General features: G+C 38.2%; 1 long non-coding RNA gene across 1 annotated transcript; it reads right to left on the bottom strand.

Annotated features, from left to right (window-relative positions):
* Positions 1 to 16,281: 16,281 nt before the first annotated feature.
* LOC114649659 (uncharacterized) lies at positions 16,282 to 46,923 on the bottom strand. The gene is made up of 3 exons (XR_007934602.1): positions 46,744 to 46,923; positions 18,229 to 18,391; positions 16,282 to 17,442 (listed from the first exon to the last, which is right to left on the bottom strand). It is a non-coding gene; the product is annotated as an uncharacterized LOC114649659 (long non-coding RNA).
* Between the last annotated feature and the right edge of the window lie 25,166 nt (positions 46,924 to 72,089).

Raw genomic sequence — 72,089 nt, 5'->3', positions numbered from 1 at the left:
AAAAGCAAGTAACATTCCATATAAGCAAGTCAAACTTGACAAAACTAAGATCAAATCTGCCCCCACCCATGAGAAAGAGTGCAAGGCCAACAGCCAGAGTAAAACTTTAAGAATAGAAAAATAGAGGGAGAAAATCTTTTTCCCCAATTTAAATGCTCATTCTAAACTGTTATTGATTAGATCCTGCCCGGTTTTAAAATTTTTTGCACAGATCATCTAAGTGAGAATTTAGATTTTTTCCAATTTCAAATAATAACATCTGTTGCCCACAAATTTAAAAGAGGTGGATTAGGATTCTTCGAGTTGAGCAAGATAAGTCAATGTGCCAATAGTGAAGTAAAAGCAATTACAGTTTGTTTGTCCTTCTGCACTTTAAGCCCATCTGGGAGTCCACCAAACACAGCTGTTAATGGATTAAGAGGGAATGTCACATCAAGGCTGTCTGAAAGACATTTAAATAAATCCTTTAATAAGTCCAGTTTGGTCTTGTGATATTACAGAAGAAAGCACTTTCTCAATCCTTCTAGCTTGAAATTTGGAGAGTATCTTAACATCATTATTCAGAAGTGAGATTGGTCTGTTTGATGCAGATTGTCCTTATTTTTCTTAGGAAAGACGGTAATTAATGCTTGGCAAAATGTTTGAGGCAGAATTTTACTGTCTCTGGCTTCTGTAAATGTCGCTAATGAATGGGGAGCTAATTTAATTAAAAATGTTTTATAAAATGCGGCAGGGTGGCAATCAGGACTTGCTGCTTTCCCACTCTGAAGTGAGTTTATAGCATGAAGTGAGTTTATAGCATCTAGTAATTCTGAGAGTGCCAGAAACTTATCCAATTCCTTTTCACTGAGAGTATCTATTTGTGGTATATGTAATGCACCCCAAAAGGCATTAGGTTGTGTCTTGTCTTCTTTAAATGAAGTAGAATATAAGGACTTAAGGACTATAGAGGTCTCTAAATGTGTGCATTATATTTTTATGGTCAATAATTTTGTCTCCGTCTGTGTTGGTAATTACTGGTATTGCATTGCGAACTTCCTGCTTGTGGATTTGTTGAGCTAAGATCTTATTCGCCTTCTCTTCATGTACATAGTAATGATGTTGTGATTTAAAAATGAGTTGTTCTGTTTCTTTTGTTGTCAAAAGTTTGAGTTCTGAATGCAAATCCTGTCTTTTCCTATGAAGTGCCTCATTTGGAAACCTGCCGTGTTCTTGATCTATTCTGGTAATTTCACTGATTAAATCTGATGACTTCTTGATTTCTGATTTATTTTTGTGGGAGAGATATGGAATAAATTGTCCTATTAAAAAGCCTTCAGTTTCCCAGAGTATTCCTGCAGAGACCTCTGTGGATGTATTTGTCTCTAAAAAAATTGATTTGCTTGGGTATAAACTCTGTACAGTTCTTGTTTGCTAATTATAGTGGGTTAAGACGCCAGCTGAGAGATGAGTATGAGGGGCATAATGATTTGAGCTCTGTGATGAAAGGGGCATGGTTGGAAATAACAATAGCTTCATACTTGCAAGATTTAATCGTGGGCAAGAAATTATTATCTATAAAGAAATAATCAATTATTGAGTAACAGTGGTGAGAAGAAGGAATATGCTCTTGAGTTTGGGTTTAGAAATCTCCAGGGGTCTGATAAATTGTGATCAATTGCAAACTGTGTAATTGTTTTTGCAGTGTTAGATGTCATCGCCCCTGTGGCAGAGACCTATCCAGGTCTGGATTTAAAACAGAATTAAAGTCCCCAGCCATTGTGGTTTTATGAGTATTCACATTAGGAATGGATAATATGTTTTGGATGAAGTCCCTGTCTTTTACATTGGGTGCATAGATATTTATTAAAACTCTTTACACTTAAATAAATTACCCATGACAATCACATATTACCTTTCTGAAACAGATACTACATCTGATACTACAAATTACATTGTTTTATGTATAAAAATTCCCACACCTCTAGTTTTATTTGTATAGCTGGAGTGGAATATTTGGCCAGTCCAGTCTCTGTGCAACCGAAACTGATCCTTGCTTAATTAGTGGGTTTCCTGTAAAAGTAGTATTTTAGCGTTTAGACCTGTTAGGTGAGAAAATACTTTTTTTCTCTTTAATTCTTTTTTTTTTTTTTTTGTTAATTTTATTGTAATCATTCCGTACATATAGATCAATTTTTACAAAAAATAGGATTGAAAGCAAATCAAACCCCACCCCTGAGAAGGAGAGCATGGCCAAAGAAGTAATACTTAAGGCTTGTATAAGATAATTTTTACCTTAATTTCAAATTTTTTCAGGAGGTATTGCCATGAAACATATTGTTATGTAGGCACTTACAATTGTAAGGATTAAAAAGATAGAATAGAAATAGCTTGTTTTCTTTCTCACTACCCCCATCACCATCGCTGACCCATTTTGCTTCCTAGTCCTCTGAAAAAACGTAGACACAGAGCACATCCAAAACAAAACAAGCCATCCAGCAGCGGTGTTTAAGGATTAAAACAGAGATATCTATTGATAGTACAGTTCAAATACTATAAATGCTGCAACGTCATGTCCCGGGAGATCTGTGGTTTCGCCTATCTGTTCCCAGTCAGTCTCTGGCAGGCCGTGCCTTGAGCTTGAACCTGATGCCTGGTTAGGCTTGGATGAAGCTTTAGCAGTCTTTTCCATTTCTTTCTGAGTCTTGTTTCTTCCACTTATGCTTATATATACTTGCATATACTGTAATTAAAGCCCCTCAGGTTGAGTAAATACAGGACCTCAGGGTGACTAAAAAAAAAAAGAAAAACAACACCATTGCTAACGGAGTTCCATCTCAGACGTCCATCTCCCGAAACAGACGAGATCAAAATTCTGAGAAATTTTATAGCTGAGAAAATAAGGAATAAGTTCACTAATATCGGTACTAAAAGATATATCAGTGTCAAATGAGACGTAATTTCCTAGGCATTCTTTCAATAATACTTTGTTAATGTTTGCAGAGTTTTTATTTGTTCACAGTTAAAAGACAAGCTATCACTCCTCCGGAAAAAGTGAATTAATGACTCGGCATGAGAAACAGCATTGTGTTTGACTGATAGATGCATATGAGTCAAAGAGAAAATAAAAATTGTTTTCATATATCTGCTAATGGAAGCATATTATGAAAGTACTACACTGGTTCCAGTAATGAGCCCTGAGGAACATGTCCGAGAATGTACTGACTTTAGATTTATATGCAAATTGAAAATCTATACTAATAAAAGGCAAAGCCCTCACTCACTCACTCACTCACTCACTCACTCACTCACTCACTCATCACTAATTCTCCAACTTCCCGTGTAGGTGGAAGGCTGAAATTTGGCAGGCTCATTCCTTACAGCTTACTTACAAAAGTTAGGCAGGTTTCATTTCAAAATTCAAAGCGTAATGGTCATAACTGGAACCTCTTTTTTGTCCATATACAGTAAAGGACGGCAGCTCGCTGGCCATGGGAGGCGGGGTTGCGTATCGTGTCATCACGCCTCACACGTAATCACGTGAACTGACTGTGAAGGAGAAAGAACGGCCTTATATGGCGTTCGTTTATAAAACAGCGGACAGGCTGTGTAAAGGCAGCTTCACAAAAAAACAGATCCTTAACAAATTGTTATTGGTATATTTTCCCTCAGTTTAAAAAGGTTTTCTTTTCTTCTTAATAAAAATTTAAAAGCAGAATTTCGCCGCTGCAAAGCGTGCCTGACTTTATTGAAAAGAAACTAAACTTGCAGCGCCGCCGCTATTCATTGACACTTGCCTAACGCCTGACTTTATTGAAAAGAAACTAAACTTGCAGCGCCGCTCTTCAATGACGCGCCGCTATTCAATGACACTTGCCTATCACCTGACTTTATTGATAAGAAACTAAACTTGCAGTGCCGCTATTCAATGACACTTGCCTAACGCCTGACTTTATTGAAAAGAAACTAAACTTGCAGTGCCGCTATTCAATGACGCACCGCTATTCAATTACACTTGCCTTACGCCTGATGAGCCAAGAATTAGGGCGAAACACGTGTCGCGTACTCTTTGCATTATTTGACAGTAAACTATTTTCAACCATTCTATGATCTGCTTCTCACAACTGAAGGCACCGTGGCTGATGTTAACTGACTTGCTGGCCAACCATAAGCGTTACCTGGTAGGTAACCACCCATACAATCAGATTGTGATTCAGACTACGAATGCCGTGAATGTAATTACCCCGATCTACATACTAGAGAAAACCTCAATGAAGAAGAAACAGTGTGTAAGCATACATATTAACACATGTGCAATTAAACGTGTGCATTTACGGGGTGATTTCTCAGGCTTAAAAGCTCACCTTTTATTAAAAAGGTAAATGCAAACTGTTTTCATTCTGAAGGGCACAAACCACGTTGGATTTCAGCCGTTAAACGTGCAAAAATGTCGGTACACCAGATAAATAAGCGCAACATATTATCACTTGTATTGTATGCTTACAATACATATAGAAATGTGTTAATCATTAACTAATAGTATGGGATGGTGTTTTTCGACTCGCGCCTTGATTTAAACGATTCCATTTCTTGGTGGGTTTGCGTAGCTTATTGTCAATATCTTTACACCTGTTTTTAAGACTTATTGACTGAAACGGGCTTTCACGAAAAAAGTTAGGGCTTTGCTACAGCATACACCCTCCACAAGTTAAGGAAGTAAAAATAAAGGTATATATTTCTGTTTTATTTAAACCTTTTAAGTTTGTATGCATAGCCCCATTTGGCTGTTTTAGTTTTTTTTTTTCTTTCTTCAGTAATATTTTCCTTAAAGAAAAACAACATATGCTTTTTTACTTTTTTTGTATCTCTTTAGTAATATTTTAGTGTAAAAGGATAACCAGTATTTAAACCTTTTATGTTACTTTATAAAGTTATTTTACACAATGTTGAAAAATTAATAAGAAAGCTACATATTTTGGCAGCTGCTGCTTTAATTTTCAATGAAATGAAAAAAGCTCTCCAAGAGAAAACGTCAATGAAGAAGAAACAGTTTGCACTATCTAAAAAGGAGAAACCCTCATTTATAAAGGTTTGCTGCAGATGACTTAACTGAAAATAAATTAATTGTTCTTATGTGTATAATATATATTTATCTATTTGACTTATGCCTTTATTCCAGCAACTTGTAACATCTGAGGTACAATTTGTTACATTACTTTTGTTTTTTGCAGCACAGGCAGGTGAAGTGACTTCCTCAGGGTCACAGAGTGATGTCAGTACCAGGATTTGAACTGACAAGCTCCGGGTTTACTGAAATATTACTGAAGAAAGAAAAAAAACGAAAACGGGCAAATGGGGCTATGCATACAAATGTCCATCCATCCATTATCCAACCCGCTATATCCTAAATACAGGAGCCAATCCCTGCCAACACAGGGCACAAGGCAGGAAACAAACCCCGGGCAAGGTGCCAGCCCACCGCAGGGCGCACACACCCACACACACCCACACACCAGGGACAATTTAGAATCGCCAATGCACCTAACCTGCATGTCTTTGGAGGAGGAAACCGGAGAACCCGGAGAAAACCCAGACAGACACGGGGAGAACATTCAAACTCCACGCAGAGAAGCGAACCCGGGTCTCCTAACTGGCACCTTTCACTGCACCACCATACTGCCCGCATACAAACTTAAAAGGTTTAAGTAAAACAGAAATATATACCTTTATTTTTACTTCCTTAACTTGTGGAGGGTATATCCTGTAGCAAAGCCCTAACTTTTTTCATGAAAGCCCCTTTCAGTCAATAAGCCTTAAAAACAGGTGTAAAGCTAAACTTGCAGCACCTCTATTCAATTACACTCGCCTAACACCTCTCCTAAGGGGAGATACTGTGGGATCTGGGCATCAGTCAAAGCACCAATCACAGGCCCGATTAAAAAGCGGGAAGCTGTGATTTGTCGTCTCCCTCCCATGTAACAATCACAGCCCGTGTTACAACGCACTATGTATAGATGTATATATGTATATGTAGATATGTGTATATGTAGATATGTATATATATGTATATATGTATATGTATATATATGTTTACATAACCTCTTTAACACACTACTTCTCCGCTGCGAAGCGCAAGTATTTTGATAGTGATTCAATAAACAACAACAAAAGACTTAGGAACAACACCTTATAGCTTGATATTATTCTGAAATCTTTTTATAAGTGGAATGCTGTAGTTAACAGCATCAAAATCTATATCTAAATCTTAAAAGTATTGTGATTTTATTATATATTGTATTAGAAAATACTATTTATGTATCAGATCATAAATGTATTCAGTTTAAAAATAAAATATGAATCGAGTTTATCATAAAGGACATGGTGTAGATAAAATAGTGCCCAGTCTGGGACTTTGTTGAAGATCTGTTCACCTTATCTTTAATAAAGCTTCTCGTTGTTTTTAATTCATGGACAACTTTCTTATAGAACCACTGACATAATACTGTATATTTTACTTTCCTATAAATCATTCATCTTTTTTTGGTATATATTTTCAAAATGCTACTGGATAAGAGAGGTCAGAAGCTAGATGGAATTATGGACTCTTTCAAAATGCAATGGCAGAGACAAAACTGAAATGTCCAAATATAGGTCTGCAATACTTTCCATAATCCTTTCCATCACAACTGCTTAGTAATTGGAGATTATTCTCAGAGACTACAGTAATGGGAACCAGACAACAGCTCTGACATATTAGTCCATCAGGGTATGTCTCTCATGAACAGTAGCTCATATACTTCTATATTACTTACTGTTGGTTGGACATGTGTGATAATTTCACTATATTCTATACAAATGTTAATACCACTAATATTATTTTGGACACTTCATACCAAATACTTGGAAAAGCAAATCACACATTTATGCTTCTGCATGCCCTAACAATACTGCAGTGAAGAATTGAATATAATTGTAAATGGATGCCACTGCAATAAAACAGAAAATAATCCAAATATTTGGCAGTGCTATGTATTAAAGATACCTAAACAGACAGGTGTTTCTTCTGTGCTCCTGTGTTCCATTATTTAAAGGGATTCTTAGTAACCTTTTTGTCACTGTCAGGAATTAGATACACTTGAGACTGTTTTGTGTTTGATTTATTTATTTATTTTTATGCCTTTTAATTGTTTTAACCTTTGTTTCTTTACAGTGAGCCATTTCTGTATTAAAGGTGTGTTTCCAATGTAAGTATTGTACAAATCTGCTTCTTTAGCAGATTTTTGGACAGTAACACCAAGGCATACTTTTACCCATCAGTGGCAAATTTTGGGTTTAGGAGGGAAAATATAAAAGTAAAACCTAGACCTTATGGGACATAAGCACAGATTTAAATGGGGTGCTTGTCTGAAAAAAGAAGACAAATTTAGTGCTCAGGGAAAACAAGTAATGCTTAGCAATTAATTAGAATAATCAAGAGCACTTTAGTTACCACATTTGTCCTGGAAAAAGAGAAGGGAATTTAGGAAAACTGTTTACTAAAATAAAATAAATGTGGTATTTATAATTACATATTGTTCAATTTAGTTATTGTATTCAGCTTTTTTCCGAAGCTGATTGGATTGATTCCATCAAAGATTTTGGCTAGGTTTTACAGCCGGCAGCCCTTCCTGACACTAACACTCTCTATTTATCCGGGCTTGGGACTGGCACCAAGTTGGACTGGTTTGCCCCCTGTTGGCCGGATTTGTGTTGGGGAGAAGAGAGGAAGTTGGAAGAATGGAGAAGTGCTTCGGAAGATAGAGGGTTGAAGATATATAGGAAGAAGACGGAATATATGAGGTTTAATGATGATCACCATTCAGAAATTTAAATTTAAATATCTAGGATCAGTGGTAGCCTGAGATGAAACATTATATGCAGAGATAACCCATAGAGTGGAATGTGGGTGGAACAATCAGAAGAAGGTATCAATAGTATTGTGTGATGTAAAAATTAAGGCAAAGGTTAAAGGTAAGTTCTTTAAGACAGTGAGAATAACAATGATGTATTAAGCTGAGACATGGACAGTAAAGGGAGCACAGGAGTAATAGTTATATTTGGCAGAAATGTCAATGTTGAGATGGATGTGTGGAGTTACAAAAAAGGGCAGAATAAGAAATGAGAGGTACAACAAAAGTTGGAGAGATATAATAAAAGTGGACTGAAGTGGCATGGAGAGGTGATGAGGAGAGACAATGAATTTTTGTGTGAAAGAGTGATGAGAATAGAGGCCAAAGTGGAGGAGGATAGTTAAAGTAAAAGACGATTTAAAAGAAAAGGGTTAGACTGGGGAGGAGGGACCTGACTGAGCTGTTTGGAGAAGGTTGATCATTTACATTGACCCCACATAGAAGTGGAAAAAGAAGAAGAATATTCAGTTTTTTCTCTTGCTATTCATTAGTTCACAAGTTTTGGTTTTCCTTTGATTTAGATGGTTTTGTTTGAAAACATCTATTTGCTTTGAAGAAATAAAGGAAACATACAATAAAAACAAAAATCTAGCTACCATGGAGTAACTTTTTTCCCCATCTTCTAGATTGTTATAGTGAATTTTATGTTTCTTATGTTTTAAGTAACACAATAACTTTACAGTCTAAGAATAAAACCCAGCTGTAACATGGAGCTGGATAACCTCGTGCCATTACAACATCATGTACCCCTGAAACCTTTAGCCAGAATAAAGGGCTCAAACTTTAATATGTATATTATTGTATGCCCAGTACTAAACATTGCTTACTGAATCAACCTAACAACATTTTATTTTGGTATATGATTGAAGAAAATTAAATACAGCAGTGACAATGAAATTATCAATGTGGAAACCCTGACAGCAACTGGGCTAGAATTCAAACTCCGATTGCTGGAGTAGTAAAGCGGGGTGCTACACTTTGCTCTTTTAGTTCTCAGTACTAGTCAGTGAAAGTTTGGTTTAAGGTTTGCTTTTTTACTTTTATAATATACCATTGCATTTTGCTATATCGGTGGTTGCATTTTTTATTGTTGAATGACATTCAGTATTTTGGTTTATTCATAGTCCGTCATAGCTACTATGAGTGTTTCATAAAGTACTTTGTGATCATTTTCACTTTGGAAGGAATTATGTAACAAATATTTTTTTGTTCTTTTTTGCTATTGTTTACATTCCTACTACTGTAGCTTAAGAATGTTTTCTATAATATAAAATGTTAAGTACATCCTAGGGCCAATATAGCAATGCCAGTTCACCTGACCAGCGTGTCATTGGACTGTGAGAGGAAACTGGGGCACCTGGAGGAAAACTACATGGACGTGAACACTCCACATGTGGAACACATGTTAATTTCCAAATGTCTGTTCATTTATCAGTTGAATGGGAAAAAAAACAAGATGGCTATCATATGCCATTGAACAACCAACCATTTCTCATGCTTTTGCTCAGATCTCTGCATATTTCTCACCTTAACCAAAGTTATCTTATGTTTGTTTTTTCTCCTTTTTAGAATATATTTGCAGAAAAATTCAAAACACTTAACATTGCTGCCAAAATCTCCTACAAGTTGTGGTTATTTTTATTTTTAATATGGTTCGGTTCAATTGAATGATACTGCTCAAACAAAGAACATACCCATTCAGCAACTGAATCAATAGTGAAGAAGTATCCCAAAGTAGCAAAAGAAGATATACTGATCATTCATCTACATATATTCAGGATGGCATTATACTAAAACAGCATCCTATAATATAACACATCCTGTATCACATAGTCTTTCTAGGATGTTTCAAAATGGGTTCATCATAGTTCTGTAGGAACATGTCTTCAAACAAATAGAGAAATATTTACAATTGTAAATAAAATAAGAGAGCTGCTGCTCATATAAAAGATATTACATACAGAGATAACCCATAGAGTGGAATGTGGGTGGAACAATCAGAAGAAGGTATCAATAGTATTGTGTGATGTAAGAATTAAGGCAAAACTTAAGCTCTTCTTTTAAGACACATCTACTTCTTTGATTACTGCAGTCATTGGTGAAAACTGCAATTACTATATAATTTTCTTAGCAGACCCAAGTATTACACCATCTATTAAATGGCTTAAGAAATTTGGCTTCTAAAATATAAAGCTAAATGAATGTTTGTGCTGTATGACAAACCATTGAATACCGTTGAACCTAACTCTACCATATTCTCCATTTTTACATGGAAGGACTATAGGCTATGTTCTGCTCCATAGTTTTTCATCTTAAAAAATATGATGAAATGTTTAGGGGTGTTCACATAATGTGAAAAACACTGACTGCGTGTGTCGTGTCTATCCGTCATTCTGACTAACTGCATGAAAGGACTTGGCTATCGGAGGACCAGTTTTGTTCAAGGAAACTAGTCAAGAAAGTTCAGTTTTCATTGATATACAAGGTTTTAAAAATAAATAAAGAAACAATCTGTGCAACTTCAATTAAGGAATAATTTACTGTTTGGTGGTAACCCAGCCACAGGGGATGCACAAACCAGTGTGTTTCTTCGTGCCGGTTCCAAGCCTGGATGAATTGGGAGGGTTACATCAGGAAGGGCATTCGGTGTAAAATTTTGCCAAATCCATATATGGACAAAATTTTTCCGGATGATCTGCTTTGGCACACCCTAACGGGAGTAGCCAAAAGAAGAAGACTTACTGTTTGGAGGTAACTTGAACTTATATATTTTGTATGTCTTCATCTTTACTCATTCAACAGCACTCCATATTTTGAATACAAATTAATTGAATGGTAGGAAAACCATGCATGCTTGCCGCTCATACACCAGCTACATTATTCCTGAATATTGTCATGATTCAGTGTTTCTCTAACACTGCAATTTCTCACCTCCCCTCCATCGTGGTCTGAAGCAGCTAACAATTTTACTTAAAACTTTGAAAGAGGTTTTAAATTTCCATCAGGTAATTCTTTTAAACAGTTTATGTTTAAGGAATTTGAACTACAAATAGCATAGACCCTCCAACCCAACTAACAACAGGACACCAGTCAATGCCATTTTACATCATTTGAAATTTAATGTGCTGTCTATGAAATCCTTTAAGTCACCACATGCCTATTTTGGCAATCTTTCTTAATTATGTGACTTTATGAAATACGGTTACAAAGTATATAATTAATGTTGTCTACAAACACATTCAATTGCAATCTATTATCACTGTTATTTTTGATTATGACTCATTGTTGCAAAAATAATTAACAAAAATGTGATAACTGACTCTTTGATAAAATAACAAAAAAAAAATGCTCCCACCTTCAAATCAGATAACAAAGTCCCTGAATCCACCTCAGCGTTATAAAGAAAATGTACAGTATAGGTCTTAGCACATTTATGCAAAATTGCTCCCCATGGTGGGTTTAGTCAGTGAAATTTTGGTTTGGGGCCAAAAATGTTCCCCCTGGAAATGAATATTTAATGACTAAATCTGCACTTTATTTCACCCTGATCTGTACATTGTACCCCTGCTAGTAATTTAAACAAACAGTTAAGCTATTGAACGCTTCTAAACTAACTTGTAGTCCTCAGCTTCTTTTTCTTCTGCTTTACTGAATTAATCTCAGGCTTGGCTAGCTGAAAAATAAAGGGTGCACTTTACTATATCTAAAGAGGACCATTCTTAATTTCATACTGATTTATTCGGTTAAATATTTCTTAGCCTATTGCATTCAGGGCCATTCAGTTTAATTATTAACAATCACTGTTTTGTTTAACATTTCAGAATTATGGTGTATTCTGATGGTGTAACAAAGCACATCTAGATGATTATAGCAACAATTTGTGTGTGACTCTAAAATACGGGTTAGCATGGTGGTCACTGTGGCTAGTGATAGTACCCGTCAGCTCCTCATTACCATTACCCATGTAATGCTATTCATATTGCTTTGACTCACAGCCTGGGTTTTAAAAGACTTGTTTTTCCCTGTCCTTCTTCTCTTCATAAACATACTGTTACTTTTAATGACTGCTTCTATAGACTCAACAGTTGAGGACCATGATGGAAGTAAACAGGGATTTCTCAGTAATACTTACCATGGCTATTTTATGCCACAATACCTGAACCTGTGTTTTAAATGTAAAAAAACAAATTAGACTTATTTACAGTGTTTTATAGATAGGTAGAACTTTATTTGTCCCCAGGGGTAAATCTGGCTTTTTATAGAAGCTCTTTAAATAAATAAATATCAGCCAAAGGTGTATATTATAGTTGACACTAAATTGGGTCCATAAGAGTGAAAGTGCGTGTAGACAAGTGATGGACTGGCACCTGATTTAGTGTTGAGTCCTGCGTTTCTCCTCACACTGGAGTAACTTGGCCTCCCAAAAGTATTACAATGGAATCATGGGTTTGGTGATGGATGAATAGATGGACATAAGTGACCTTTAATTGTAATAAAAGTTATATGTAGACAAAGATTTGTCTATATAAAAAAATCCTGGGATGAGACCATTTATCCTGGGACGAGACGTGCGTTTTTCAGAGAGATAGTTTCATGTCCCATGACACGAGACTTTGTGCCAAGAGATTTAACCACACCCGGGGCCAAAAATAAAGGACAAAGAGTAGATGACAAAGTAGAACATCGTTGGTGCGTAACATGTACAGAGCAGGTTCGAGATAATGAAAGTACTAAAATTCAAAAGTCTCAAAAAAATGATAGTAAAGATCACATTAGCACAAGCAAATGGAAATTATTACTCGGTGAGATAACAGAACAGTGAAAAGAGATTGAGTACATTGTCTAGATTTAAACTTTAAGTTGGAGACTTGTAACTCGCCTAATCCGTGTTGCCATCAGGGAAAAGTAATGTTTCTTCCCAATGAAGAGGCGTATCCGCGCAAATTCAAAGATTTGTTGTTTGGTGAAAGTGAAATCCACATACGTGAGCGGCAGAGACGCGAAGTGGCTGGCGCGTAGCTCAGGCTGGGGGGTTGGCAAGCAAAGTGGGCAGGGGGCAAAGCCCCCTAGTTTATCTTAAAATTGACAGCTTTTAAATAAAACCTGAACACCTGAAACACTGAAATGGCTGTGTGGGCGAGGAAGAAAGTAAATTCAATAACAGTACCATTTGCTACACAAGGACTTGTCCATTCTAACCAGACATTTTTGAGAGGGGACTTCCTCAACCTATAGCAAGACTACACCACCTTTGACCATATTATTGGCAATGCAGCTTGGAAGCAATTGTGTACTAAACTATAATAGTGGGTTATACACTGTATTGAACTATGTCCTTATTATACCATTTTGGGCCACAAAATAATATTTTTTAAAGCAAATATCTACATTAAATTTTTCCAAATAAAAGTGAACTACACATAAATCTTCAATATGTATTGAATAATGACTTTTGATATTGCCTCCCATCCAGGTTTAATTCATATCTTGTATTCAGTATTATTGCTCTAGGCTCCAGTTACTATTGACATAGTAACTTAATTTCTAGCCTTACAAAATGTATGGAGGAAAATTGACTCTGTCTGTTTCCATACATTTTAACAATCATTCATATTTGAGCCATAGGTTACCAAGGGTATTTGGTATAGGTTTCTTCATTATGTGGCTAATGAAGTTTGGAGAAATGATCTTTTTCAGCAATAGCCATGGTGGATGCGGGAATAAACTTGTCTTGAAGAATCTTTTGCTGTCTGGTGGAATTTAATGATCCCAGTCATTGTCACTGAAGCAAACAGGATTCAGTATTATGAACAATCCCCTTTGCTCTTCCAGCTTCTGGCTAATCAGAGACTCTTTTCTTTCCCATTCTTTCCTGTGGTGCTTATTTGCTTTGGACTGCAATGGCATATTCCTAGCTTCTGTTCTTTTGAAAGAATTCCCTCAAAACACACATTACTATGATTTTTCCTCATTTCAGTATTATCTTCTGTAGTTATCTTGGACAGATCTTACCAGAACCCTTCCTGCAAGTGTAGTTACTGACAGAGGCTTTCCTGGTCAATGATGTGCAGCTGTTGCTTTTTCCTGGTAGTATTTCTCAATAATTTTATACCCGAGACCAAAGGAAATGGTTAAATCTTTGCATATGACCTCTAAAATTGTTCAGAGTGTCCATTGCTATATATCACATATGCTCATCAGTTATGAAATATTTGTATTTGAAACTGAACAAAAGGTCATGCCTGTTTAGTCATATGCCAAGAATCCAGTACTAGAATGCTAATTGTAAAATAGTGCTATAGTGTGCTGGAGATGATTAAAAGAACTCGCAGCAAGTTTCAGCCTAACAGTGGGAAAACCATGAGACTATGAAGGGAGATCCCCTACATTTGTTTTTCTGGACAGGAATTACCGAATTATGTATAGACCAAGCTCCAGAACAGTAAGAGAAAGGGGGTACTAGCATAACAAAATTAGGCATTATTTTTAAAGTCACATGGGACCATAAGAGTCGTCTCTTAAAAGGTGACAGATTACAGCCTTTCCCAGGAAGTTTCTAAGATTGCATAGTTTATTGTAACCTCAGTAATTCATCTTCCTAGCCTCCACACGTCAAAGAGTACTTGGGGGCAGAATACAGAGGTTTTTGGGTACTGTTGGGTTTGTTGTTTATTGACATGGTTAGGATAGCAATTTCTTATTGTTTGGGAGGAGAGAGAATTGGATATTTTGAGGAGAAAGGAGTCCAACTACCTGTCATGTTTGTGGGACCTGTATTAGTCTGATTGATGTTACTGTGTTTTTTGAATCTTTTTGTTTTACCTTCATATTAACCCTGTATGTCATATGCTATTATAAATAATATGTTTCAACTTGAAGAAAGTTAGTTGATTGTCTTTTTAATTCAGTGCAAAGTTTAGATCATCTTGAGAGTTCTCACTAACAATTTAAAATACATTTTTATTGTTTCTGTTTTAGGAGTTCTTTACAAAACAAAGCAAAAAACAAGTAGCAAAGGAACTAACTAAAATATTCACTAAATTGCACTAGAAAGTGTAATCTGGAATAGCTTGCCAATAGGAATTCGCCAGGCTAATACAGTGGAGCACACTGCTGAAAACACATTATTTTAACATGGCTTTTTCATAGCTTCATTTTAGTTTAATCCTGATGCTCTTTATATTGCAATTATTTATCATTATTATTCATGGCGGCTCCAAAATCCGTACTAACCCCTCCTTTCTCTTCTGTTCTTTTTGTGGTTTTCTGTGGTGGCGATCTGTGCCACCACCACCTAATCAAAGCACTGTGATGTCCCTACATTGGATTAAAGGCCAGAAGTCCACAAGACCCTCATCATCAAATTCGACCATGAGAACCCTGAATACAATGAGGACTGATTGAGTGTCATTTATGTTAGGTAGAGTGCCTAGAGGGGGCTGGGCGGTCTCACGGCCTGGAACTCATGCAGATTTTATTTTTTTCTCCAGCCTTCTGGAGTTTTTTTTTTTGTTTTTTCTGTCCTCTCTGGCCATCGGACCTTACTTTTATTCTATGTTAATTAGTGTTCCCCTATTTTAATTGTTATTTATTTTGTCTTTTTTTCTCTTTCTTCATCATGTAAAGCACTTTGAGCTACATCATTTGTATGAAAATGTTCTGTATAAATAAATGTTGTTGTTGTTGTTGTAATGATCTTTGTAGATTTGACAGTACTTGACTACAGGCCTCTTTTGGACCGAAAATGTCTTTTCTTTCAAATTTTGAGAAATAACCTCTAAAACTAAAATACAGACTGGTATCAATACATACCAGTTCATTTATTAATTTTATGAAATGCCCTTTACTTTTCACAATAATACATATACCTTTAAAAGACACTGACAGTTTTATTCCATTAGATTGTAAGAACAATTCTGATGAGAACAGGCCATCAAGCCCAACAAAGCTCATCAATCCTGCTCACTTCATTTCCCCATTAAATATTTGAACCAATTTCCAGGTTTTGTGTTTGAGTGGCCTTTGTAAACAGCAGCACCATCAAAGTTCCATTGACGGAAGACTGAAACCAGTTTGAAGATCTATGCCCCTGCCCTGTAGATGGATGGATAGTACTTTGTTTGTCACAGTTCTTCACCATTATCCCCTTAATTCCCACGGGTGGAACCCTGTGCCCTTGAACCTGTAGCACGAACTTAACAATAGGGCTCCTAGTTGTTCCTAGAGGTGCCTAAAAAAAGCGCATAGAAACTTGAAAATACAACAGTTAATGTATTTTATTACCAAAAATTATTGTTCAAGTGCAAAACAATGTACACAATAAACGTTGACTGTTATGCAAAAAAAAAAAAATTTGTGTCCACACTAACTCTGTTGAAAAATCAAAAATCCGATAAACACTTGAGGCGGAAAGCCAAGGTAATATTCACAATATATACAAGTTCTGCACATTGAATTTTGCAGGAGAAAGGAAAATAATAAAAGGTTTCTTCCTTAACCCAATGCAAGAAAACCTTTTTCCACAGCACCTCATTCTTTACTCACAGACAACATCCACTCTGCATCAATTTGGAGAGTTGTCTCCGTGCACCTTCACGCTATCCATGTTGCCGCCTACTGACTCTAAAAAGTCAGATTTGGCCCAAAGACAGCCGACCTCTAACATCCACTCCACCCTTTTTATATGGCCATATATTTCTTAGCTGTCAAAAGTGGGTGATGTTCCAGGGTGTCACGTAGCACTGGTAACCATGTCTATGTGTCGTTTTCCTCCCAAAAACTCCTATATAACTTAGTATTACTTTTGCACACGATACCTGCAGCACTGTCCCTGCACTTGTTGTACAGCACCTTATTCATCCGGTGGGCCCTGCTCTTTCCTGTGCGTAAGCCATTCTTTTTATGTGCATCTTGGCTTCATTGTGGCTACTGGACCGTACCTGCCATCTTGCGTTATGGTTGGCCACCCTGAAACTCTTTCTTCCAGGACTGTCGATTGGCATCACTTTTACCCATCACCCTCATGCTGCAACCAAACAAAGAAAAAATGATAAGTGCACAGTTGTAACTATTTACATGGGAAAATGCTGGCTATAAACTGTTATGCTCTTGCCAGCTGCTTTTACTTTGGTGAGGTGCTAAGGCACTACACCACATACTGATACATAAGTCAACACTGGCGGGATAAATAATTGCCCAAACACTTCTCTTTTCTCAACATATGTCTCACCTTGAACCTATACGGCTGAAGCACAAGGTGACATTGAGCAATGCGAATATTTATAAATATCATCCTCCATATCTGCTGCAGCGCTCTGTGGTCACTCTCTACCAGAAAGTCATTCCTTACAATTTGAAATTATCTATAGCCCATTTCATTACCAGTGCCTCCTTCTCCACCACCACATAATTTTTTCCCTCGTAAAAAATTTCCAGCTGATAAACAGCACCAGCCTCTTTTTTGCCCTTCTCCTTGCAGAAGTATTGCCCCTAAACCTTCACCCGATGCATCTATCTGCAAAATAAATGGATATTCAAAGTCTGGACAATGCAACATTACATTTTTAAAAAATGCATTTTTCAGCTGTTGGAATATTTTCTCACAGAATGTTGTCTGTTTTACTCCTGTTGGTGCTGCTTTTATTAACGGGTCAGTCAGGGGAGCTGCCAATGTAGAAAAGTCTGGGACGAACCTGCGCTACCATCCTACTAATCCTAGAAAGGTTTCTTTGTTGTGGGATGAGGATGACTGGTGATAGCTTCCACCTTGTCGACCTGGGGCTTGATTACACCACCCATAATGATGAACCCCGTGTATTGCATTTCTTTCTTAGCTATCACAGTCTTATCTGGGGTTTGCAACTAATCCGGCTGCTTTCAGACAATTAAAAATGCCTTTAAAGTGTTCCAAATGCTCCTCCCACATCTTACTATAAATGACATCTATGTACGCACTAGTATACTGTTTAGCACCTTTTAGCACTTTCTCCATAAAGCACTGAAAGCTTGCTGCCGCTCCATGTAGTAGAAAGGGTAGCATTATGAATCAATATATTCCTATTTCTTCAATTATAGTATTATACAGCCAAAAAGTAAGTCATCATCAGCCCAGCTTTTCAATAGGACCAAACTCATGCATCCCGTGATTAGCAATTATTCAGACTACATTAATCTGTTTAGTTCTGAAGACCCCTTAAGAGAAAAGATTACTTATAACAGTTTAAACACAGATGTTTGGAAAATGGCAAAGTAGAGTACTTATAAACTTGGCAACTTCTTGTTACCCTTGGTATCAAATTACCAGAAAGCCGTAATCCAAAACATATGCCAGTGGATCATCCTAAAATCAACTGGGACTGGATGAACCTTCTGGGATGACTTATCATTCTTCAGCGCTGGAATAGAGCCTTTCTTGTATGATTGGTTCAATAATGCACATATTTTCTGCAAGAATCCAATAAAGGCTGTAAGGAAACAACAATAATACACTGCAGTTCAATAATATCAACCCTAAAAAATCAGAATGTACAAAGTAGTGTTGTGTGGTATACAGGCGCTGAAAAAGTACCAAAGTATCACATTTTTAAATGGTACTATCACGATGCAATTGGAATAATTGGATGTAATAGACAATTGGAAGTAAATGGTTGTGTAATGGCAACTCATACTCTGCTATCACCCTCATAAACCCCCACCTTCCCCTTCAACCTTTAAAGCAATATTTGTATATTAACAACCCTTGCTCCACGTTAGACTATGTGTATATGAGCGCTAGCGCAACTCCTGCTGGAAATCGTACTCTGCTTTATATTATGTGTTCCCCAGCATGCTCCTACTCTGGAGGGGATTAGCTCCTTGTTATGATCTGCATATACCAGTGCGCTCAATAGTGGGGATAGTATGGCAGTTGAGTTGCCTTTGACCACAGATAAGCAGAGTGCAAAAGAGCAGTAAGATGCATGTGTATGTGGGAAGGGAAGGGAGACAAAGCAGCTCAGAGCCAGGTTTGAGGGAGATGGGTAAGAGGTATCCATTATTTGCTTTGGTATCATTTTGATATTGGTACTGATATATGAAAACTGATATTGGTACTGAAGTCAAAATGTTAGTATTGATCCAAGACTAGTACACATATACCTGTGTGTGTCCTAGAAAGGAAGAAGAACTTGATTTTGTCTAGATGTTGAAACATCTTTGGTAAAGCTCACAGGATCACAAAAATTACAATGAAGTGATTTATCGATAGAGAAAGGGTGAAAGACAACTTTGCATCGAGACGTCTGCTTGTTCTGTGCTGAAATGGATTGCCCATTTCTTTCACTTATGGTGTCCAAATCACTGTCATCAGGTTGCCTGTTTTTATAGGATAGTTAGATTCCAGCCATGACTGATAAGAGAATGTTGTCTTTCAAATACCTGTGAATGCAACCAAAACAAGGAGTAGTATGTTTTTTACCTACTAAAAATTCCAAAGAGGATGTGGTGCTGACATTGGTTATGATAGTTACAGGCTGCTGCTGTTTGGATAGTGTACTGCTTAGGGAATTGGTGGAAAGGGTGGCATTAGCTTTTTTAAAAAAATTGAAAGGATATGCACCCTTTGCATTAAGCTTGAGAAATGACACTAAAAGTAGGGTTACCAGATATCTGCGAACCCAAAGGAGGACACTGAAGGTCATAAAGTAGCACAAAGCCATGATAAAGGAGGACAACGGAGAACGTGTCTATTCACAAAACACAGTGTGAACTGTGTGTTACAATGAAAACTTTAAAAACAACTAATTTGACAGGTCACAAAATGAGTCATCAAAATGAAAAGTTATAGCATAACTATGCAGTTTCATATTTTTCAGATGAAGCGACTTTTTGCAGCAGTTCATTGTTCCTGGGAACATAGGTGTGGAACTCCAGACAAGAAACGTTCTTAAAATTGTACTGTATAAGAAGAATTCCTCTGAAAGAGTCAACAGACATTCTTATTTCTTTCTTTTATGTACTGTGCGTTGATCAAGGAAAATGCTCTTTCAATGTTGGCATTATGCCCAGGAATACAAAAGAAAAACTTGCAGATTGTAAGCAGCTCTGAGTAACTGGCTTCATTTGCACAACTTTGAATGTATGCCATGTTTCTGTATTTTTCGCTGGTAACATGTTCTAACTCAGTGGTTCCCTTGTTTGCAACGGACACGTAAGAATCACAAACCAAACACTTTCTTCGTTTTCGGTGTGTCCTTCACCAATCATGGATACTTTGTTTTCATGTGGTCAGAGAATTTGAATTTCCACTTGTTAGTGTTACTGCTTTATGACATTTCTAGATAAAAGATTTCTGCATATTCGTATAACAAGTACGACAACACAAAATGGCGAAGTGGGCGTGGTGTGTAGCTGTGTTTTGTTTTTGATTAAATGTAGATGATTTACGGGGCGGCACGGTGGCGCAGTGGGTAGCGCTGCTGCCTCGCAGTTGGGAGACCTGGGGACCCGGGTCCGCTTCCCGGGTCCTCCCTGCGTGGAGTTTGCATGTTCTCCCCGTGTCTGCGTGGGTTTCCTCCGGGCGCTCCGGTTTCCTCCCACAGTCCAAAGACATGCAGGTTAAGTGGATTGGCGATTCTAAATTGGCCCTAGTGTGTGCTTGGTGTGTGGGTGTGTTTGTGTGTGTCCTGCGGTGGGTTGGCACCCTGCCCAGGACTGGTTCCTGCCTTGTGCCCTGTGTTGGCTGGGATTGGCTCCAGCAGACCCCCGTGACCCTGTGTTCAGATTCAGCGGGTTGGAAAATGGATGGATGGATGGATGATTTACAGTGCATCCGGAAAGTATTCACAGCGCATCACTTTTCCCACATTTTGTTATGTTACAGCCTTATTCCAAAATGGATTAAATTCATTTTTTTCCTCAGAATTCTACACACAACACCTCATAATGACAACGTGAAAAAAGTTTACTTGAGATTTTTGCAAATTTATTAAAAATAAAAAAATTGAGAAAGCACATGTACATAAGTATTCACAGCCTTTGCCATGAAGCTCAAAATTGAGCTCAGGTGCATCCTGTTTCACCTGATCATCCTTGAGATGTTTCTGCAGCTTAATTGGAGTCCACCTGTGGTAAATTCAGTTGATTGGACATGACTTGGAAAGGCACACACCTGTCTATATAAGGTCCCACAGTTGACAGTTCATATCAGAGCACAAACCAAGCATGAAGTCAAAGGAATTGTCTGTAGACCTCAGAGACAGTATTGTCTCGAGGCACAAATCTGGGGAAGGTTACAGAAGAATTTCTGCTGCTTTGAATGTCCCTATGAACACAGTGGCCTCCATCATCCGTAAGAGGAAGAAGTTCAAAACCATCAGGACTCTTCCTAGAGCTGGCCAGCCATCTAAACTGAGTGATCGGGGGAGAAGGGCCTTAGTCAGGGAGGTAACAAGAACCTGATGGTCACTCTGTCAGAGTGCCAGAGGTCCTCTGTGGAGAGAGGAGAACCTTCCAGAAGGACAACCATCTCTGCAGCAATCCACCAATCAGGCCTGTATGGTAGAGTGGCCAGACGGAACCCACTCCTTAGTAAAAGGTACATGGCAGCCCAGCTGGAGTTTGCCAAAAGGCACCTGAAGGACTCTCAGACCATGAGAAAGAAAATTCTCTGGTATGATGAGACAAAGATTGAACTCTTTGGTGTGAATGCCAGGCGTCACGTTTGGAGGAAACCAGGCACCGCTCATCTCCAGGCCAATACCATCCCTACAGTGAAGCATGGTGGTGGCAGCATCATGCTGTGGGGATGTTTTTCAGCAGCAGGGACTGGGAGACTAGTCAGGATAAAGGGAAAGATGACTGCAGCAATGTATAGAGACATCCTGGATGAAAACCTGCTCCAGAGCACTCCTGACCTCAGACTGGAGTGACGGTTCATCTTTCAGCAGGACAACGACCCTAAGCACACAGCCAAGATATCAAAGAAGTGGCTTCAGGACAACTCTGTGAATGTCCTTGAGTGGCCCAGCCAGAGCCCAGACTTGAAGCCGATTGAACATCTCTGGAGAGATCTTAAAATGGCTGTGCACTGACGCTTCCCATCCAACCTGATGGAGCTTGAGAGGTGCTGCAAAGAGGAATGGGCGAAACTGGCCAAGGATAGTTGTGCCAAGCTTGTGGCATCATATTCAAAAAGACTTGAGGCTGTAATTGCTGCCAAAGGTGCATCGACAAAGTATTGAGCAAAGGCTGTGAATACTTATGTACATGTGATTTGTCAGTTTTTTTATTTTTAGTAAATTTGCGAAAATCTCAAACTTTTTTCACGTTGTCATTATGGGGTGTTGTGTGTAGAATTCTGAGGAAAAAAATGAATTTAATCCATTTTGGAATAAGGCTGTAACATAACAAAAGTTGGAAAAAGTGATGCGCTGTGAATACTTTCCAGATGCACTGTATGTACAACATAGAGATGATAGCATACAATTTTAGCCAATAACACGGTCAAGTCAGTGATTGATGAAAGTTGGACATTTTCACCTTTTTAGGCAATGCCTGCTGGATGGAGGACACAACGCCGAATCGGAGGACATGCCCTCCGTTTGCCAGACATCTGGTAACCCTACACTAAAATTCAATACCCTGGAAAAGTGGAATATATGTCAAAATGATTCCCTCTTACTGTACACCCAAATGACAACAACCAATTTCCTGTGAATGTGGCAGAAAAGGTTGTGACAGAAATCAAGGATGGAATAGGGCAAGCCAAAGGCAAGTGGATCATTTATAGAAAGAAACCTCTAATTAGTGGACAACTGGTTGTATTAGTTGTGAAAACAGAATTGTTCTATAAGACAAAAACCATAGCTGATCAATATTATTGTCAGTATTTTGTTGTTTATTTTATGCTAAGGTAAAAAATAAAATTCATTCTGAGGGATTAAAGTTAGAATCCTAAAACAACCCTTGTGATTCAGATGCCGTAAAATTAATTAAAGTAAAAATAATACATTTCTGGAAGGTGTATAATATTAAAACTAAACACTGCCAACATGTTAGCTTCTTATTATATATACTCATTAGCTGTCCCCCTTAGCTCCACCCATGTAGTAGTGAAACAGAACAAACTTTAAAAATCAATTAAAAAAAAATGTAATTCTGGACAAGTGGAAGGTAGGTACCCTCCAATGTCAAACGTTGGCACTGTATCTGATCATGTTCAGTTCTGACGGGAGAGCGTCCCCCGTGTGGGGAGAAAAGCACGTGGCCGTGATATCTCTGCCAATCAGCAGCTACCCTCTAAAACACATGGAGTTCTAATCTCTTTCTCAAAAACATCAAACATTACTCCTTAACAACCTCTAGATCAGGAGTGCCCAATGCGTCAATCGCGATCGACCGGTAGATCACAAAGGTAGAGCAGGTAGATCGCGTTGCATTCAAAAAAATTTTTTTAAACGTTAGTCTATCATATATCCTCCCTATGGCATTTGCCACTTGATTGACATACAGGGCGGCCAGTCTGAGATCTCTTTTCTTCTAACACACTGGTCATCCCGCATGCACGATCAAACGCGCGAGCTACTGCAAAACTCCGGCTGTGATCTAGTTAGCCTTCCAATTTATATCGACTAAAGAAAGGATTTTAAAAAAAAAATTGTTTAGGGAGGGTATGGGCTGGATGTGGAATTGGAAGTGGATTTTTTTTCTCACAATGTCACAATTGAAGTGCGTTTGTCTGATCTGTCAATCTGTCATTGCTATTCTAAAGAAGGAAAATGTGGAAAGGCACTTTTTAACTGTTCATAAAAACTACAAAACTGACTTACTTCCGAAAAGCGACCTGAGAAAGAGAAAGGACGGGGAACTAAAATCACAGTTAATCGGACAGCCGTCATTTTTCACTCAGCTGAATTCAAAAGCAAAGGCAGACACACCGTAGCATCGTTCCGGGTGAGTCACTCGATCATGAAGCATAAGAAGTCCTTCCAAGATGGAGAGATGATAAAAGAGGCATTCGTTGAGACAGATGGCTAGGGAGAAATTTCTGCTGAGATTTCAGGACCTCTGGTCGGAGAAAAAGGAGTTTCTCCTTGTCATTAAACATGCAGAATACAAACAACTTAATAACGACCAATGGCTGCTAGACTTGGCATTTTTTTTCCGATCTGACCAACATGTTGAATGAGCTTAATTTACAGCTGCAAGGAAAAGAGAACTCCCTGGTCAATATGATTAGCTCAGTTAATGCTTTCAAATGAAAAATGCAACATCTGTCCTCAAAGCTGCAGTGCCTTGATTTGGGGAACATCCAAAACCTCGCATCAGAGCTGGAGACGCAATGGAAGGCATGTGCGCAACTTAACAGCATACGCTACACACAGCAGATTGAAAATTGTCTGTCAGACTTTGACAGACGGTATTAAGACTCAGCTTTACTTGAGCTAATCGCTACATTTAAGTGCTATCCATTTAGGGAAGATGTTGAGGGTGATTCACCCGCATCAAAAATTGCAGCATTTTTTCACCTAAAACTCCTCTACAGTGGAGGATGAGATTTTGACACTACAGGATGACATTCAGCTGAAGTCTGGGGCTCTTGGACAGTTTTGGAACTTACTCACAGAGGAAAAGTACCCAAACATGAGGAAATGTACTACCTCCTTGACTGCATTATTCAGCTTTACTTATTTATGCGAGTCAGCCATATCCCACATGAAGATTATTAAATCCAAATACTGTAGTGACCATAAATGTATTGAATTGTTATTGTGCCATAAAGGTTATTCAGTTATGCAAGGTACGACAACATATATTTTATGTATAAAGTATACTCAATATATATATATATATATATATATATATATATATACATTTTTAATGTAGGTAGATCATTTCGACCTGGTCATTTTAAAAGTAGCTTGCAAGCCGAAAAAAGTGTGGGCACCCCTGCTCTAGATGATAATGTCTGCTAAACAAACATGTATGGCTAGATAAGCAGAGGCAAGGTACGCTCCAACACGTGGCAAGAGGTAGACCAACTCGAATGGAGGCTGGCTCTTCCCCCTTCCCTCAGTCCGCAGCCTCTCTCTCAGATTCCCCCAAATAAATCAGTACCACAAGCAAATTATGATACTTAGCGCAATGAGAGAATTTACAAAATTAACCGGAATGTTTAAGCAAATTATAGAAAACAACACAATCTAAATTCGTTAAATAGTTCTCTCGTGAAAAGTGGACAGTCATACATACAGACAGACAGATGTTGGATTTTATATATATTGTGGTGGATTGCCGGCTTCTTTCTCCGGCCCTCACCCCCAGGCCGCCAGGAGGAACTCTCCCAACAGCGTGGACATGCCCCAAGTTCCAGCAGGGCCTCATGGACTATGTAGTTTTTATACACAGCCCTGCTGGATACCTTGGGGGCCACCAGGCGTCGCTGTAGGGGGTCTCGTAGGCTCGCATGTGCCCTATAACCCGGGAGTACGTCACGGTCACGTGACAGGAAGAAACGACGTGCTCCTGGGTTGAAGAAAAGGACTGTTTACCCTGACCCGGAAGGGAAAAGGAACTGTGGACTGTTGAACGGGAACACCTCCGGGTCAGGGTGTATAAAAGTGTGGAGGATTGATTATTGTGTATTGTTTAGTGATTTATTATTGAGTATTGTGGAGAGGAGGGTGCTTTGTGCACTTTATTATTAAAATAAATATTCATATTTGGACTTTTACCTGGTGTCTGACGTCTAGTCTGAGGGTTCAAGGGGTCACGGAGACCTCTATCTATCACAGTTGGCGTAGTCTCGGCAGGATTCTCTGGCCGTCGATTTTGGCAGAGGACCTGAATTTAAATAAATTTTACTGTGGGCAGAGAACCCTAAGAGGACAACGTCCAGACACACAGCAACATCGCCTGAACCTACCTTTACCGGGTCCGTTATGGGGAAGAAGAGAGGTAAGCAGAGCGGCAACGCCAGCGGAGAAGCTCTTCTCATAATGACCGACGCTCGGGAGGAGCGTAGGAGCGACCATACGAAGCGGGAGAAGCCTACGGAGGAAGACTGCATCGAGGTATGTGCCGGGGAAATAATTAAAAATAATTTTGAATTAACTCACTTTGTACCTTGCACATACCTCGGGAAGAATCATCCGGAGGCTCTGCGGGATGCAGACAAGACTCCTGTAAACGGTGGCAAGCTCTCGTTCGAGCCGGTGAGAGAGATGACTGACTTCCGCATGTCGGCAGCCGACAAGGGACACGTGACCCAACCCGAAGCTTTCTGGGAAGGAGGTAGTCCACGTCCCACTGTTTGCTCCTTCTCCGTAGAAAAAACAGACTTGGACTTTCCAAAAGGGAAGGGGGAGGCGAGCGAAGCACCGCTCAACCCGCAAGAAGGTAAAAAGGGCCGGGATGTAGCTGATCGATCTGTCGACAAATTAATAAAGACAGACGGCAGTTTGCCAAAGAAGGCAACCCGGCCCTCGGACGAAGAAAACTCCAAATCCCAGAAGCCTCTGCGAATCCCGTCAGAGCAGGTGCCGACAGCGGACGTGCTCATTGGCTCCCGGCTGGCAGGTAAGGCGAATGCGGAAGTGATCCTGCCTCCGGCCGAATTAAGTAACTTTATAGACGTGCGGGAGCTCAAAAAATTGATCGAGCCCGTACGAAGTATTTTTCAGGTGCTGAATGAAATCAAGAGGATCGTCGGAGACCTGGGGGCGACGGCCGAAGCGCCGGTAAAGAAGGTGGATGACTACCTACGGCGACTAGGACGTGAGCGTCCCGTCTTATATGATTTGGCGGTACAGGTTAGTAAAGACAGTACCGTATATAATAATATAGGGACGCAGTGTGAAACGGGCCCGTGTTTAATAAGTACCGGGTGCCAAAGCACTGCGTGCCCTACAAGGGATTGTGCTGTGATGACCGAAGGGGCGGAGGAAGCGCCGCTTGAACCAGGGCAGCTGAAAAGTGCTGTCTCTTGGAACAATGTGGGGCTGAATACGCCGCCTCGGGTTAATTTAAAATCAAAGGGCGTTCAGACAGAAAAAGGGCTCTCTTTTACTAATAGAGAGACCCAAACTGTGGAAAAGCCCCAGATTAAAAAGGAGATCCTAAGAGAGAAACGGGGGTCTCCTGATAAAGTGATAAGGGAGTTGTCATTAGTTACTAGAGGGGCGGAGGAAGTGCCAATCAAACCAGGGCAGCTGGAAAGTGCTGTTACCCGGAGCGATGTGGTGCTAATGACGCCGCCTCCTATAATACATAGGACAACGGGCGTGCAAACAGCAAAGAGGCTCTCTCTTCTCCATAGAGAGCCTCACGCTGTGCAAAAGCCCCAGAGAAAGCAGGAGATCCCCGAATTAACACGTGGGTCTCCTGACATATTAAAGAAATGGGCAGGGAGCAGCAAGCGGCCGTTAACCCCTCCTTGGCGGAGGAGAAGGTGGAGCTGACCGAATTCCCGAGATGTTTCAGGTCTCGGGAAGAGAGGCCACCAGGAGGACGTCGGCGGTGCTACAACTGTCGGCAACCGGGTCACGTGTGGCGAAGTTGTCCCCAGAGGACAAGGGAGCGGTGGAAAAGAAGATACACCGTTCCCCCAAGGTTCGCCGGGGGATCTAGACAACGTAGCCAAGGTCCGGATGATGCGTTCTCCTGGAGGAGGACGTCCCTCGCGGGGCTGGTAGTTTCGCCCCAGTTGGCTTCGCTAAGGGGGGGGAATTGTGGTGGATTGCCGGCTTCTTTCTCCGGCCCTCACCCCCAGGCCGCCAGGAGGAGCTCTCCCAACAGCGTGGACATGCCCCGAGTTCCAGCAGGGCCTCATGGACTATGTAGTTTTTATACACAGCCCTGCTGGATACCTTGGGGGCCACCAGGCGTTGCTGTAGGGGGTCTCGTAGGCTCGCATGTGCCCTATAACCCGGGAGTACGTCACGGTCACGTGACAGGAAGAAACGACGTGCTCCCGGGTTGAAGAAAAGGACTGTTTACCCTGACCCGGAAGGGAAAAGGAACTGTGGACTGTTGAACGGGAAAACCTCCGGGTCAGGGTGTATAAAAGGACGATGGGAAATCCCAGACGTTGAGCTGAGCTGGGTGGAAGGGTGGCAACGCGTCTGGGAGTGTGGAGGATTGATTATTGTGTATTGTTTAGTGATTTATTATTGAGTATTGTGGAGAGGAGGGTGCTTTGTGCACTTTATTATTAAAATAAATATTCATATTTGGACTTTTACCTGGTGTCTGACGTCTAGTCTGAGGGTTCAAGGGGTCACGGAGACCTCTATCTATCACAATATATATATATATATATATACAGTATATATACAGTGGAACCTCTAGATATGAGTTTAATTCGTTCCAGCACTGAGCTTGTATAGCGAATTTCTCGTATCTAGAATAAACTTCCCCATTGAATATAATGGAAATCTAGTTAATCCGTTCCGCACCCCAAAAATATTAACATAAAAATCAATTTTCCTAACAAATAACACTGATAAATAATATATACTGTAGTCTACCTTTAATAAATAACACTGGTAAATAATCTAACTGATTATTTAAAGAATCAAAACAGGTGTCCAAAGTGCAGTAGAACATTCAATAAATCTTTAAATAAATAATCCTTAAAACAGTTGTGAAGTGGAGGTTTAAAATACACAAGAATGACAATCCTTTAACACGAGGTTAAAACGTCAACAGGAAGCAGTCTTTAAAAAACAGATGACAATCCCCGCTGCTTCTTCTCTGTTAGCGTCAGTGTCTCACCTGCTTCTACCATGCGGGCTCTGCAACAGGCGAGACACTCTTAATGCAGCTGACCTTCTCTACACCGTCCTGCTTCAGCTGTTTGGCTCGCCTGTTCAGCTCACTGTTCAGCTACACGCGAGCCTGCACTCGCTCGCTCTCCCGCACCGACTTCCTACTGCTGCTGCTTCCTGCCTCTTCCTGCCTCCTCCTGCAACCTCCATTCTCTCTCCTCTCTTTTCTTTTACTTCTTCTCCCCCTTAACCGGCTCGCGCTTCTCTATATATGCGGGGAGGACATGGCAGCTGCAGCCCATCAGCCACAGGAACAATCATGGATGTGGGCAGTTTCCCATCTGTGCACTTAGGTGAGAAACGCCCACACTGCAGATCGCCCTGCGGCTCGCTACAGCTACCACGCCCCCTCGCTAAGCCGCGAGCTATACCCACAGCCTGGCTCGTGGCTCCTTATGCGAGCCAATGCTCGTATTTAGATCTGAATTTTTCGCTCATACTTTCCTCATATCTTGAATTTCTTGTATACAGAGGTGATCGTATCTCGAGGTTCCACTGTATATATATATATATATATATATATATATATATATAAATACATATATATAGTGTGTATATATATATATATAATATATATATATACAGTATATATATATATATATATATATATATATATATATATATTATATATATGTATATATATATATATATAGATGTCCATGCTAAATTTTATTTCATGTAGTTTTTTACTATAAAAGTTACCTTTTTTCATTTCTTTTTAATTCCATCATCCTGTGACCCTGAATTAAATTAAGCAGATTTCAGAATGTAATGTTACAGTATTAAAGCATTTATCCCCTTGGATATTTTCATTGTTTATTTTGTTAAATTGAAGAATCTCAATGTATCAAATGAGAACTTTTGTTAATGACCAAGTCAAAACATCAATGTGAAAGTTAAAACCAAATTTAACAGATCTTCCTGAGTTATCCATTCACCCATTCTGGACCCACATAATGCAATTCAGGATTCTTTTTTGCACAAGTACGTGCTAAACCTCGATGGAGTATTAGCCCATTGCACAACATACTCAAACATACACTCATAAACAAAAATCAGTCTTATTGATTAAATTTATAGTCAACTGTTATCCTAACATACATGCCTTTGCGAAGTGCTAAGAAAACATGCACAGATACTAAAAGAACATGCAAAATTAACACAGACAGTGACCAGGCAAAATTAAAAATGTATAGTATTAACCTGAATTCTTGAAAAAATACAACAGAAAGTGACTGATTTACCCCTTTGCTACAACCCATCTAATTTGGCCCTGTTTCAGTTAATCATCATATAATTAGATAAAAGGAGCTTTAGAAATCACATAATTAGATGAAATGAGCTCATCTGTGTACAGTTAAAGTGTTTCACTTGAGTTCACATTAATATCTCTGGAAAGTCCCACAGTTGCAGCTCCTGAAAAAAGCTACATCATGATAAAAAAAAAATTTCTAATCAAATCTTAATTTTCATTAGAAGAAAAATCTCCCAAAACACACTAATGTCCTTTATCAGAAAATTTTATAAAATTCAACACAAAATCCATTTAGATAAGATGTCTTTCTACCTGGGCCAGAAGATCACTGTAATGAAATGGCACAAAGAAGTCAAAATTCACATTAGGGTCATAACCTGAAAGAAAATAACAAAGCTCAGAATATATAGCAATAATATTGGTAAGAGAACAAAGCAGTAAGTCATAATTCTTAAAGAGTACAAATAACCAGAGCCCACTATTATGAGATATAAATTATAATCAGAGGGCAGAAACATATGTCATAACCAGCAAATTCAAGAAATGATGCAAAATTTTTTGTTTGACAAATCCAAATCTTGGATGTATAGTTATATATGTGGCTGATTTTTTTTAAATATCACATGACATTTTGGAAACCATCTCCCAATGATGAGCAACCAGTCTCCTACATGGTGGCATCCATATGAAAAACAAGATAACGCTGAGGCAAAATGTGAATCATTTTTAACCGTGCAAATAACAAAGCAGAAGATGAATATAACCATTAGATTCCTTGACCTCAAACACCATGAAAACCATTCTCAATTAATTTTTAGAGGCAAAGGAACACTTGGGAAAAAATTAAACTTATAAGTCAGATTATGATAAAAATTTTGTGAGATTCAAAACCATAACTGCACCCTAAATTGTGTCTTTGTTTTCATAGCTGAGTCATTCCAAAAAAAACTCTTAATGTTTCCACCACAGAACGTGGATATAGTGGTAACATGATGACATGATGTTTAAAGCACCAGAATAATGGCTGTTGCAAATGATACCATTACTACCAAAAATACAGCTATGCTAACACATATAAAAGCCATATCTCGACATCAGAAATGAAACTAAGTGTATCACAGAGATGTCCAGTGCATTTCTCACAGATACAGTTATTGGACTTATCCAGGTGTAATTTCAGTAAAGTGACTCAATTACGTCAAAACAGCATTAGAACCTGTGCAGAGCAGAGACAAGTGCATCCCAGATGAACGGTCCTACTCTGACAAGCTAAATGAATTTAACATCTTTATCTCTGAGCAGAGGAGACGGCATGAGAGCCTATTCTAGGTTTTAAAAATTCTCAAAGATATTGACAAAACTGGTCCAGTAGAATTCTTTAAGTTAAATAGTGAATCATATATATGATGACGCTTTTGGAAATTAAAGGTTATGTTATATTATGTGACATTTTCAATGATTTTCAGTCTTAGCCTTCATCTACATAATCTTAGTGAATCTGAGGCAGTCGGTGGCATGCTCCTGTGAAGGAAGTCACATAATATAACATGCCCAGCGACTCAGTCCAACTAACCTGCAACTTGCTTGGACAAAATCAAACAGGTTGAAAAAGTTATCTAGTTGTAGAGAGACAGGCTACATGTGCATGAGACCTGACAAGCAATAATTGGTCATCTGTAAGTAAAATGTATAGAATGGAATGAAGAAGATTAAGGAATATGCGTGTTTTAGACTTCACAAACAGAAGAGAGGCTTGGCTTTCTGATGTCTCGTGTTTCACATACGACAAAATCGAGAAAAGGAAAAACAAGGGCCGAGTCAGTGGCTGAACTTGCCATATCTGATAATCCTTTATATAGCACCAGCTCTGTCAGGCAGTATGTTATTGGCTGTCACAAAAATGGGCAAGCATGGTTGTGCTGGAAGGTCTGCAAATTTGATGTGCCCAGCAATTTTTAATCACGTACACTGACATAGTCCAGTGACGAGATCAGTGACTGCTGTTGGAAAATCCGACATACCTCATGACTGGAAGTCACATAATAAGACATCAGCTTTAGGGAAAGTGCATTTAAGACAGAAGCTAGGAAACACTACTTCACACAAAGGGTTAATGGGAATCTCAAACAAATATAGTGAAGCAGTGACCTTAAGAACTTTTTAAAGGTATCTGAATGAGAAATTGAAATAACTTAGCTATCAGTTAGCCAAATAACCTTGATAGAATAAATGGTCTCCACTTCTTTTAATCATACTTCTTATGTTCTAATTCTCAACTGATGTGTATTATTACAGAGTCAGTATATTTTTTTCATATTAATGAAATATACTGCTCAAAAAAATTAAAAGAAAACTTTTTAATCAGAGTATAGCATCAAGTCAATGAAACTTCTGGGATATTGATCAAGTCAGTTAAGTAGCAGAGGGGGTTGTTAATCAGTTTCAGCTACTTTGGTGTTAATGAAATTAACAACAGGTGCACTAGAGGGGCAACAATGAGACAACCCCCAAAACAGGAATGGTTTAACAGGTGGAGGCCACTGACATTTTTCCCTCCTCATCTGTTTTTTCACTAGTTTTGCATTTGGCTACAGTCAATGTCACTACTGGTAGCATGAGGCGATGCCCGGACCCTACAGAGGTTGCACAGGTAGTCCAACTTCTCCAGCATGGCACATCAATATGTGCCTCCAATTGCCAGATGTTTTGCTGTGTCTCCCAGCACAGTCTCAAGGGCATGGAGGAGATTCCAGGAGACAGGCAGTTACTCTAGAAGAGCTTGACAGGGCCGTAGAAGGTCCTTAACCGATCAGCAGGACCGATATCTGTTCCTTTGGGGAAGGAGAACCAGGATGAGCACTGCCAGAACCCTACAAAATGACCTCCAGCAGGCCACTGTTGTGAATGCCTCTGACGAAACAATCAGAAACAGACTTCATGAGGGTGGCCTGAGAGCCCAATGTCCTCTAGTGGGCCCTGTGCTCACTGCCCAACACCGTGGAGCTTAATTGGCATTTGCCATAATATATCAGAATTGGCAGGTCCACCACTGGTACCCTGTGCTTTTTACAAATGAGAGTGGGTTCACCCTGAGCACATGTGACAGATGTGAAAGGGTCTGGAGAAGCTGTAAAGAACGTTGTGCTGCCTGTAACATTGTTTAGCATGACCGCTTTGGTGGTGTGTCAGTGATGGTCTGGGGAGGCATATCCACAGAGGGACGCACAGGCCTCTACAGGCTAGACAATGGCACCTTGACTGCCATTAGGTATCGGGATAATACATTTTATTTATATAGCACCTTTCCCATGCTCAAGGCACTTGAGATGAAATCCTTGGACTCATTGTCAGACCCTATGCTGGTGCAGTGCGTCCTGGGTTCCTTCTGGTATGCAATAATGCCGGGCTTCATGTGGCGTAGGCAGTTCCTGGAGGATGAAGGAATTGATACCATTGACTGGCCCCCACGCTCGCCTGACCTCAGACTGTCCAGAAGCTCAATGATGCCCTGGTCCAGATCTGGGAGGAGATCCCCCAGGATACCATCCGTCGTTTTATTAGGAGCATGCATACAAGCACTTGGGGGCCATACAAACTACTAAGTACGATTTGGAGTTGCTGCAATGAAATTTTGGCAAAATGGACTAGCCTGTCGCTTCATTTTTTCACTTTGATTTTCAGGGTGTCTTTGAATTCAGCCCTCTGTAGGTTGATAATTTTCATTTCCATCAAACAATTGTGGCATCCTCTCATTCCTAACACATTACCCAGTCCATATCATTAGAGATATCCAGCATGATTTTTTTTCTCATTGAGATCTGTTGTGTTTTCTAAGGTCAGATTTATACTTCACGCGACGCATGCTGCAGCGGACGCTCCTGCTACGCAAGCATTGTACTGTTTATACTTGTGCGCATACTTTACGTAAATCTGTAGCAATCCACCAGGTGGCAGTGCGAGATATTATCACGGGGAGAACAGGTTCGGCTTGTCTGTGTTGTGAATTGCCTGTAACACCCATTAAACTCCGATGACACCTTACCACAATATCTCTGAAAAGGATGTTTAATGATTAAATCCATCAGTCCAGGGATTTGTCCATTTCAGCTAGTATTGGGCACGAGGCTGAAACAATCCCTGGACGAGGCATCAGCTCATCGCAAGGTGAATATAAGCACACACATACATGCTGGCATCATTTTAGTGTAACCAAATATGGATTTTTGGAAGGAAACCGGAGCACACTGTGGAAACCAAGCAGGAAAACATGTAAACTCCAGGCAGGGAATATCAGCGACGTGACTCCCTGCAAGACAGCAGCACTAACGCTAAGAGTATTCAATATTTAAACAAAATTACCGATTTATCTGTAAAATGTAACATACATACTTCAATGCATTTCATCATTAAAGTGATATCAAATATAAATCTAAGGATTCTAAAAGTGCAGAGAGAATATCATACATTTAATGTGCTCAGTGTGGTGATCTATTGCTGTTTGCCACTGCTGTCAGTACCAGAGGAAGCCCTACAAAAAAAACGGCACAGAAGGCGGTATGTGAGACTTTTAAAATGTATCGTGTCATTATGATCAGAAATATGCAACACTTGAATATAAAAGCACCACAAATGCATCTGTATGTTGGCATTTTGCTTCACCACTTCGAACTATTCATCAAATATCGAAGTGTGCACACCGATCTCATAAGATCTGCAAAGTGACTTTCTGTCACATGTAGATAGTAACCACAGACTCTGACCTCACATTCCAACTTTTAGCACACTGCGCCCCCCGACTTTTTGCTGGTACTGCAACTCGCGCATGCGTTGCGTTAATTTCTGAGGACCTGCTCAGAGGACGCATCAAATGAACGCTGGGAACGCGTAGCAGCCATGATGCGGGTGTGTACGCATTCTGAGCGTGAAGTATAAATGAGCCCAAAGTATTCATTTAATTTTTTTGAGCAATTTATGATTAAATTTTTTTTTATAGATTTTGAAATAAGTCTTTTAAGGGTATAATTTTCGAAAAGGGAGGCATGATAGCACTGTTGTTAGCACTGTTGTCTCAATGTTGCAAAATCTTGAATTTCTATCCTGAAACCCTATGAGGGTGTGAAAATCCTCATATTGCACTAATTACATGCAAGAAATGAATGAATTAATTAATGAGTGAATGAATGAATCTTTAAAAAAACACCTCAGATATATATTGTACACTTATTTGAAAAAAAAACTCAGTGTCTCCCCTTAATTCTTCACTAGGGAGCTTGCATGTGTGGCTGCATGGAAATGTTAGTCAAGCTCAGCTCAGATTAGGCTGGCATTGTATCTGGAATAAGCAGCTGCAATCATGAATACAAGGAAGAATGTCTCAAGTACAACAAATAATTCATCAGTGGAGTAATCGCACCTTGGCCCTCTCCTTCTTCTTATTTGGAAAGAAATCTTCTCTTTGTGTCTTTGAATTGCATAACCTGTGAAGCACTGTTTACTCCTGTAATCTCGTTCTTTCCCTTCATAGTACATTCTGCATTGGCACTTTTCCCAGTAAGCTTATTTTCTGCCTAATTATTTAATTTGTACTTAACTTAATTCATATTTATTTATTTAAATAATGTTGTTACGCTTGCACTTTGTTTATTTTTGCTTACTCATTGCTATAAATATTTTAGCATTTAAAAAGCCGTGAAGTATCTGGCCTTGACAAACACTATATGAATGAAAAGTGATTAAACCTGTGGACATATTTATACTATGATTCTTCCTGTAAGAGTCTGCTATCATGTGCTTATTTTCAAAGTATTTATTAATCAACAAAGAAAAACAAATATAAAAAATTAAATAAAAATGTTAAGAATAGTCTGTCATTTACAAATCGATGAAGTAAATGCCAGCTAAACCTACAAAGTAACATATACAGCATATAGCTAAATAAAAAATAAAAATACATATAAAAACATCTTTTAAATATATATTAATTAGTGTTTATTGCTACACCCACACTACATTAAATGTCTATGGTTTGAATCTCAGCCATGGGCACTATGTTAAGTTTTTACATTCTCTGCTTTATGTCTATGGGTTTTATCTCTATGGTTTTCCTTCCATTATCCCAAGCACACGCATGTTAGAGTGGTTGACTCTAACTTGGCCCTATATGCATGATAGTGCATGCGTGAATGAGTGCTTTCTATAAGAAACTGGCCACGTATCCACAGGCTGACCAGACAGTCCTGTTTTATACCTAGTGTCACATTTTATTCATAACAGCAACATTTATTTATATAGGACATTTTCATACAACAATGTATCTCAAAGTGCTTTTCAAGATAAAAAAGAGAAAGTTAAAAGAAAAAAAAACAATTAAGATGAGACAATAATTTTAAAGAATAAGTAACAATAAAACAAAGTAAGGTCAGATGGCTGGGAGAATAGAAAAAACAGGAAAGTCCTGTTAGGCTGGAGAAAAAAACAAAATCTACAGAGGTTCCAAGGCCAGCCCCTACTGGACGTTGCACCTAGCATAAATGTTCCTAAATTAGTCCTTTTTGTTTTCATGCTTCACATGATAGGATTTTGGAATGTAACCAAATGTCCTCCTGAATTGAGGGGGATCTGCTCTTCAATCTCATACACATTTTTACAAGGTGCAGAAAAATTCCATGGGAGACCTCCCACCACCTCCCTTTCAATGCACATTTTAACGACACATGGGGGAGTGCTTAAAAATGTCTCATTTTTGGACCATGAAAATCTGGTCAACCTACGTATCCAGGAACAGTTAAAAGTTGAATGATATTTTAGTGTTATTCCTAGGTATCCATCAATTTTCTAAAATGTGTATTCAACACAGAGTCCTGAGAAGCTGGAGCCCTTACCTTTTCAAAACGGAGACCATTGCACCCATGCATTGCTCTTAAGTTCTTCTTTGGGACATGAGGGGGCCTCAGTATGACTTTTAAGCAAGAGTAATCACTTTGGTGTCCTTTTGGTGGTTTTATTTCCCAATGAATCCAGTTCTGCACAAATTATATTTAGAGCTTCAGTTTAGAAGTTACTTTTTTAACGTCTTTCCATTTTGTTTTGCTGATGAGCGCTGACATTTTGTGGCTTTTGAGTCGTCCATTTCAATGGGGATATTTCCATGATGCATCGGTGGTTTGATGCTTGTGACATCATGGGCATGCCATTATAAATGTCACCCGAAAATATCCAAAGACATCTCTCTCTCTTATTGACTTTCAGTTCTGAGGCTTGTTTTGCCCTTTCACTCCGTTCTTTCTCCTAATCCTCAGTTTTTATTGTTAGACTGATTGGCCATTTCGCAGTCAGTACATAAAATAATCAGGACCATCATGGCTTAAATAGAGAAAGTTCTTCTGTGGGCCAAGCAACGTCTTCTGCTTTCAAGTGTGGAAAAATGAATGCTGACTTTCAGTTTGTCATTTTCTTAAATTACCTGGTGAGGTGGAAGGGGTCTTTGTAGAGCCTTGAAAATGCTTCTGACAGAAGATAGTGGGTTAATTCTTAGCTGAATATCCTCTGCATTTTGTAGTATTTGAATCTCATTTCAAATTGTTGTTACTGTTTTATTTTTGAAATCTCTGAATTACTGAAATTGGATCTCTTGTTTAAACTTTAGACTTGTAAAACAAAAAAGGGTAAAAACCTGAATTAGGTTTATATCTGTAATGGGTGATAAAATGGTTAGGGTAAATAAAATAAAGAATTTGGAACATCCCTTTATTGCAATAGTTATCTGCATACTCTTAAATTACATAAAACAAGTAACAGAATAAAATGTGGACTAATCCAAGCAAAGATAGAGAGAAGATGGCAGCCAGCCTCTCTGAATCTTTTGTGAATCAACCGCTTTGGCTAAATACAATTCTATGGCCAAATGCAGTCCATAATGAGCAAATAGATGCAAACCCAGAGAAAAAGCTTTAATCCAGTGAGACAAGGACATTTTTATCCAAATTATTTGAGAAGAAAATACTGTACATACCTGTGGTCTTTGATGAGATCGCATTTTGTCCACTAAAGAAATTCTGTGTGCACTTAACGTGTCTTCCTATTAGCCCCATCACACTCCTGATAGTAATTGCAGTTCCTGTGTCGGTGCCCGTTTTTGGTTGTCCTTCTCATATTATAACACTTCTTACTGATATGACATATATGCCATATTTTAATTTATACCAGGGGTGTCGGGCTCTGGGCCTGGAGGGCCGCAGTGGCTGTAAGTTTTCATTCCTAACCCTTTTCCTAATCAGTGACCAGTTTTCACTGCTAATTAACTCCTTTTCCCTTCATTTTAATAGCCCTGTTTTTAAAGATTCAGTCCTCTGAATTGATTCGCATCTTCATTAAATGGCAGCCAAACTGAAATGAGCCAACAGATGACCAGCTAAATTGGAACGTCAAACTCCAGCCAATTTCACACCAACCAATCTCTTAATGAGAAGTTAATTCTTGTGGTTAATGAAAGCCATTATTGACTATCATGACTTCTTGCTGCTCTCACTCTGCCACAGCAAACTGTTGATTTTCTGTTTTTTCTAAGACCACCGTCAAGATGTTTTGGTGGCCTGAGCAAACCAACATGGCTGAGACCTTCACCTTTCTTTATTTTCAGGTTAGCTGATCATGTGGCGGCTTGTTTTGTGTCTCATTATTATTTGACTGCTCATTAAGGAAGAAGAAACAACTAAGGGGTCTGAGTCATGTCAATTAATACTAAGGCAAAACAAATTAATCAGTAGCAAGAAAAGCTCACTACTTAAGAAGATGGTTAGAATGAAAATCTGCAGCCACTACGGCCCACCAGAACTGGAATTGAACACCCTTGATTTGGACCAACTGTAGCCCATATACAAAATTTCATGAAAATCTGTTCAGGCATTTTTATGTGATTGGTGAACAAATAGACAAGCAAATAGCTTAAAATTTTTACAATGTGTATACTGTAGATAATGCATGTAAAAAGTATATACTATTCCTTACTTGGCTTGTAAGTGGAAGTGTGCTTTAAAAGAATAAATTGTATTGAACGTATTCATGTGCAGAGAGCACAAATTAATTTTTTCTTTCATTTTTTTATAGTTTAATTCAAAAAGAATGTTTTGATACCACCAAATGATTCAAGATTCTTTGTGAGGTTAGTGTACAGTATTTATACCTTTCAACAATATGGCTGGTTTACTGCACTGCTCAAAGCAAACTGGAGAGCGAGCAGGTCAGCAGTTGCCAGTGTTGGCACTTTGAGACCCTTATATAACATCTCACCTCCCCAAGGCATTTAGAAGCGCCCTCCAATTACTAGTGTGTGGGGTTTTAATGTCTCATACCCAATTTGTCATACTCTTTTTTATGTGTCAAACTGTAGTCAAATTACAAAAATATAATAAGTATAAAAAACATACAAAGTGTCAAAAAACTCATTCCTGTTATTACTAATGTTTTTTTCCAAATCCACACCTTTCTGAATTGTGGTCTTAATGTGCATTTTTGCACAAACATGCTAATTACAGTTCTTCTGCCTAGTGCAGTTAATTGTTTCAATGGCTTTTGCTAATTTAATTTCTAGGATTATGCTTTGTGGGTGTTTATTTAAGCAATAAATGTAACACAAGGCACTTACCTATTTAAATGATGTTCAACTTTAATTCTGAAGATGCGAGTCTGGGTAAAACAAAATGAATTCCACTTCTTCCTCTTCTAATATGTTAATTAATCTAATAGCTGCATACTGAAGTTATACATTAAGTGCCAACAACAGGCTTTATGAACTGGGTAGGGGTGGGATGTTAAGTGTTGATTATGTTTTAACATATATTAATCTTCTGGAATGCTGTACTGATTGCTGTTTTGATTGAATTGTATTTTGCTTTTTGTAATGTGATTTTGAGCTTGATAAAATTTTATTAAAAACAACAGCAACACAATTTATTTGCAGTCCTTTTTTTATTTTTAAAACAATGTTTAGTTTTGGACCTGATCTTGCAGTAACCTGGTGGGTCTGAAGAAACATCAAGAATTCAAGTAACAATGCTGTGAAATTTGTCACACATTTTTTGTTTTTTGCTCCCTGTTTGGATGAAGTTTGCTTCTGTCACTTGTTTTTTTAACTTTTGAGCCTTCCATTTGCCTCATTTGTCTGTGCTTCCTCTTTCTCTGGCTGTTTCACCCTCGTATTTCCTTCTGCCTCCACTTCCTATACTGTACATCACATTCTTCAGTGGATCAACGTTATAAAAGGATAACATAAGAAAGCTGCAGATCTGAGGAAACTACTGAATCTGCCTTGCCTGTTTATTAATCCAACAGCTAAGTTGCTATTATATCTATTTGGCCCTTAAAAATAGCAGTCTCCATTTAAAGAAGGTAGCTGAACTTTTTGTTTCAGCAGTCTGTGAAAAAAGTACTTCTTGCTTTCTATCTTACAAATATGTTCCTTTTATGTTCTGTGTTGTCCTTGACCCTATACAGTAATAGTAATACAGAAAGCAGATATGAAATAAAAAAATGGTACATATTCACTGTTATGAAGCCACAATATTAAGAGATGATAGCGATATTAAGGGGAGTGAGCAGGTTAAGATGTATGCAGTACCAAGAACTTGTGGCGGCAGCACTAATACTGAGCTGGGAATAATTAGGCTTCTATCCACCTTCTGTATTTTCATAGATTCTTCAGAAATATCCCTGAATATGCCATGCATTTCCATGCACACTATGATCCCTACACTCTATTGCCTTCAAGTTGTCACTTTGAGAATTAAGTACAGTATAATTTCATACTGCAGGAAGGATGAAAATACCATCAAATGGGATACAAATCCATGAAGGCCATTGTGAAATGTTGAAGTGCACCTCCAGAACAGGTTGTTATAATTTATAGGGTGTGAAGGTGGCGACCATCACTCGTGTGCAGTTCAGTAGTTCCCATGCTCCTTTTTTCATCCCGCATAGCGCTGCCAGCTGCACACTGTTATGCTCTTAAATGCAAGCTGTCTCTCTGTTAAACCTTAAACCTATGGCAAAGAAACACAGCTGCCCTTCAGAACCTTCCTCTTAAATAGTATTTCAATGAGAAACAAACTCACTCTTACGAATCCACTTTGCGGGATCAGCTGAAGGCTTGTAGGCTTACCATGAAACATGCTTCTCACACAAGGTTTAGAACATTTAAAAGACCGAGCCTCAGCCAACCTAACAGCTCATTCTCCTGTCCTCTCTCCCTTGGACTGCGTCTGCTCCAGTCACTGATTCCGAGCCGTTGAACCCTCCGGATGAGGAGAACTTTGTGTTTTTTTGATCTGGAGAGGGGTGCTGGATTGCCACATTTGACAGCTGCAACCTATGTGCTTGTCTGCTGTTGACAATCCCCTTCTGAACAAGGTCTTGTGTTTGTACCTGCCAGTTCAGCATTAAGGATTTTGTTCCTTGGAAACCTGATCCCTTTTCTAGTCTCCTGTGCAACTCTGTGACCCAAGCTTGACAAGTGGTACCAGAACCTTGACAAGATATATTAAAGTATATTTAAATCTCAGTGTCATGGCTTCCAGAAGTTTGTGTTTCTGCTTCACAGTTCCATAGTTATGGGTTCAACTCTAGCCCATACTCTTTATAGCGGTCTCCAATCTCTCTGTCGAGTTTTCCAGGTACTCAGGTTTGTCTACACCTTGTTGGTGGTTCTAAACTGGTCCTACATGCAGTTGTGGCTCGGAATGTGTCCTGTGATGAACTAGTATCTGCTTAAAGTTTGGGCCTGTCATGTGCCCAATGGAGCTGGGATATGCTTCTGTTTCCCAGAGCCTACATTGGAATAAGCATTTTTTTAAAAAATGGATGACTGTGTTTTCAGTTACCACTGCTATCACTAGTGACACTGTTAGATTAGATTAGGTTAGATTAGGTCAACTTTATTAATCCTAAGGGTAAATTCTGATGCATACAACAACAGAAACATAAAAAACAAGGATTCAGACTCACATAACAAATAATGCAGCCAATCAATCTATTGATAAATACAAAAATTAAAATAAATAAATAAATGTGTTTTGTGCAGATATTTCCAAATAAGCCTAAAGAGTGAGTTGGGATTTGCCTGATAGCAGTGGACAGAAAAGGCCCCCAGAGGCACTTCCTGGCACACTGAGGTACAATGAGCTTGTGGCTAAAAGTCAGTGCCTCCTGGGGTGGATTTTTCATGATGACATACAATTTTGCCACTATCCTCTTTTCCACAACAACTTCCAGTGTGTTCTGGGTTCGCCTTGTGATGGAGAAGGCTTTTAGGACAAGTTTTTTTCAGGCATTGTGGTTGTTTTGATCCTGAGGAGACTGCAGCATAAAAGAACACACTGGATACTATGGACTGATAGAATATTTCCAGCAGCTTGCTGCACACATCAAAAGACCTTAGTCTGCTTAGGAAGTACAGACTGCTCAGGCCCTTTTTGTACAGTCCAACTGTAGTGTCAGAACTTAGGCGAGGATAACAGTTTGCTAAGGAGTTGGTGTAATCAAATTAAATTTGAAAAATGTTTTTGCAAGTTAGGAATTTGGTGTTGTATCATGAGTAGTAGGATTTTCAAAGTAGGGGCTTTCTGTAGTGCATCAATTAGTCACCTACTGGTATGTAAGAAGATCTTAACTAAAACTTTGTGTTACATAGCAATATGTGACAAATAGATACGCTACAGCATGCCTTTAAAGTTTTTGTTCTAAAGTGTTAAGAAGATTAATATAATAGAAATTGCTAACTAAGAAAGTAAAAACATATATGGAATTACAACACACACTGAGCAAATTTTATTCTGCCTCCAGTAACAACCTCCATGCGCTGTTGGGTTGCTAATATGGGTAATGGCTTTGTTACAAAGATTATACTTGTAAATTGTACACTGTTAAATGACTACAACAAAAAAGAAAACTATATTTAAATAAAATGTTCATAATATTAATAAACTGATTTTTAGAAGGTACACTTTCTTGAATTATTTCTTTAGTATGGTGCTTTCAAGTACTTATGAAAAGCCTTATGTTTATTGAGCATAAATCCTGTCCTGCTGAGCTGAAGGTCATTATTCATTTGAGAAGCTCTCTTTGGACTGCATCATCTCTTCTAATGCATGCAACTGGTCTTTGAAGCACTCATTGAACTGTGCATTTTATTGAACTCAGATACTCAGTCTATGTGATTTCTTGTGCATTTCTCACTTAATGTGAGTTTCCAGGTTCCTTGTGTCTTCCCGTATCTCAGCCTGCATCCCTGGAGGTCAGGTTTCTGACAAGGACATCTTTGTAATTTACATAAAATCATATTGAAGAGAGAAGCCAGCAGGTGCATATCACATAAATTATACTGACAGTGTCCTTCAAAGTTTAAGGTATGACCAGCACACCGACATCTCTATGAAGCATACATCTTAAAAGTGAGATATAGCACTTTAGTGGTGCTCAGATGGTACTAGGTGAGCCACACACATTACAGGGGTTAAAACTCTGGCCAGTGTCTAACTTCATTGAGCTTTTTTGAATTTAAGTTTAGCAGATGCGCAATGCGTCTTTTGCCTTCAATAAGCATAAGAAATGTAAGAGCAGAGCAATAAGCAAAATGTATTGTTCAGAGCAATAAGCATTATGGGACTGTGATAAACACACAAGGTAAACAGCAGTGTGTCTTGCAGATGATCAGCTGATCCATCATCAAATTTCCCAGATGAGACTGTTCAATTCAGATTGTGTTTTTTAATTCACATAGAAGATATTGGGCAAAGTATTATTGAGAAACAGAAACTTAAATAGTAAATTACTTCTTCTACAACAAAATATTTTCAGTACTTGTGTGTGTGTCCTAGTGTACCTTTAGTTCCTAAAGCCTCCCTTGCAGAGGCTTTGTTTGTTTTGTTTTTTTTTTACAAAATTTAGATATGTTAATTTTCATTATGATCAGCTCATTAAAAATGTCACTTAGTGCAGAAGCAGGAAAACACAAAACCTACTCAAAAACAAAGTTCATTAAAGGTAGGACATAGCCTTTAGGAAACTGGTAACAACAAAAATGTGTAAATAAATGTGTTTTTTTACAAATTACTGTTTTATCTACCTACAGTAATTAATAAGAATATTAGAATGTTTGAATAATAGAAGAATTCTGACTAGAATAGGCCATTCAACCCAAGAAAGCATGTCAATCCTACTCACCTAATTTTTCCAAAGTGGATATCAAGTTGATTTTTAGAGGTTTTTAAAGTATGCCTATCCATCACACTATTAATGTGTCTATGATTCTCGGTATCAAGAAAAACTTTCTAATGTTAGTACAGAATTTGCCATTAACAAGTTTCCACCTCGTCCTCATGTTCTTGTTGTAAAGCTCATTTCATTGTAATAGCTGAAATCCACTGTACTAATTCCTTTCATAAAATGTCTAAAATGTCTCAAGCTCAGTCTAGGTTCAGCTTCTCCAAACATTCCCCATAACTTATACCATGCAGTCCTGGAATCAGCCTAGCCACTCTTCCTGAGGCTTTCTCCACTGCTGTAGTGTCCTGTCTATAGCATGGAGACCAAAATCATACACAAATTATACGATAAATAGGCTTTGTTACTACTGGGAAGAAGGTAGCTTGTAAATATAGACATTTGTTTATGGTGCTCTTTCAGAACCATTGATGAGTTTGGACTATCAGCTTCATTGAAGAAAACCCGTGACTTGAGCAAATTGTCTGCTGCCTTTCACAAAGTGATCCTGGATGGCAATGTAGGACGGAGCCTGTACAAAGGAGAAAGGCAATTTCAAAAGCTCATTCTTCAAACAACTGTGCCCCACTGATAGTCTCTGTCTGTTTGTTATTCAGTCCTACCTAGGGGTAATTCCATGACACATGCTTATGAAATCGAGACTTAGCTGAATAAGTCGGCTCCATGAGTGCTAAGTGTTTCCCATTAAGTCAAGATGGGTTTGGGCAATTCACAATTATGCATGCAGTCTTGAGATCTGAACGGCCCAGGATGTTGTTAATATCTACTATAATTCAGAAATCTGAAGATTGTGTACCTATGACTTTCAGACTGAAACTGATGGGATACTTGATGTATTATGGGACAGCTTGGGAAAGTTAAAATTTTAACTGTCCAATAATTGAACACAAAAGAGAGACAGGAGCAGTCTTTTGAGCAGCTGATCAAAAAATAATAGTTGATCTATAACAAAACAAAGAAATGCATCCATTATAAAGAAAGCAAGAGGGGTTGATTGGCAATCTATAGTACATAAATTTTGTATGTACATAGTAGTTCTGAATTTGTGTATTGTATAATTAGGACCAGACCCAATTTAATCATTTTTATTATTACCTTTCTGTTTTACTGGCATATTCTCAAACTAAAACATTTTTAATAACTTACTAGTGAAATAAACAATATGAGATATTATAAAAATAATAAAGAGGTCAAGTCTATTTAATTATTCACATATGCAATTGAATCCATTCAATGTATGTAACTATTGTTTTACAATGTACATGCAAATACTGTCATGACATATCAGAAATGACAAGGGGCTTTTTTCTGTTCATTATGTTGATTGGTGGTTTATAAGTTCTTCGTATTAAATGAGGACAAGAGGACACTAAGTTAGATAGAAGGTCTTAAAGTGTGGTTCTTGTGCATTACATTGCTATAGACATCTATGTCCTGCTTTATTGGTAACAAGTTTACTGACTTAGGATTGGTGCATTTTTGATAATTGATGATTTTAACATTATGGCACACCACCTTTTAACTTAACTTATTTAATTGTTTCATTATATTATTTACTTCAGCACAGAGGAATGCAGTATGGTTTTTAAAAAATTGACATGCTGCATATTTTCCACACAAACACACACTAAAACACATTGTGCACACTACTAAGTTTTTTCCACAGTACAGGAAAAGTTGCTGCCGCCACCAATAGCCACTAGTCATGGTTGCCTAGCAACCACCGTATCCTAGCTGAGGATAGGCTCACTTTTTTTTTCTTTAGAGATCTTTATTTTAATAACAAATATGAGGCAGGTGCATGCAAAATTATGAATTAAAACATTTCCAGGCAGAAACTAAACATCTTTGATCTCTTTGTGAGTAGTACAAATTTCACTGGAAATGAAATGCAATTTATCTTGATATTTATTGGAGAAACAAAACACTGGAGTTTCACTGCAAATTCAATTTTGTGAAAAACTATTTTGCTCGTCACTACCTGCTTCTGTCCCTGAGCCCACTAGATGTGCTCAGGCTGCCATCTTATTCTCACTAGGTGTCTTTTGGAAAGTACACCAGTTTTATCAAAATTCAGTGTCATTAGGTATGCCTCCTAAAATGTCTCACGACTAGTAGAAATGCCTGGGCTAGTAGAAACATACAGCCTTGTCTTTAATGGAAGATCACCCAACAGACAGTTAACGATGAACTCCACTCTTTCACTAGGTCCATTCCATTTTTTGGGACCATCTTTTGAGGCTCTATTAGAAAAGATGGACCCTAACATTTAAGAACTGGCATTAAAACAATAGGGATATCAGGATATATCTTGTAAGATTTCTAAAAATTCAATGTTAGGTCAAAGCTGATCTTGAGTTTAGGAGCTATCGTGTTAAGAATGTGGCGTAATCCTAGTTCTAAAAAGTCAAAATTAAGGATTTTTTTCAGTGCTCAGACATAAGCTATCATTTACCTCATGATTTCTGAAGAGTAGACCTACCTGTGTCGATTATTCTTTCTGTCCTGAGTTTGCTTTCCACTTCTTTCTCAAGTTTGCTTGTTTTTCTTTTCTTTCTTTATTTCTTCCTCCAGCACTCAAAAGACAAAGTACAATAGTGAAAGCGAGAAAGATTTCAAGAAGCCAAACAATGTAAGTTCTCTGTAAACAACAAACCACAAAACTGGTTGACACCCAAAAGAATCAATTCCTCAATCAAATGTAAATGAGTAAGACTCGGTTTGTCATCTGTATAAAAGTGTTAGTTCCATTCAGTTTCATATGTCATAGTCTTAGTGAGATTTGCACAGATGAAAGAAAGTGCAGCACAGCAGAGGAAATGAACTTACTACGCCTCAGCCTTTATAATTTCCTAACAGATAATTCCATTTCCATTCAGTTACTTCCTGGACTGCACAGGAGTCAAGTGGTACGAGTAAAAGGAGCCCCATACCTGTGCAGTTTGTTATTAAGTCATAGTGTTCATGCTATGAGTATAACACCAGCGATTAAAAATAAAATTGATCAAATAAAATGTTAGTAAATTAAATAAAATAAAGCGCTTCAAATTACATACTTGTTCATGATGCTGGGACTTCCTTCCAAGCACATGACAATGTTACAGGTTGAAATTATGAAATAAGTTTTGAGCACCCACCATGCCTTACTCACTTCAGCAGCTATTAAGGACAACTCATTTATTGAAAATTTTGCAATATTCTGTTTATTTTTGGCAAGAAGCTGTGATTTTCAGACAGACAGATGGTGAGTGCATCTTGCTTTCTCCACAGAGCCCTTCCTCTGCACCTGTTCATTAAGGTTAGAACAGTTCAGTATTCAGAGTCACCTTATAATAAGTGTCTTTTATTTAAATATACTATACTTACACTTTAATTACAACGTAATTACTGGCCTATGTACTCTGCGATTACTTTGTAAGTTGAATAGAGGTATAGTTAATTGTTCATTTTTCATTTTAAGCCATACTTGATTCTGTGCTTAACTTAGACCAGTTTTCAACTCACAGAATGAGTACACAGACAAAATGCCATACGACAGTGTAAGTATACTGTAATGAAAGACAATGTAATGCTGTCATGAAATGGATGAGTCTTCACATTTACGTCCAGAATTATGATGCATTTAGAAAAATAAATGAATGTTAAAAGATAGTTCCTCGCTACTTTATTATAAATATTAATATAATAATATTTTGATCAACTCTGAACTGGATTATGCAAAAATAAATATTGTTTTTTCCTTACCCTATGACTAAATACAGTAAGGAGAGTGCACTAGTATATGCTTCCTTTAAGTGTGCCACCCCATACATTATGATACACTTGGATTTTGAACTTAAAGTCAATACAAAGAGAAATAAACGAATTCCAAAATATGCTGGTAATTTGAAATGTGTAATTTTGATGATTTGGTATACTTGAGTTCTTGAGTCATATTTCATGATGCATATCATTTTCTGGAAATATATTCCTGAAGTCCCAGCCAGAAGTAGTAACAGGAAGTAAGTTAACCAAATTTAATCCTTCATTTTTCCATTCAACATCTCTGTCTTTAGAAACCGCAGGTACGGCGGCCTAAAACAAGCTTCCAGTGTAGGACTTCTGGACACATTCTCCATGACAAGTTCTCAGTGATACAAGAAGGCCTTGAAGTAGAATTCTTACTTCTTGATCAAGGTTGATTGAGGTTGTTTGAGAATGCAGTAAGGATACTCCCTGGGTGTTTCCCACATGGTGTATTACCTGGAGTGACTCCTTATAGGAATACTTGAGGCAAGTTCATGTTCATGCTGGTGGGATTATAAATGCATCACAACTACGTAAGTAAAGTGTATGTTTGCCTGATCTTTCCATCTCCAAGGAGAGTCATTTGCCTTTCTGAAATATTTCAACATCTTAAAAGCATTTTTTTCAAATATTTCATCAACAATATCTATATTACTAAACGACGGTTTAATTTATGCACGGCGGACGCACCGAAGCGTATGCATACTGCGCCACGGCTTCCCAGAGTCAGTAGGTGGCACCCAAACAACACAACCTGTAAACTAAACTTGCTCTAATCCACTGTGCCAGCAGTCTGTGTGGCATGTTCAATTATGATTCCTAACAGTAAACGACGTCTACCTAACGACACAGCCACAGAATAACAAAGACGAGACCGCATAGATAAAAATAATAAACGGAGGCTCCCACAACGTGCTTCAAAAACACCACACGCAAAGAAGTCATGGCTCCAGACAACAAAGACGAGACCGCATAGATAAAAACAATACACGGAGGCTCCTACAACGCGCTTCAGGCACACCAGAAGCAAAGACGTCATGGCTCCACAATGAAAGAGCTCAACTAACAGAAATACAAAACGAGCCCGTATGGATAAACACAATGAACAAGCGTGCCCACAACGCGCTTCTGACACAGCAGAGGCAAAGGGGGCACGGCTCCAAATGGAAGGAGCTCAACGATTAGTAATACAAACACGAGCCCGTATGGCTACGACCTGTAAATGAGCCCGTATGGATAAAAACAATGAACGAAGGCGCCCACACAAAGAAACCGCTTTAGTACAAATAGGTTTATTTAATTAAATGAAAACGTTACCATGGCTACGACCTGTGAACTAAACCTGAGGTAAAGCGTGCACGCCAGGTTGTACAGCCGCCCGAATGCAACCACCCACACCACCACATATACCACGTTCGTTTAGTAATGTGGCCCTCCATGCCTGCATCCGCCGCCATGGTCACTTCAGCACGTGAATCCGCTGCTGTCAGCAAACGACTTCTCGCTGATGACACAGCCATAGAAAAACAAAAAAGAGACTGCATGAATAAAAACAATAAACGAAGGCGCCTACAACGCGCTTCTGAAACACCAGAACCAGATGAGTCACAGCTCCAAAAAGAAACCGCTTTAGTTACAAATATGTTTATTTAATTAAATGAACTTTTCCAGGACGCACCCACCCTCCATGATATTTCATCCCTCCAAATATCAGAGGGAACAGAAAGTGATTGCCATGCTTGGATTCGCGATTCTTTCGAGAATCGCGGGCTTGCTAGTGATATATCTAAAGCTATGTTCATTTCTTGTGCTAACAGACCTAAAAACTGTTTGAACAGCAGAGACAATAGTGTTAATATTTTTTTGGTACAATACAAAGGAATCACTGAGCAACATGTAGCAGGTGGAACTTGTAGCAGGTTTTCACCGGGACAAATAAAGCAGCCATCCACAAATTCCATGGATGATTTGAACAGAAATGGGAGGATTTCTCTTAACATACAAGACAGCTGTGATTGATTACAAGTGTTCATTTATTTACGCCGTAGTCAAATGACCAGGTAGTGTTCATGATGCACATATTTTTGCAAATTCCATGTTGAACACACATTTGTAAAAAAAGTGCAATTGAGCTTAATCTAAATGACATTCCCTTTGTTATGTATGCCTGTTTCATGCTCTTGTCAGTGGATTTTTGTGTTTTCATGTGGATGTAAATTTTTTTAAAAAAATTCCTGTTTTAAAAAATACCTAGGTAAATGTGGACAAGACCTTACTGTGTCCTATAACCCTTGCAAGATGACATAAAATATAGGACATAGTGAAATAATGTAGACTGTAATAAGTCACACATATGTGTGAGAAAGGAGGGTTCTCCATTTAATGGTTGGTTGTTGTGGAAAGGGAAACCTGAAAGTAAAAATGACACTTGCATGTCTTGTTCCTTGGCTGGTCCAATACCGATGTTGAGTTGGCTGAGCAGTGAGGTTTTTATGGTTGGCAGACTGGGAGAGATTGGAGGGAAGGCAGATTTAGGAATGCATAACAAGGAGTTTCTAGTGTTGTAATGAAATGGTGAGCAGAATGGGGGCACAGAGATTGGAAGAGAGATTCAGATATGTGTTCCACGCTGCTTCATGAAAACAGATGCTTTCCAAATGTGAGCATTTTTTTGGCTTTTGCTGCATATCTTCTTATGTAATATGCTACTGTGGCTGTCTGTTTGTCTGTCCAGGATTTTAAATCACCTGCAGCTCGCAAACAGTTTGATCTATTGTCCTGATATTTGGTACACATATACTATGTGATGTCTACTATCCACTTTCGGGGTGATGCTTGACCTCCAATGTTATTCTTCTTTTTATTTTTATTTTATTTTGTTGTAGAATCAACTCTCGGCAGCGGCCAGCAGGGTGGCCGTGCAGCGCATGCGTATGGGCATCGTTCTCATTCCCTACCACCTTCGCCGTCACTTCCCCTACCTCTTCATATCTTAAATCTTTTTATCTTGTTACAGTGCCTTCAGTGAATACTTCTGGCTAAGTTTTATTATGAATTGAGTTTAATGTCGCTGTCATGGCATCATCTAAATGACTAGCTATTTTTTCATTTTTTTATTGGTAGGTTTTTTACTTCTAATTTACATTTTACTTTTCAGTTTAGAGTAATGAATATCTGTATCCTCTTCCATTATATGAAGTGCTGAGGCCAAAAATCTACACTGCTTTCAAACACAAATACTTTCTCATTTTAAAGTCACCAATTCACTTAACCCATATGTCTTTAGGATGAGAGGAAAACTCAATGGAATTAACTTCAGAATGAACAATTCCATATGGACAGAGAATGAACAGAGATTCAAATCTCCAGGAGTTGTGAGACAGACTACTGCACAACTTGGGAACACAAGTTCAAACTACTCAATTTGTATGCTTTTATCTATTTTGCATCTGAATTAATAGACCCATTTCCAAAAACTTAATACGTGGGAAACACACAGATCCCTGTGTGAGTGCAAGAGCCCACTTTTTGTTTGATATACCTCTCAGTAAATTTTGAGTTCATTGATAAAAAGAATGTCTGACAGTATGGACAGAATATTCTAATCAGTTCAGCCAGTGATATGGCTGGGATTTAGAAATAGATATCTGCAATTCCAGATAACCTTAAATGGAAAGTAGTTACAGTGAAATGTTGTGTGTAATTATTACACTCTCAGCTGTTTACTGTACTGCAGTATTCTTCACGTTGTCTAAAGTTTAGCTGTGCCCTCTAGACAAACGAGGAAGAGGAAAGGACAAGGGTGAGATGAATCATCTGCCCACCATCAACACCATTAGAGACCAGAATGTGATGTGAAAGTCCACACCATGTACATTAACCTACTGCCACGTAAAATATGTTGAAAATCAAACCACATTCTTTTGCTGTGTTCAGCTCTACATAACACCAAAGCATTGGTTAACATCAGCAGAAAAGATTATGAAAGGCCAGTAAAAATGTATAGCATGAAATGTGGAAAAAAACCTCTCTCATACCAGAGACTGAACTATGCCAGACATAGCCTACAATTTCTTTCAGGATAAACAAACAATGCTAGTTCAGTTTTCATTTACAGTGGTCAACTGAACGTTGCAGGGTGGCATGGAGGAACTGAAATGCAGTCCATGATACAAATCCAAGGCCATTTGCTGTCTGTTCTGAGTTTGCACATTCTGCCAGGATCTACAGTGCTCCCCATAATGCTTGGGACAAAGACATATTTTTCCTTGATTTACCCCTCTGCTCCAAAGTTTAAAATTACAAATCAAACAATTCCAACTTGATTAAAGTGCACCGATACTTTACCCTCTGTATGTTGATTTTATAAGGGTTCTCTATTCTCAGCCCACATCTGAGAGACATACAAGTTAGATCAGTTGGCAAACCAAATTTGCTTGGGTTCAGTGTAGTTGTGGTTGTGTGCATAACTGTGGCCTGAAGTGGTTTGGAGTCCCATGGGTGTTGTAGCTGATGCTGCAGGGATAGGTTCCACTCTTCTGCAGTTTTAGATTAAAACAAATACATTTAGCAAATAAATGGGAATAGATTGGAAAAAATGTAGCTCTCTAGATAACCCCACCTGTGTTTGACAGAAATCATTTAAAATATATTCATGTGTGATTTAAATCTTATGTTTACAGTATGTGCAAGGGAAATACTCTTTTAAGATGCATCTATATTTCAATAACTGCTGTGTAACAAGATCTTAACAGTTGATATCAGTAAGACTTACAAAAGCATCAGTCGCAATTTACAATAGCAGCTGCCTATAGGACATCTTCCAGTTATTTATAGCTATGTAACAAGGCATTAACAAAGGTCTTGTTTGTTTTTACATAGTTATAGACACAATCTAGCAAGCCCTTAAAGCCCATAATCTAAAGTGCCACCTCTATTTTGTTTTATAAAAGCTATTAAAATAATTCACAGTAACACAAGATTAAATTTTACAATAATGCAAAGATTAGTCTTTTGCTCGGTATGTTAGCATAGAATTTGTGCTGCTTATGATAATGCTATCAGTGCTTTGCCAGAACACTTTATTTATTTCCTGCATTATTTGATTTTTGTCCCATCCCATTCTAAAAGTCAGACCCGAATTGCAAAGCCATCCACTCATTACTGAAGTCAAACAATTCTTATTTGATGCAGCAAAAATTGTTTTAATCTACAAGCTGTCCTAGCTAATTTAGGACAGTCGCCTGTGAATGTTACTCGCTGGATAAGCCCTCAGCTCTACCCCCTTAATTAGGAACCTAAGAACCTTATTAATTTTAGTCCATCTCCTCCAACAAAAAAATAATGCATTTACCAGTTCATGCATAATTCATGTTATGCAATAATACCAGATTATCCCAGGGCTGTTTCAAGGCCTTTCACGGGGGAAACAACAACATGAAGAATGCCTTTGAAGAAAATATGAAGGTAGCCTTTATTATGTATTTATTTATCAAGTTAGTTAAATTTATTATTTCATTAGATACACATCTTAAATGATTGCCGGAGCCAGACTGCTTATGACATTTTTAATGAAGAAAAAAGGCATCCATGCTTAAAATAAAGAAAGAAAAAATAACCAGAAATAGAAAAGCAAATTAGAGCTTCAATCAATGATTAGATTTTCACCCAGGAGGTGTCCCCAGGCTGTTTTGCTTGACCCACTTCTTGCAATCGAAAATGCCTGAGCTAATTTAAATCAGCCATTAAATTGATAGTAAGGCACTGAAACAAAAAAAGTAAGAAGGCAGTTAACACTACAGTGGCTCCTTACTCGATGGCTACCCCTTGGATTAGTTCTACAATGCTTGGAAATCCACTCTTTCTGACATTTCCAACTGTAATTTGCATTTAGTACATCAATGGAACCTGTTGCTCATGGTTTCATGTCAACCATCCTGTCCACCACATTTATATATCATGGGACTGGTAATGCTCAGTCGGTCTTGTATGTATGTGTCACAAGCTCAACCCCAAAGCACAGTGGGCTAACTGGTTCTCTCATCTTATCGACACAGGAGCTGTCAGCTATGTAACAACCCTGAAGCCTGGCGCGAGCTTGTGACATTTATAGTTCACACCATCCTCCATGGAGATGCCTTTTTTTGTCAGTCTTGAACCTTTCAAAGTTTATTTACATTTGAAAAAATAAAATGCTTTCTGAAATTAGAATATGCAGAAGCATTGTTTGAAGGATCTGCCCATACAATGTTAAGTACATTTTCTGTAATTTAATTTCCTAAACTAAATTTAAAGTATATTTAAGCCACTGTTCCCACTAGTCTTAGGTTTATGAGCAGTATTTTTATTACACAGTGAGCTACTTTGTGGATCTTCATTTCAACAATGTATTCTCAAGAAATAAAAAATGCACCCAACTTTCCATTTTCCATTGGTGCACTCTTCTGCCTGGCCTTGTTAGCAATAAGGTGCAAGACTGCACTTAACCCAGATCACAGTCTTGCTAAATTGTAGGACCGACGTGTGCACACATCTGTCAGACATCAAGAAGTCGATGTCAAAACTATATCCCATGCATTCTGCTTGCAAATATGAAGTGATTTTATATCACAGAGCTCGGAAAGAATTGGGCTTCAAAGTGAAGAACCTTATACAGCACATTTAGACCAGTTCTATTGGGGTCTGTTTTAAAGGGTGAATTTATGCCGAAAAGTTTAAGATAAAACACAGGATATGCGACCATGATAAGCCTGTCAACAGGTAATTGAAGTGACCATTGCTGATACCAGAAAAGGACCAGTCAGTGGTGTAGCCTCAAGGGGGGACATCTGTCCATGGGCGCAGCATCCAGGGGGCGCCAAATTTCCCTTCTCCATTGCATTTTGGCAAACAGGAGGGGGTGCGAAATCTTCAGTTGTCCCCGGGCGCTGAAAACCCTAGCTACGCCTCTGGGACCAGTTCAAGATGGAAATCCTGCAAAAATGGATTAGATGAAACCAGTAGGCACATTAGGAAAACTAAGAAAGACTGGAAGAAACTGTCCATTCATGTAACCATTTTTAAACCTGTTTATTCCTGTTCAGAATGCTGGTAAAACTGGACATTAGTTAGGAACCAATCTTGGACAGGGTGCCAGTCATCACAAGGCACACTTGTTCAGTATTAATGTATTTTTTGTTTTATAGTTGTTTTTGTTAATTGTGAATTATTATTTTTCATATTTTATATTATTTATATCATTTTAGTAGTTTTGTACTATGTCCCGAAATGTCCCTATGTTCCATGAATTTTGTGGGTGTAGCCAAAAAAGGTTGGGCCGCCATGATCTCACTAGCTGCTGAGTCCTCCTTTGACCATTATAAGGGAAGGATCAAGGAGCACTCAGTGGAGAACCATCAAGCTTTTGTTATGTGGAGTTGCTTTGTGTGAATCATCTTCTTTTCATTTGTATTCCTGAATTTTTCTGACCTTTTTTGCTCTGGGCTAGTATTTGGGACTTGTATTGGGACTTGTTTGCTTCAGGTTTGTATTTAAGCAATAACCTTTTCTCTCTTTTTGCTGTTTTGAGCTTATTCTTGCATTTTTCTCATTTTATTAAGAAATATTTTTTCTTTTATAAAGATTTGTTGTTTCTTCCCTTTATAAGCCAGCAGTTTTTTGACATTTCTTCCCTCTTGTCTGGTTTTTAGAGAGCTATTAAGTGCTTTTTCCATGTAGACTCGCCATGCCAAGAAGCTGACCTCTAGAGTGGAGATTAAGCCTAGAATGGTTGAAGGCCTACTGTTCAGTAAAGCTTGTGTTTGTGGGGCCTCAGCCCTTTATAGTTATGGAACCGGCTCCAGTTTGCAACAATACTAACACACATATCCACACCCGCTTATACAAATACAATTTAGAGCTGCTAATCAATTAACACGCACATCTTTGGTATATGGAAAGATGAAGAATAGGGACCCTGAAAAAAAACCAACATAGGAACAGAGAAAGATGTACAGGCTAAACAGAAAGAGTGTCCAACCCAGTCCAAACCTCACACTCAGAAAACATGGAACACTAACCCTGTCCCACCAGGGAGCAGAATTCAAAATGGACAAAACACTAGCATGCTGAAGAGATCCTTGGAGTTGCACGTGGAATGCCATGTAATTGCTGTAGAAGTCAACTAAAATTGTCTAGTCATGGTGACAAAGGTACCATGTTTGAGAGCAGGGTTGTTCCAGAATGAAATATAACTACACTCACTGATACAAAGCCATGCATTTTGTTATTCTGTGTTAGGAAATAGCAGAATAAGAGAAACCTGAAATGAGTAAAGCATGCAGATTCTGCATAGAAAATGCCTCAAGCTAGACTCAAATGTAAGTCTAAGAACTGTAAGTGAATATCGCTACCATGCAATAAAATAGACTTTCATGACATTTCAGATGTACTGTCTATTCTTCTTCTTTCAGCTTCTCCTATTAAAGGTTGCCACATTGGATTTTCAGATGTACTGTCTATTATCCTGTACATATAGCTCAATCTGGACACATGGCGATAGTAACCTTATGAACCTACTGTATATTGAATAGGCTTAAGCAGGTTTGACAGTGTTATGTTATGTGCCAAGACCTCAGTAATAACCATGTTTTAAAATATAGTAAATAGACTACAATGGATTACCTTTTTGATTATTTATTTTCTGATTTGGCATTGTAAAATATATTGCACAAATACAGTACATTATTCCTGAAGGAAGCTTATTGCCCTTACTTTAGCTCTTTTCATATTGCTTTCACAACCCTCTTACATGCCTGTGGCAAGGATAGCTGCATTCTGAATCATTTTCTACAAAAAGCTAAAATGAGATTATCTAAATCACTCACCCCCAAAAGTCATCAAATCTGTAAGATGCACAATGCAACTCATTTGAACAGCTTGAAATAGGTAACAAAAATCAGAGCTTTCCAAGCACGAGAGCTGCACAACTACCAGCTGTATTAGCTGATACAGAGAAGGCGTTCACAGCCCACATTAATTTACATTACTAAAATCAACCAATTCTATGCAGGTTAATCCAGTAGGCAAGAGAGAAAATGTTCCTTTAGGGAATTTGAAATTGTGTTTCAGTATGAATCTTGATGCCACTTCCAGCATTAGCATTAGTTTAGTCTCAAACAATATAAACAATTGCAGTGTTCATAATAGATGTGTCTCTTTCCCCTATACATTAGAGAGTGTATGAATATGATTTAATAACTCCTTGATACATTTAGTGCAGTGCTGTTTAAAAAGAGCTAGACATTTTTTGCTCAAGATTTATTTCTTGTTTAAATAAACCATAAACTTTAATTACGAACACGGCACTCCATAAATGCTGACTATTTGTGAACTAGGAGAACTGTTTTGATTGTAGATGTTGACCACCTATTTCATCTTTTTTGTCCTTTAGAGAAGTAACTAGTGTAGATGGTAAACCAAGTAATAAGAAATTATAAAGAGATGAAGTGATATCACTGTGGCATGACACTAGGGTAGAGGCAGTTGAAGACTACAGATAGTGTTAAAGATCCACAACAGGAATATGGTTCATCTACACATGTGAACAGTTGGAAACCATGTGAGCTTAAGAGATCATGATGCAATAGAAGAAAGACTTCAACACTTCATCATGATGATAGAACTTAGAACACATCTAGAGAGTATTACCACCTACAATTGCAATCCTCTCCAATGCATTAATGTAATTTAACAAGTCAATTTATTACATTTTTAGGACTTCTGTTACAATGTTAACTACCAGACACTGTGAGTTTCCATGACAAAGAATGAGAAATGCTGAAGTAAACTACATTATGACATTATGGAGGGCATTGGCAACTGCAACATCCAAATGAATTGACTAGCAGTAACAAGCTTGAGAAGCAGAATGCAGTGATGTAATCAAAGATATTAAAGTAAGTAGATGGCTAATAAAGACATCTTTTACTGCCTATTTAACATAACACTGGCAATGATGATGGATTATTTCAACTTACCAACCACTCATTTCATGATCCAGGTGGAAATGGGCTTTAAATTGCATTGAGCGTCTTTTGTCATGGAAAAACTTTCCTCAATCTTTAAAGAATCCAGTCATAGTGCCCAGATGAGAATGCAGTTATGCATGAACGTCTCAATACATTGAGTGAGCAATCAATTAAAAATTTGTCTGCTTTTATACTTTTTTTCTGAATACATTACCTTATCTAATACATCATGTCATCTAACTCTTAATATACAGAACTTTATTACCTCCTCCAATCAACTAATGCCACCAGTAATTTTTGACTCTCTTTAATTCTCCTATTATTCTGAACACCAATTAAGAGGGGTGTTTTGCAGATTGTCCTATTGACCTTAGCACTGGTTCATAGAAGTGGGGTATGGGCTTTCCCATCAGTTTTTCCATGCTTTCTGGAGGGGTGTTCGTTACTCATTTACCTCATTCTAACCTTGGAAAATTCCATTGGTAGCTTCTCTAAGATGAGTCAGAGACCCCTTGCGCTTTCAGCTTTAAGATACAGTTAGTTAACCCTTGAGTTACATCCAATCTTTTTTCTTGTGTTTAATAATTCATTCTGTTATGGCTTCAAATATATACTCATAATAAATTGTAAAAGATTATTATCCATCCATTTTCCAACCCGCTGAATCCGAACACAGGGTTATGGGGGTCTGCTGGAGCCAATCCCAGTCAACACAGGGCAGGAACCAATCCCGGGCAGGATGCCAACCCACCGCAGGACACACACAAACACACCCACACACCAAGCCCAATTTAGAATCGCCAATCCACCTAACCTGCATGTCTTTGGACTGTGGGAGGAAACCGGAGCGCCCGGAGGAAACCCACGCAGACACGGGGAGAACATGCAAACTCCATGCAGGGAGGACCCGGGAAGCGAACCCGGGTCTCCTAACTGTGAGGCAGCAGCACTACCACTTTGCCACCGTTCCGCCCCAAGATTATTATATATTAACTAAAAATTCCATATTCTCAGTCTCAAGAACTTGTCCAATGTCTCCAACTGGACCTTGCTCCTGCATTGCTTATGCATAAAAGGCTGGTTGGTGTTTGGGACGCTTGTCTCAACAGATATCATTGAAGCACTCGCAGCCAACGTCATGGTTTCCTCCTTTGTCTACTAATCTTTTACAAGCAGTGTCACACACATGCGCATGGGAGGTAGCTAAAGGGCTTGAATGAAAGTAATTCTGAGCCAGACCAGAAGGTGGCAGAGTGCACTGAGTCTTTTTTTCACTTCTCTACAGACCAGTTATGGGAAATCCTGCCTGGCCCCGATGATGGCACTTGTGGTTCTGACCATGATGACATCACTTCTGGTTCCGGTCCCTTTGATGAAGTTTTGACTTGATTGAAAAATTGAAGAACTACCAATTTTGTAGCGCTTGTTACTCTTTCTTCCAGCAACACCACAATATTCAGTAGGAACTATACAGTAGGAGAAAGAAAGAGTCAGAACACTGAAAAAAATTAAATCTAAACCAAATGAAATGTATTTAAATCGGTTTTCCTTATTGTAAGAATTATTGACTTATCCAAAAAATTATTTTTACGATTATTTATCTTCCTTTAAGAAATCTTGTCAAGTAAATTTTCTTTATCCTCTTTGACTGATTTGTTTGCTAAATACAAGCAAAACAACTCCCATTTAAAGTTTTTTTGTTGGTTTTTGTATATACGTTTTTTGCAGTGAAAGACGTATAGTCAGTCTGCCCCAGCTCCAATTCAGTTTATTTTTTTTTGTACTGTGACAAAGTTCACAGTTAAATACATATGTAAACTTTACAAATTAATACATATTGAGAACATTTAAAGGTGGAGATTAATTTAAATAGACAGGAAACAAAGTAGTTCAAAAGTGATTAACATAAATGGAGCTCAGCAGTATCTGTCCATGAATTAATTGTTGAAGTATTGCCAGATGACAACAAAGGACAGGTAAACTAAAACTCCAGACAGAAGCATCCCTGGAGAAAATAAATCTCTGGAGGTTCCACAATCAGTTATAACAGACAAAGCCAGATATAGTTACAGTTGTGGAGAACTAGACCAACTGACCACCCATGCCTCTTGGTCACTGTACAATCGACACTATGTTGGGCCATCTAATCGGATGACAGCATCTTTACGTCTGTTGACAGAGTCTTTACTTCTTTACACAGGAAGGGAAAATGACTGCTGCTGGTATGCCTCTTACTTGTGTTGCGTAATGATTACCTACCTTGAAAATTGCTTTTTCACATATGCCATAACCATTTGCAGACAGTTATATGCTCCCAGAAAATATTGCCAATAGGTACCCCCTGTGATACCAACACAAGTAGTACAGATTGAAACAACTGACACACCAACTTTCAGACTAAATTGTCAAGGGTTTTCTTCCCCTGTTTTGCAACCCCAACCAAAATCATTTTCCCACACCAATGGTTTAACACAAATGTGAGATGAAATCAGGTGACAAAACATTTAAATTAGGCCATGAGATAGCTTCCTAAATCGAGGTGGTGGTAGATTGTGCTGTGAACATTTTACAGACTCACACCTCTTTTTTTGGTCTAATATATTAAACACAACACAAACTCAACCATACTCAGCAGTGGTTAAGCATTTTCAGTGTAGCAAATGGGAACTGTAGACGTTGTATACATAATAATATGGCATCATACTGCCCAGTCCAAAACTAAAGAATGAAGTCGTTTTGATCTGTAATTTCTGCTTCTTTCCACCCACACTACAGTCCTCATATTTTCATGGACAATTATGCAGCCACAGCTGCTTCACATGCTGTTTCATCTGGCGCTCCCCAATTCAAGTGCTTTAACATTTGCCGGGAGACATTAGCCAGCATTTCTGAAATCCAAAAAGGCAACCTCTCAGAACATAACCAAATGGTTGCAGAGTAACACAATCCATAGCCAACCCAAAGTTTTCAGTCATGTTTTCCTTTCATTTCTTTGTCTTTACCTTCAGCTGATATACCAGTAGATTCCTCTTCACGTATATCAGTCAATTACTGATGCATTAACTTGCAAACACTGAGATGATACAAGCCTATCTTCTAAGGTAGTTAAACTGAGTAATGAAATGGTGGGGATGTGATAGTCAGATAGGCGTTGCCAACAGGAACACTTTATTTAACGAAACTGAAACAACCGCAAACGCTTATATCTTTCTCACAAACTGATGTCTCTATCGCTCATTCCGTACACACTGTTTGCTATAAAATCCACATCCCCTTTTTATATTACACATGCACACACAACCATGCTCTGTACCATATAAGAAATAACAGGATACCCCTTAACATTTACAAATCAAGATGAATACATAACACTTACTTACTTATTACCTACCTACTTACCTACCTATTTATGTATTTCTTTATTTAAAGAGCTTATGTGAAAAGCCAAATTTCCCCCTGGGGACAAATAAAGTTCTGTCTATCTATATATCTACCTGATCTACGTATCTGTTTAGTAACAAGAAACAAGGAAGAGGCAAAACTTTAAAGGATATAGCCAAAAGTTGAAATGCAGCCTCTTTGATCTAAGGGGTTAAGCAAAGATGAAGTTAAAGGACCTAAAACAAAGGAAATAAATATGAAAAGTAGCAAACAAATTGAAAGATTTGAATTAACCACATGGAAGAAGTGGGCCTTAATGCATAAAGTACGTGGTAGGCACAGACAAAACATTGATTCAAGGTGCTGAAAGCATTGGCGCTAGTGATATAAATTCAACAGCAGTTTATATACGAGTATATGAAAGTGGTAGCCTAGGATTAGAAAATTCAGCAAATATAGTAAGTATCGAAGCCTAGACTATGCTGAGTATACAGCATTTAAAAATGATGGGGCTATAACATTGATATTGGGTGAGAGAACAGCTGCCTCACAGCCCCAGAGTTTTGGGTTCACGTCAGATCTCGGTCATACTTTGTGTGGAGTTTGTATGTTCTTCCCATTTGTGCATAGGTATTCCTTCAAGGCTTTTCTCCCACATACTGAAGATGTATATGCCTGTTAGTTTAATTTGTCTGTCATGACGGAGTGTGGATGTGTGCATAAGTTTGCCCAGTGATGAACTAGAGTTAGTGACAAGACAACCACCAACTTCTCCTTAGATCAACTGGACAAGAACGTTATGCAATAACTGCAAACATTCCTTATTTTAGGCTTTTTTAAATTTATTTATTTATTTCTGCAATATTTTATGTATGACAATTAAAAAAAACACCTCATCCACTTCTATCATTTTCTTGGTCCTACATCAAGAAGACTGAGTTGTCTCAGCCATAATATGCACCCTTAATTTACAGGCAGAGAGCCAGCTAATACATAAAAAATAAAAACTAAAAGAAAACATACATGAAAAATAAATGTTACAAAATTAGTTTAAATTGCAGCATGTGTTTTGACAAGAGGAAACATCTGTCTGCAATATATGTCTTCCTTTTATGATATATTTTATCTCAGCATTTAGGCAGCATACCATCTGCATCCAAATATTTAATGGATCCTTTTATGTTTAAGTAATGATGACCTATAAATACTGGATTGTGTGTATAAATAAAAAAGATTCATACAAACAGCAGGATACTTCGTTGGGCAAAACTTGCTCGTGTTCTTTGTTTATGTAGAATGATTGAATGGAGTAAATGAAGGTAAGAAATATAATATATGAAGAATATACAAATATATTATTATTTGTGACAGTGCAAGAGGTGCAGATATTATAAAAAAATATAATGACCATTCAATGGTCACAAGGAGCCAGAACTTATCAGACAGGTTAGGCCTCAGGGTAGTCCATCATGGCCACTCAGACATGCTGGGCAAGTTTAAAGGCATCAGTGAACATTTTTTGGATGTTGATGGAAACCCCCCCAAAAATGCTGAATGAATACACAGACCTCTTAGAGACAGTGACCAGACTGGCATCTCAATACAGTTCTCTGGCTCTCTCAGTCCTCTGTGCTAAATTCTCTCCCACAATGCTACTCCAAAATTCAACTATAATATCATGACAATAAGAATAAAATATTTCACTTAAGTATGGAATATATAGTTCCTAGAATGAATCTTAATTTCAAAGCATCCCTTTTTAAAGTTTCTAATTGTAATATGACACTGCCTGATAAGATTAAAAACAAAAGGTGGCTGATTTTGAATTGAATATGTTGGGACAATTCAAGACAATGGTAAAACACATGGGACGGTAAAAGTGTACCAAAAAGATAAACCTGGAATTCAGCCAACTGTTTGAATATACTTGCATTAACGAAGTCTGAGCTACCTTTAGAGTGATGATGTATTTATATTTATATTAACTCGGTTAAGTTGTTTTCACCTCATTACAAGTGAGAAACTATACACTGAATATATTTATGAGTATGCTTGTTGCATGCTGTTTTCACTTTTTTTGTATTTTAAGACTATTCGAGTAAACATAACCACACTTGTCAGGGGATAACTTTTAATCCATGGGAAGGTAAATTTTGACCTAGAATATTGCCTTTGCTAATCTGTAGACCTCAGTGTGACCCCTTTAAATACAATGCAGCCCACCCACAGGCACAAATGCAGGCTGACTCCCACATTCGCTCTACCTAGAAGCCCTTTCTATGCTCTTTTGTGCTTCCTCTGAACTGAACATAACATTCAGTACATAACTGTACATAATGAAATAAAAAGACCAAATGACAATATGGTTTTCATTTAGGGAAAGAACATGAACTACTTTTAAATACAAAATGTACAGCCGAATCTGATTAAATTACTATCTGGTCATTATGTACAGTATATAGTTGGTATTTGGTTGATCTTATAATATTTTCCTAGAGTAATGGCAAGCAAAGGAAGGTGTGCTATTACACAGAAGCTTTTACTGGTTTCTCAAGGAGAAACCCTTCTTCATGCCCCTTCCTATTCAATCAGTTGCATACACAAATATTGTGAACCCCACTATCTTACATTTAAAATCTCATCTGATTAAGAGCTATGAAAAACTATTCTTTCTACATGATTTTCTGAACTACAGCATATGAGCTGAATGAAATTATATATAAACCAAAAAATAATGCTGATACATTTTATTTATTTATTAAGGAAAGGGTCCTAGGTTAAAAAAACAATTACCTCCATTAATTCAATAGCTTATTATGCCATGTTTAGTGAAAAGAAGGAAATCCAATGTTTCCTCTTGTTGCTAGTTCATCTGTCACAGTGCTGTGAAGGAATTTTGTCCTACACCTCCTTACAAAATCATTTCAGCTTAAAATGATTTATGTGTTTTTGAACTGGATCTCTGCCTGAACTTTCACCTGGCTCCTCAAACACTCTGCATTTCTCTTTTAGCAGCCATTCTACAGTAAGTCTGGTGTTGGGTGTTTGGGATCTATTTTGTTCACATTTGCTTCAGCCCATTTAACAAAGAATCATGTTGTTATAGAAAGAAATACAGCTGAGCTGTCCATAATATACTGTTTAAAAAGTAGCATCTTTGGAATTCATATTACTGTATCCATTTCAAAGAAACCGTCAATTAAACATTATAACTAATATAATTTACTGAGAGGAAATTACCATGTAAACTAAGGTTGTCCGGAGTTTCACAATACAGAAAACAGCAGTACAAGAGATAATTTATATAGAAAAAAAACAAAACAACTGGCACTTCTAGAAATATACTGTATAAGACAGTGGTATCTTTTAAATTCTTATTGCAGTCTTTAAGTCTTGGAAATTTAATTCTGTGGTACACCACAATAGTTCTTTTAAGTGTGTGTAACTGCACAAATGACTGATTACGATTTGTAATATGTAATTGACAGGATATGTGTTTTAATTTTTTTTAATAAGCACCCTTGTTGCCAATAAACTAAAACTTATAATAGTCTAATATGTCCTATTCATTTATGAAAATTTTTCATTATAAACACTAAATGTGAAATTTTGGCAAGGGAAATACAAACAAATGACAAAGGCTCCAAAATAACCCTCTTTCCACTGATGATTGAAGTGGTTTTGAATATAACTTTAACCAATTTAAGGTTAACAACCATAATTTGTCAGTATGGAGTATTTATCACTTTGTAAAGTTGCAAAATTATTGATTTTTACCTAAATAAAAAAATTACTGTTTTTGGTTTACTACATACCAGAAATTTCATGTCGGACTCAAAGTAACTTTGTTTTTTGTTTTTAAAACAAGGTATTTTTCCTGTATGTTCACAATATTTTTACTTTTGAATTCACACTAATTTGTTACAGGAATGGCCTGACATTCCCTCAAAGTGACCTCTGATTCACTTTTTCAGTAATATCAAGTCATCCCAAGTTCTGATGCAGCAAAGTGTCCAAAAACCAACACATGCCCACCACCATGCTTGACTGGTCTTATGAGATTGTTACCTTGAAAATTCACTTTTAGATTTTCTGTAGACATAAAGATCCAGCTTTGATTCATTCATCAGCAGAATATTGTTACCAAAGTTTTGAGGATTATCCAGGTTAATTTTTCCAGGCTTTAGTTGAGCACTCATTATCATATTAGGCAGTTTACGTATTAGACTTTTTTGCTACTCTGCCATGAATCCCATTTTTGCCCATTAACACTAATCCGAGGTGAGAGATGCCTGTAGGTCTCAAAATGTTATAGGATGTTATAAAAAATGTTTTTTACTTCATGGAAAATATTACTCTGCAATATTATGACAGCATAGCTACTGTATTTGCACAATGTACCTCAGATGAGAATATTAGAATGTGCAGAGGTTTAAGGAATTTCTTCTGATCATTGCTTGATGTCCAAGTTATTCAGATTTTTATTGAGAAGTTGTGTTATATCAGTCACAGATTTTAAACAGTCATACATGTGCGCCTTAGAGTCACCTTCAAGACTCTGTTCAGATAAGAGATTCCACTCAGGGACAGGAGGAGGTGCTGTCGCTAATAACCAATCATCTGAGTGACAAAATCCATAGGATTCCTGACCACAGCCTTGGCTCTGAAAGTTATGCATGCCCCTTCTAAGCCAGCAGCTATAAATTCTGCCACAGAAATGAAGATGACACTCAATCTGTAGAACCCATTGGAGGGAGAAGAACTGACCCACAGTAAAAATACAAACAAAGAGAGAGCAAAAGAGAGACAGGGGTGATTGTAGCCTGTTTTCTGTTAACAGTTATTGTTTTTTGTTTCTTATTAAAAGGCGTTTACCAGGCTAGTACAAGCTTTAAAGGCCAGAAAGGGAAGTGAAGTCATCAAGGGCGAAGGCGGAAGAGTCCTCTTCCATTGGCTCAGACCCGGATGTGATGTCATTAAAAGGGCCAGACCCCGAAGGCTCTTCGTCCATAGATTATACACCAGAAGTGATGTCATCCATGGCACCGATACCAGAAGTAACAACATCAATGGTGCCGGTACCGGAAGTGACGTCATCAATAGCGCCAGCACCTAGGGGAATTTCCTGTGGATAAGCTATGTTATATGGGTTGGAGACAATGGCACTGACTAGAAAGACAGAGCTGGAGGTAGCAGAGTTAAAGATGCTAAGATTTACACTGGGTGTGACGAGGATGGATAGGATTAGAAATGAGTACATTAGAGGGTCAGCTCAAGTTGGACAGTTGGGAGACAAAGTCAGAGAGGCGAGATTGCGTTGGTTTGGACATGTGCAGAGGAGAGATGCTGGGTATATTTGGAGAAGGATGCTAAGGATAGAGCTGCCAGGGAAGAGGAAAAGAGGAAGGCCTAAGAGAAGGTTTATGGATGTGGTGAGAGAGGACATGCAGGTGATGGGTGTAACAGAGCAAGATGCAGAGGACAGGAAGCTATGGAAGAAGATGATCTGCTGTGGCAACCCCTAACGGGAGCAGCCAAAAGAAGAAGAAGAAGAAGTCTGCAGAGAACCGAGACCGAAAGCCTCCCAATCACACGTGTGTGACATATGCAACAATCCACAGAGGATCGAGATCTACTTGAAACCCTTCATCAAAAGAACAGTTTATTTTACTCCACGATCCTACTGTTCTGCTATTACAGTTACTTAACATATCTACATTGCTCTCTTTTAAGTGAGTAGTTTGCTCTCCTCATCTTCTGACTCCAGAGACCTATGGCTGGATCGATTATTTTAGCTTTTCAGATGAGTTTTCTCCACTGTTTTCACAAAACAACATTGACTCTGATGCTGTTGAACCGGTAGTACAGTCTCAACCAATCCCTTAATGCAAACTTGTTAGCATCATTTGCCAATGCCTTGCTGACTAAAGTTTCTATTGACTAATGGATATGCCTGCAACTCCTTCGCAGTAGGCAAAGCAAAAATGTAAACACTGAAGCAAATACTTTTGCATTTATTTCTTGAGTCCTGCAAGATTCTGGTCCTTGGAAGTTAAGCACCTTATTTGTTTTTGTCTTCATTTTCAACTTCTTTAGGCGATGTATTGGCTTGGTTTTCAACATCCTAGTGTAACTTCTCATGTACTGTCCTGGTTGCTGCCATCTTCTATGCTGTTTGCACACTCTACCCCACCCAGTGCTGCATCCACTTGTAATTGTGGAGCCAATCTAGTTTTAGCAGCTCTTTTCTCTCTTGCTCTTTAAGAATGGTAGTTGGAAGTGTCTGCTTACTGTTGACTGCAGTTTCACAATTTACAGTCATTATGATGACAAAGACTATGGTACTGATTTTGGTTTGGAGAAGATGAAAAACAGACAGCTTGTTCAATCTTAATCAATAATCTGCATGATCTGTTACTCTACCCTTTTAACCATCATCGCTTCCAGAACCAGACGTATCTCAGTTAGTAGGTTTCCTTCTTTCACCCACTCTTCACAAACAGACAATTTAGGGTAGGGTTTGTGCACAGATGCTGCAGTCATTTCGGAGTCCCTGCCTTGTTTTACTTCTCTCTTAGGAAATCAGGCATCATGTAACACTGTAAAAGACATTGGTGACAGTGGCTGGAGGAGCTTATTGGAGAAAATATTTCAGCAAAGTCTTGTGTGGCATCACATTTATTATAGGCGCAAGCATGACAATTAACATATGCAATGCTTTAAAAAAATTCTCCCCTCTGACATCTTCAGATTATTTCTCCAGTCCAGAAGAATCTCAAGGTTTGCCCAAGGAGTTTCATAAAATGTTTATCAAAAGAAAAGTGATTGTAGAGCTCTTCTTTCATGGCACATGCACCAAAAACAGAGAAAATGTCAGGGGAAAATGTTTATGTCTCTTTACAAAGATTTGGAAATAAATAAATAAATCCTCTGCTGATATTATAAGCAGAAAAAAGAAAAATTGCAGGTTTGCCGTGTAGATGGCCAGGAATCCTACATAACAGAACCAATTGTGTCAAAGAGGGTGTGATACGCAGAACCCAACCCAAAAAAAAAAGAACCATGAAGGGAAAAGTATAACAAAAATAAAAAAGGAATTTATTATAAGAATATGAATTATCTAAAGGTGTGGTGCTTAGGAGATATAATATCTGTGCAATATTACATACTGAATATACATACACACCATATACACACACATGAAGCTTGTATCATACATGCAGTAAGTAAGATGATTTATTAATGTCATTCCTATATATAAAGATGCCAACATTTTGATGGTCAGAATGGGCCTTTCTGGGCTGTTACTTACTTATACTTCCTATATGAGAAAGTGGTCAACTTTGGTCATATATTTCAGACATTTTGTCCCTTTCATTCACTGACATATTTTCTTCTAATAAAAGTGACGTTTTCCCCTGCATACACTTAAAAATAACACAATAAGAAATGTTAATTAGTTGCCTGTTCTCTTATACATGCACACAATATATCCTCTCAAGGTCAATTTGTCCTGGTGTCTCCCACAGCAAAACCAACAAGCCTTAATAGATGCCCTCGACAAGAGTATAAAGATAACTGTCTCTTTAAACTAATGTCTTCTGAGATCCTACCGCAGTTAACAGTATACAGTAGCTCTTTGCCTAGCGGAGATAAAGCAATTACTCAAACACCTTTGGCAGCTCCCAAAATCAGTATTCCACCTATTCTATGGTGTTCTTCTTGCTTGAACAGTAAACTTGCCTTAGCACATACTGTACTGGGTATTATATCTTCTTGTGCAGCACACTTTGTGATAATACCTACAATGAGAAGTGCTCTTGAGAATGTGACTAATTCTATATGTGACCATGAGTGTTTACAAAGTTTTTTAATTTGATCTTTAATTTAAACATGTAATCCTAAAACCAAATAAAAAAAATCAAAGTTGAAGAATTTTGACACCTTATCTCTGAGTTGCTTTTGCTGCTAAATGAGCATTGACTTCAACTTCAATGACACTGGCCTGAATATTCCATCCAACCACTTTTTTGAACTGTAGGGTCATAGGAATCTTGGGTTTCTCCTGGTAGCACTGTGTATGAAGTGGGAACAGATAATATAGATAATAGATTGGATGCGAGTCCATTAGTGAAAGAATTTGCCATTTAACCTAATCTTGCATGGCTTCGGGTCTGCAAGTAAACCTGAGTATCCACATTAATTCCAAAGGGCCATGGAAAGTCTGTGACTAAATGTTCTCCTTGGATCAGTAAAACAAAACCCAAAAGAACTGAGCCACCAAGAAACTCAGACTAGACAAATCAATCAATTAATTTTTAAACCGAGTATTTCAGTACCTTCTCACAATTGTCAAAGGAAAGAAAATAACCTTGGAAGGGACAACAGTTCATCAAAGATGATGATGGAAGGCACTCACTCATACTGATCCAGTTTAGAGGTGCTAATTACTTCTGCATGTGTTTCAAATGTAGTAGAAATTACACAGAGATATTGAGAGTTTATGTCAGTAGTAAGCAGGGCAGAATATGAGTTCTGGTGCGTAAAGCTACCCGGTGCCCCACCATAGCACCCAGAAGCCAAGCGTTCAAGCTAAAACATGTCTTAAAGTTTATTTGTATATAACTGAACTGAAACGGGTTTTATTTTTTTTTTATTATAAGACATGCCCTGTAACATCTGAAGCTGTATTTTCAGTTTCTCCCAGCTTACAATTAGAGGAGATGAGGCGTTTCAGATTCTGTATAATCTCTCTGCTTAAACGAGGATCTAATTTAACTTTCTTTTTTACTATCCATGAGCCAAATGTTTTGGTGGTGTTGTTGCTATTAAGAGATTAGAGGGGAAGTTGCTGGAGCCCTGATTATAGGGACATTGAGTCTAAAACTAAATTTCCCATAATCGCAAACAATTACAAGAAATCACCATATAAGTCTAATTGAAAGTTCCCAAGCTATTCCTTTGCTGATCATCTGTGGCCCGACAGAGTGTAATTACTCTGGATTATTTTAGCAGCAGAGAAAGCCCAAAAGTTACAGCCTGGTGTACATCAAGCACACCTTCTGTAATTCAGCACTGTTTACATAAACCTTATAAGGCAGGTGAGGCGCCTCTGAAAGTTTACTGCAATCAAAACATAGCAACGTACAGTAAAACAATGAAAATGCATTCAGTCTCGCTAGAGAGCCTCCACTTGGAAAGTACTAGAGGCCAGATGCCCTGAAATAATTTCTTCAACAAATTTGGCTTTAGAATTTAATTTGGAAGAATACAAGAATCAGTATCTGGAGATGCCAGGGTCATCTTGTGCCAAGGGTGCAATAACCCCTAAAAAAACCTTGTGATCTGTAGAATTCATTTTTATTGCCTCTGATCCACATTGACTTGTCATTGGACTAAATTAAAAATACCTTGTATGCAGCAAAAACTAAAAAAAAAAAAAAAAAAACTTTTTTTGAACTTAAGCAGTACAGGTTAGAAAACAGTAGATAACAATAGTTTAAATGAGATATTTAGAACTGACTCAAATGAAAGTCAGCACAGACAGAATGGTGACACATTAGTTAGCACTGCTGCCTTAAGCCTCCAAGGACCAGCATTCTGTCTGAACCAACGGCAATGTCAGAATGGAATTTGCATGTTCTCCTTGTGTCAGGATACTCGGTTTTCACTAATTAGTTGATGTAAGTTGATCCACTGAGTGAGTCTGAGCACATCCTACAATAAACTGGCATTCTAGTTACAATTTCTGTTTGCTTTTCTGTCAGCATGTAGCTTTCAGCTCCCTGAATACCTACAGCAGAGTAGCAGGCTAATAAAATGAATGGATGCACCCAGCATGGACTGAGCAATTATATTAGCAAGGTTCTTGTCCACACAATTCAATTCCTGCCCCATTGAATACCACCTGCAATTGAAACCTCTGATGGAAAGCTCTACATGAGGTCTTCTTATGAAAGTCTTCTTGAGTATTATTCCAGAAGATCTTTTACTCCTAAATCCATCTGGCTTTATGGCAGAGACGTGCGGTCAGGGGAGGCATCATGAAATGTAAAAAAAATAATAATGATAACATAAAATAAATTTGTCCATGGGTCTATGCTATAAATTTGTTTTCTGTATCATTCCTATAATTTTGATAATTTTTATAGTCAAAATTACTGAATTTGCACATTTCCTGTTCAAATACAGGGGAGAAACCCGAGGTGCGGCAGCAACGAGTCTCACCTCCCCTCGGACTGCACTATCTCTCACACACCGGCTTGATGCACGCAATTAGCACACTCCTGTTGCTGTCTTTCTGTATGTCACCAATATAATGTTTGCAGATAAGTTTATTATATACCCTGACTTTCCACTGTCTGGCTAATATGTTTAATGAATCTGTGTGACATATCTAGTCTTGCTGATCGGACATAAAACCGCAGTGAAAAGGCACAAGGTGAGGCAGGCAGTACCGTGCCGCAATGAAGGGGGCGCTTGTGAGCCCAACAGGTGTTTGTTGCTGCTGTTCTTCTATGCAGATGCTCTGGGCGCCAAGAAATTAGCAATATCAGAAAGTCAAGTGCACTGCAGTGGTCCATTTATTTTTATTTTTTGTACCGACTGACTGCCAAAATGGAAGATTAAGACTTTTAAAGCTAAAATAAAATAA

This window comes from Erpetoichthys calabaricus, chromosome 3 (assembly GCF_900747795.2).
Source record: "Erpetoichthys calabaricus chromosome 3, fErpCal1.3, whole genome shotgun sequence".
Classification (NCBI taxonomy): domain Eukaryota; kingdom Metazoa; phylum Chordata; class Cladistia; order Polypteriformes; family Polypteridae; genus Erpetoichthys; species Erpetoichthys calabaricus.
The sequence above is the reverse complement of the archived record's forward strand: the minus strand, read 5'-3'. Positions and strand labels throughout refer to the sequence as shown.